The sequence below is a fragment of the Dasypus novemcinctus genome, chromosome 1 (genome assembly GCF_030445035.2).
Source record: "Dasypus novemcinctus isolate mDasNov1 chromosome 1, mDasNov1.1.hap2, whole genome shotgun sequence".
NCBI lineage: Eukaryota > Metazoa > Chordata > Mammalia > Cingulata > Dasypodidae > Dasypus > Dasypus novemcinctus.
Window position 1 is genome coordinate 189,453,520 of NC_080673.1, and position 72,089 is coordinate 189,525,608.

Consider the following 72,089-nt stretch of genomic DNA (forward strand, 5'->3'; position numbering starts at 1 on the left):
GGGGCATGGGGGAATCCCTTATTTTTTTCATTTTTTTTTCATTTTTTCATTTATTGAAGTGTATTACTTATACATAAACATACATAACAATAAGCATATAGTAATAGTTTGTGAACTTACAAAACAAACATACATAACATCATATAGGGCTCTCATACCTCACCCTACCAATACCTTGCATTGTTGTGAAATATTTTAAACTAATGATTAAAGATCATCCTCAAAATTTTACTACTAACCAAAGTATTGTACATTTGGTGTATTTTTCCCCCAATTCACCCTATTATACTATTATTATTTTTATATTATTTATACATAAACATACATAAACAATAAGTGTATAGTTAAAGTTGTGAACTTACAAAGAAATCATGCATAACATAATACAGGGGTCCCATACATTAATCCCCCACCAAAACCTTGCATTGTTGTGAGACATTTGTTACAAATTATGAATGAATATCATCAAACTCTTACCACTGTCTATATCCCTTATCTTAATTTGGTGTATTTTTCCCCCATTCTTTTCTTCATCTGTTCTTTTGTATATTCACTTTAAGAGGCCATTTCTTCAAACACACCAATTATTTCTTCTGCCACCTCAAATTTGCTATTTTATGATTCCATTGTATTTTGAATTTCATTTATTGAACCTTTCTTTCCCCTAAGATCTGCTATCTTTCTATGTATGCTTTCAAATTCTTCTTTGTGCTTATCCAATGTCTTAATATCCTTAATCTCTTCAGCCATCTCATTGAATTTATTAAGGAGAGTTGTTTGAATTTCTATGATTAGTTGTCTCAACTCCTTTGTGTCATTTGGAGGCTTAACTTATTCCTTTAACTGGGCCATATCTTCCTGTATATTTGGGGTGGATTGTAATTTTTTGTTGGTATCTTAGCATTTGGCTTACTAGATGTATTTATTCTGGGTGAAGTTTCTCTCTTTAGTTTAGGACTTTCTTGTCCTTTCTCCCTTGCTGGTTGTATAATAGGAGCCAAAGATGTAGTTGGTTCTGTAAGCTGTGTAGGTTCAAGCTTCCTTCATTTCCCCATGGACCAATGAAACGTCTTTCTACTTTCTCCTTTGCCAAGGGTAGGGACAGAGCCATAACCATGTATAATAATCCAGGTCATGCAGGCCTAGACTATAGTTGCCCAGACAGACTGATGAAGCTTCAAAGTCCCTTTCTCCCCTGCCTTGGGCAGGGATAGAGCTGCAGGTACCAGTCTATGCTGTGTGGGTCCAAAATGACTGCAGTTGTCTCAGTAGACTTCTGACTATTCAGTCTGTTCCTGCCCAATGTACCTGCAGTTAACTGGATAGGCTTGTGCCCAGCCCACCAGCTTTCTTCCTGCTAGAGATGGGGTTGAAGTCTAGGCTAGGGCTGCAGGCTAATCTGGGGTGAAAGAAGCTGCTCCCTACAATCATTGTGATTTTCAGTCAGTCCAGCTTCTCCTCATGCTGGTGGCTATCAGACTCTTTCTGACTTGGACAGGTTCAAACTTTAGCTGTTCTTGGGGTTATACTAATGATCACAGGTCTCTGTGGCATGGCCTCTATTTTACCTGAGAGGGTGGTGCAGGTCCTTCAGCGTCTCCCTGTCAGAGGTGGGGCTGGGGTTTCCACTAGAGCTGCAATCTGATCTGAATAGAAAGAAGCTGGTCCCTACCAGCACTGTGATTTTCAGTTCCATCTGCTAACCCTCATGCCCCAGGTGGAGTTAAGATGGTGACTGCTGGCCTCTTTCTAACTTGGACAAGTTCAAACTTTAACTGTTCTTAGGATTATATTTTAGCCTGCTGAATTTACTAATCAGGAGCTGAAGTTGGTTCTCAAGTGTCTCGTCCTCCCCTGTTTTGGGGAAATGGAGCTTCCAATTCCATCTGCGGTAAAGCTCCCAAGGCAGCTTGTGCCACCAGTGGAGGATGGCCACTTGGCCTCCGAGGTGTGGCGTGTCTACTTAGAAATTGTCTCTGCAGATAGGCAATCCCTCCTTCCTTTCTTCCATGGATGTTGCTGGATGCTCTTCTGGTCCCCTGGAATCCCCAAACAAGTGCTTTAGATAGCTCTGGGTGATGAGGGACTGCCCTGTAACATGAGCTGACTCTAGGAGCTCCTTACTCTGCCTCCACATTGCTGTTTTTTTAGGAATCCCCATATATTTTAGGTAACATTTACATGATCTAAGTATCTTTAAAAAAATAAAAGTGAAAAAAATTCTCTTTATTATATTTCAAGGATTCTGCAATATAGTCAGAAAAAAGTTTTGTCATAGAAGAAACAAATATTTCCGGCCTAGTAGAAACAGCTTTTTAAATCATGGGTTTGTTTGTTACTTCCATTCTTACAGTCTCTGATGGTGTGCTATAGCTTACAAAGCATAGTATGAAGTTTTGCTAAGGGCAAGGGTAGGAACACTGCCTGTAAAGCTAAGGGGAAGTGATGTAAACAACAGCTTTTCACCCTATAAACCTACATATTCAGTGGGCAAAGGGTGGGGAACGCAGATAAAGCACAGAGGTGCTCACCATCAGGTTAGCACAGCAATGTGAGAAGTCTTAGTTTCTTTGTGCTCATTAAATTGAATTCTTAATCTATAAGGGAAATTACAAGTTTTGGTTCCTGATGTATATAGTCCAAAAGACTGGATCCCAGAGAGGGAAGGAGAGGTGCAGTGTCGCACAGCTAGTTAGTGGCATGATTAAGACTGAATTCTTATTCCACGGCTCTTTTCACTGATGCAATACCTCATCAAGTTATGTGAGTAGTCAGGGATTTCAGAAAGCATTTCCTACAACCACCTCATTTTACAGAGGTATAATTGAGGACTAGGGCAATCCAGTATTTTCCCGTGGAGCATATAACTTGCTAGAATTTAGCAAGAATGAGAAGCCAGGACTCCTATATCCCAGTCATTAATTTTCTTTTTCTGCAAGCATGAAAAATCAGTTTAGCTCTCACACACACTACAATTATTTCTAGCAATATGAAAAGATTTACCCAATACTCCTTACATATTATTCAAATATAATTGAAATCTATGTTTTCGTCCTGAGCATGAAGGACAACTCTATATCAAGTGTAATAGCACATTGCTTCTTAATTTGGGTAAACATTTTTTTCAGAATTTCTCTGTGATTCATATCCATTTTATTAATCTTTCCAGGAAACAATGATCAATGAAAAGTCCAATAGAAGCTTTAAAAATTTCTATTACAAAAATCTAAGAATATATATAAATATATGTACATAGCTACATCTACCTCTGTATCTTAATATCTATCTAATCTATATATCTATATCTATCTCCATATCTAATCTTCCTATTTATCTATCCAGTCATCTATCTATACATATACACAAAATATTTTCCTGAGATTTTTAAAGCTACCAAAGATAAAGGCTTTTTGCCTGTTTTAAAGCTTGATCAATGATGTAGTCTAAAGTGGCTGTTTGTCTTATCGATTCCTTGCATTAATAAGGAAGGACAAAATGCTGGGAAGAAGCACTGACAGGTAGATGACCTTGGGTTTCAATAAAAGTAAAATGAAGTAAGCCCTGGGTTGTAATGGAATGTTCTTTATATTAAAAATAGAGATCCTGCACTGAGTGTACAGTATGAATAGATTTTACAAGGCATGGGTCTGCATAACACAGTGAATCCTCTGGTGGAAGATAGAATGTGTTTAACAGAACAAAGAATGTTTTCTCATGAACTGTCACACATATATAATACTATTACAGGGTGTTAATAATAGAGTGGTGTATTAGTCAGCCAAAGGGGTGTTGATGTAAAATACCAGAAATCTGTTGACTTTTATAAGGGCATTTATTTGAAGCAGAAGGTTACACTTATCAGGATATAAAGCATATGTTACTTCCTTCACCAAAGTCTATTGCCACATGTTGGGGCAAGATGTTTGCCAACATTTGCCAGGGTTCAGGCTTCCTAGGTTCCTTTCTTCCTGGGGCTCATTTCTCTCTGGGCTCAGCTTCTGTTTTTTCCACAAGGTTATTAGCTGTGAACTATGAGGTTCTCTAGGCTTTGCCCCTCTCCACAAGGCCAGCTGTAGACTATCATCTTACTGTCTCTGTTGCTCTCTCCCGGAATTCATTCTCTCCAGACTCAGCTGCTCTGTTCCTCTGTGTGTTTATTTCCTGGGCTCCAGCTCAAAACTCCAACCTTCCTTCTCTGTGGTGCAGTTTTTCTGTGAGTCCCCATCCACCAAGCAGTTGGGATTTCAATGTCTTACTGACATGGTCCAATCAAAGTCTTAATCATTATTTAATCAAGTAAAAGTAAAACCTTTGAATCCAATACACTCTAATATGCCCAGAGGAAAAGACCAGTTTACAAACATAATCCAACATTTCTTTTTGGAATTTCATCAATAATATCAAATTGCTAAAGGTGGGTTGGGGAAAAATAGAGCAAAGGTAAGATATGGACTGGAGTTAGTAGCAATATTTTGATGATGATCTTAATTTGTTAACAAATGTTTCACAATAATGCAAGATGGTGGTGGTGGGGTGATGTATGGGAGCACTGTATGATGTTAAGCATATTTGTTTAGTAAGTTCACAACTTTTACTGTACATATTATTTATGTATGTTCTTGAATGAATTAAATACTTCAGTGAAATTATTTATTCTAATTATTTACCTGCCTGAAATTAGTTCTATTATATTGAGCTAATCATTCTAGAATATCAGACACCAATTTCTTCATGCTTTCAATAAAGGAGTTCATAATTCGTCTTTTTTCTAATCTCTGGTTATATCCACCCAAACTTCCCACTGAGACTTTTCCTAACAGTTGCTTATCCTGAGACTTTGAATCTTAAGCAAGTGGCTCAGAGACAGAGTGAGTTTCAAAACAAGACTCATAAAGGATGCATGGTAGATGGAGAGGCATTCTGTGTGAGACTTCAGGAGGAGAACACTTGCCTATTTTCTGTAGGCTCCTGGTCTTCGCCATGATCTAACACCCTGTCTGTGCTGAGAGCCCCGAATGTTCTCCCAGAAAACTTCCTTTTATTTCAGAGACAAGTTTGTTAGGATAGATGATTATTACAATACAAGATGGGAAGTGATATTTGGAAATAACCAATCAGTTTCACAGAGAAAAGAGTTAGATTTTCAACCAAAGCTATATTCCTTATTAAATATTAAATGCATTTTGTTGAAAAAAGAAGATGTGGAAAATATATGATTTGGTTTCCAACCTTGCCCCTGTGTTTATGCCACCAATTAGTTCTATCATTATCCATTTTTGGTACCTCTGTCATGGGAAGGTGTTTCTTTCAGACCATGTCACTGACCTGCATAACACACTTCCAATTGCTTTCTAGTGCAATCTGAATAAACATCTTCCCACGGTTTACAAAGCCCTTTGAGATATGGCCCCAGCTACTCTATGCCTCCAACCTCATATTCACTCTGCTCCAAACCCTTAGCTCTCTTTCATTCCCTCAAACACAAATAGCCCTTTTCCACATTGGAGGCTTTGAGTCAGCACCCTCTGCCAAGTACATCCTTTTTCCAGATCTTTGCCTACCAAATTCCTCCTGGTCATTCAGGTTTATGTTCAAATGTTACATCCTCAAGAAATCTCTTACTCAACCCATCACAATTAACACTCCCCCTCAACCCATGTGTTCCTATCCTTCTTACTTTGTTTACAAGTCCTTCACCAAATTAGAAAGATCTGAATTTTGTATTCATTCACTTATTTGTGTGTTTGCTGCTTTCCTCTCTATACAACATGAGTTCCTTGAGGGCAAGGCCTTATCTTTCTTCTACATCTTGTGGATCTTCAAAAAACTTTCACAAAATAGGAGATCAATAATTAGCTTTGGATGAGTGAATGAATGAATTAATTAATTTGATAAAGAATGCTAATTGGAAATGCAAAATGAGATGTGTTCATATTCTTTCACTAGAGCACCTTCCAAAGCTATCGAAATATTTATCTTCATTAAAGGAGGTGACTCTAGGACATGGGACATTTTCAATGATATCAGTGGATTGAGTGTCATTTGGCCTTTGAGCCACCTCCAAAAAGCAAATTCTAGAGATAGTAAATGGTAAAGAGTGAAGGAGAGGAATTGTGGGAACATGGCCGATGGGTTAGTCAGGTAAGGCTCAGCTCTCACTTAAACAACAGAAGGTGAGCCAGAGGCTGCCTTGGGGATCTGCTTTGGGGTACAGCAAACCAGCGCACTGCTTCACAACTCCCAGAAGAGTGAGGGTCAGAGAGATGATGGAGCCAAAACACGTAATAATGATTTATTAAACCTCCTGGGTGCAGGAAAGGATTCCCTTTCCTCATGCCCGAGACAGTAAGAAAGCAAGGGTAAAACTCCTGAGGAGTTGTATCTAACTGAAAGGAGAGCAGACGTCTTTGTCCTTTGGATATATATAGAATGGGAAGGTGCCCTGAGTCATCTAGGAAGGTACTGGACAGATAAGGGAAGCCAGGGGAAAATTGTGGGTTGCTTGCCCCTATGGCTCGGTGGCTCAGTGGTGGCACACATACCCAGCCCTCAGGGTGGACAGCCTAGGTGGAGCCCCTGGCCCCCTGCTCCAAATGGGAGTGTGATGGCAGATTCCATGTGAGGAAGAGGGGTCTGAGAGGGTTTTCTTTGTGTTTAGTTTAGCCAAATGGGCTCCACTTGAATATCGGAAGTCACCCTGGTTTGACAGGGAGATGGGAGGGGGATTTCCTCAGGCAGGCTGTCCTGTTCCAGTGACCCAGGTAAAGAGAGGAATTCCATCAGAGAGGAGGCAGTGACAGGAGGCTGAGCAGCAGGACTCCTGCAGACTAAAGGGAATCTAATCTGCCTGAGGGAAAACGGGCAAATAACCTTCTGAAAGGCTAATTATCCTAAGGAGGCAGAATAGTTCAGCAGGGAGAATTCCTGCCAGCATACTCAAGGTCCCTGGTTTGATTCCCAGCTCTTCTTTGAGAAGTGATTCACCAGGTCATCAGGCATCCAGCTGAAACTTAATGACAAGGAACATTATAGACATTCTCCTTGTCTTAGCTTTTCTTGGATCTCTTATTTTATAGAAAAAAAAAAAGTTCCCTTTTTAAAAATTTCCCTTATTTTACTCACTAAAACCCAGTTCAAAACCTGCAGAGGGCAGGCTGCAGGTTGTGATTGATGAACACAAGCAGCCTGAGAAGATCCTAAGAGGTATGAAAGAGAAGGCTGTTTTTCCTTGTTTATTTTTTTTTCTTCTGTCTCCCTTTTTAGATGAGTCCCTGCTTTCTTGATTTTCACTTGTTGTATTGCTTTCCTTTGTTTCCCTGCTTGTTTGGTTTTCTTTTTTTCTTTTGTTTACTCATCTACTCTACCTACACTAATTCTTTTTTTTCCCTTCCTCTTTATATCTTTTGTTTTATGTTGTTCTTTCATTCCACCTCTTTTAATTGGTCTCCAATTTTTCTTGTTCTTATTACTCTCTCCTTTTTTCTCTGTGTGCTTGCTTCTTCTTTTTTTTTTTTTTACTTTTTCCTTGCTCTCATTTTTTTTCCCCCCTTGTCTCACCATTCCAGGCTTTTAAGTAATTCAACATATTTTTCTCTATTCTGTTTCTTCTTTCATTGTTTCTATTCCACTTTTCTAAACTTATTCCTTTGTACTTCCTACTCATGATAATTTTTCAGTTTCCTAGATTTTGTACAGTTCTTTCCTACCTTTCACTATTATTACTACTATTATTCTTTTTCTCTTCCTATCTCTTTCTTTTTTTCTGGTCCTAATTTTTTTTTTTTCTTTCAAAGGAACATAGACAAAACAAGAAAATAGAACAAGAGGAATGAAGTGTCAAAGTGAAACCTTGCTATACACACAACAACAAAAACAAAATAAAACCATAGAATAGAGAGCAAAGCTAATCAACTGAATAAACCCATCAGGGTAAACAGATGACTAGACACCAACAAAAAGTTACAAGCTATACTAAGAAATGGAAGACATGGCTCAGTCCAATGAATGGACTGAAAATGGAGGAAATGCAGAACATGGAAAAAATAATCAGAGATACCCAAACAAATGTTATCAATTAACTTAGTGAAGTGAAGGAGATTAAGGCTAATGAAAAGACACTGGGAAAATATACTGAAGAAATTGTTAATATACATTAAAAGATAAAAGATATGATGGTGATGAATGGCACAAACCAAGAAATCAAAAATACCCTGGAAACACACAACAGCAGATTTAAAACAGGCAGAAGAAAGAGTCAGTGATGTGGAAGATAAACCATCTGAAATCAAACAGATAGTAAAACAGATAAAAAGATAGAAAAATTCAGCAGGGGTCTTAGGGATTTGAATGACAACACAAAATGCACAAACATACACATTATAGGTACTCAAGAGGGAGAAGAGAAGGGAACAGGGGCAGAAGAAGTGTTAGAGGAAATAAGGGCTACAAAATTCCCCGCCCTATTGAGGGAGATGAACAAACATGTTCAGGTAGTGCAGCACATCCCAAAGAGTATAAATTCTAATAGGCCTACTCCAAGACATATACTTGTCAAATTGTCCAATGCTCAAGAAAAAGAGAGAATACTGAGAGCAGCAAGAAAAAAGAGAACCACCATTTATAAGGGAAGTTTGATAAGATTAAGTACTGATTTCTCATCTGAAACCATGGAGGCAAAAAGGCAGTGATATGATATAGTTAAGGTGCTAAAAGAAAAAAAAAAAAAGAAAGAAACACTTTCAGCCAAGAATTCTCTATCCATCAAAGAAGGTATTCAAAAATGAGGGTGAACTCAAAATATTCACAGATAAACAGAAATTAAGAGAGTTTGTCAATATGAAACCTGCACTTCAAGAAATACTAAAGGGAGTTTTGCTTGTCAAAAGGAAAGACCAGGAGAGAGAGAGTTGGAAGAGAATTGCTAGTATAAGTCTCATTTATACTAGCAACTAAAAGAACCAAATACCTAGGAATAAATTTAACTAAGGATGTAACTGACTTATATGCAGAAAACTACACAACACTGTTAAAGGAAAAGAAGACTTAAATAATTGGAAGAATCTTTGCTGTTCATGGATAGGAAGACTAAACATCATTAAGCTGTCTATCCTACTCAAATTTATCTACAGATTTAATGCAACCCCAATAAAAATCACCAAGGCATGTTTTACTCAATTGGACAAACTAACTATGAAATTTGTTTGGAAGGGTAGGAGGCCCTGAATAGCCAAAGACATAATGAAAAATAAAAATGAAATCAGAAGAATCACACTACCTGACTTTGAAACATACTACAAAGCTACAGTAGTCAAAACTGCATGGTATTTGCAAAAGGATAGACATATTGACCAATGGAACAAAATTGAGAGCTCTGTTATAGATCCTAGAAGATATAGTCAACTGATATTGAACAAGGCTGCCAAGCCCATTCAACTATGAGAGAATGACCTCTTCAACAAATGTTGCTTGGAGAACTGGGTATACATATCCAAAAGAATGGAAGAGGAACACCATCTCACACCTTATTAAAAAATCAACTAAAAATGAATCAAAGATCTGAATATAAGAGACAAAGCCATAAAAATCTTGGAAGATAATGTAGGGAAGCATTGACAGCATCTTTTTAAGGAAAGGGTTTAAAGAAGTTTATTCCCAAAGCATGAGTAATGAAAGAAAAAAATTGATAAATGGGACCTCCTCAAAATTTTTCACTTGAAAGGAGTTTGTCAAGAAAGTGAAAAGGCAGCTTATTCATTGGGAGAAAATATTTGGTAACCATATATCTGATAGTGGCCTAATATCCAGAAAGAAATCCTATACCTCAAAAATAAAAAAGACAAACTATGCATTTAAAAAATGAGCAAGTGATTTGAATACACATTTCTCCCAAGAAGAAATACAGATGGCTAAACAGCACATAAAAATATGGTCAGCATCACTAACTATTAGGGAAATGCAAATCAAAACTGCAATGAGATATTTTCTTAAACCCATTTTACTAGCAGTTATTAAAAAACAGGGGACCGCAAGTGTTGGTGAGGGTGTGGATGAATGGGAACACTCATCAACTGCTGATAAGAATGTAGAAGTTGCCACTGTGCCACTGTGGAAGACAGTTTGGAATTTCCTCAGGAAACTAATGTAGAACTGCCATATGATCCAGCAATTACACTGCTGGGTATATATCCAGAAGACATGAAGGCAAGGACATGAACAGATATATGCACACCAATGTTCATAGTGGCATTATTCACTATTGCCAAAAGTTGAAACAACCCAAATGCCCTTCAGCAGATTAATGAATAAACAAATTGTGGTATGTACATACAATAGAATATTACTCAGCTGTAAGAAGGAACACAATATTTACTCATGGGATAACATGGATGAACCTTGAGGACCTTATGTTGAGTGTAGAAAGCCAGGCACTGAAGGACAAATATTATATGATCTCACTGATAAGAAATAAGCAAATTGAGCAAACTCACAGAGCAAGAGTCTGGAAGATAAGTTTATTGGAGATAGAAAGGGAGAAGAACATTTTGAGCCAAGGCCCATATGGACAAAATCTATGATAAGGGGGGAGTGTTTAGTTTTACAGTGGAGGGGCATGACCGTGGTGTAATGATAATTTCAGATTAGACAGTGCTGGATTGTCAGGGGACTGGGGGGGGGGGGTGGGTTGGACTGTCCATGGAATTCATGGAACTTGGGGGAGGGTTTGGGGAGGGAGAGGTGAACACTGGAGATGGCTGAAACTATAATGTTGTGAGTGTTCTCTTGGCAATATAGTAAGTTAGGGTTACTGGTTTGGGTGTTGGATGTGGGGGTCATTCAGGACAGAGAAAAACTGGGGCAGGCTTCTAGGGAGTGTGTGAGTGTTCATCTTGACAGGGTGTGTTATATCATTGGGTGAAGACCTACATAATGAGTGGCAAGGGTCCTGGACTCCCATCATGGAGAGGCCCACTATGTTCTAAAATAGAGGGGCAGGAGTCTGTCAAGAACATGGACAGTGCCATAGGGGAGGGCAGACCAGCGTGTCAAGCCCTCAATGTTGTTGCAAATAACTATGAATTCTTTCCTTTAAGAGTGAAGCCTGGTGGTTTCCATGGGTCTGGAGGAAAGGGGGAGGGAGGAATAGAATATATGGAACAGGGGGCATTTTGGGGGGAGATGGACGTGTTCTACATGATCTTACTACAATAGATACAGGCCATGTTGAATTGCATCAAAGTTTATAAAAATGTATGGTCTAAAATGTAAACCATAATGTAAATCCCTGATGATAGTTAATAGCTATGTTTTAATATTTGTACATCAGGAAGCAGGGTAAGATGGTGTCTGAGTGAGTGCACCTCATAATATCTCCTGCAAAGAAGTGGCTGAATAACGTCAGAGTCCTATTGGAGTGGGCTGTTTTGGGGGCTTACAGGGCAGTAGGTGTTTGGATGTCGATTTGGTGAGACAGTGACAGAAGAGGTTCTTGCAAGAGGTAGAATTTTGGGTTTCTGACATGGAGGTCAGAAGTTGTGGGTGGGACCCTTCCCCCTAGGGCTGGTAGCTGTGGCGATTCCTGAAAACTGTCTGTTGTGCTGCGGTGTTCCCAAACCCTATGTTTACTGGATGCGTGGTTCCCAGGTCCATACCCCCTAAACCCCCATAGCCCATGCTCCACAGACTCACATACCTTGAGTCCCCAATATTCCAGACTTCCCATTCCCGAATTCAGTGTGCCCTAATGTCTGTCTGAGGTCCGTGGTTACCCTAGCCCTCCGCCTTTTTTTTTCTTTTCTCTCTTTGAGCTTGGAGGCGTGTACCAGCTAGCTTGGGGAGAGCCTGGGAAGAAAGGAGAGGCAAATCTGCTGAGAAAGCCCAATTTGCTTAAATATCCTGGGATAGGAAATTTGGCCTGGGAGAAGGTGGAGTCAGAAAATCAATTAGACATCCCCTAGCACATCTAAGGGGGAGGGACTGTAGGACGTGCTATATAAGCTTCCAATAGCATATTTGGGGTTTCTGGTGAGGTGTAGGTGCTCTTTCATGCTAGAAATAAAGAGTCATTGCCTTCTGTGTTGAGTTGGTTCACCAGGGACACACTTGAATCTCTTACTGTACACTTCATGCAGCTTTCCTGCTGCCCTGAGGGAGAGGGAAGTGAGGAAGGGAGAAAGGGGGAACGTCAGATCACTAAGTGTTTTGTTTAACTGCAAAAAAGATTCCTAGCTTGAAATTTTGGTTTTGTGTTTTGTTTTTGTTTTTTGTTTTTTGTTGTGGTTGCTATTGCTGCATTGTCTCCTGTTTTTTTCTTCCATTTTATCCCTGAAGGCCCTTTTTAGTTTCTTTAGTTTTTTTTTCTTTTTTTTTTACCTGCTTGCTTCCCTCCCCTGTTTTAGTCCCCCTACTCTTTTCTCTTTTTTCTCTTTTTTCTCTTTTTCTTTCTTTCTCTTTTATGTTATTTTATTTTATATAATAGGGGCTGCAGGGAGCGTTTCATATTTGCTGTGTTTCCTCATCATCCATTTCCTCTTTTCTGTGTGTATTGATTTTGGCCACCTACACTATTCCCTTTCCTCTACATCTTTCTATCCTCCATCATCTATTGTTTCTCCTCCATTCCACCTCCCTTTGTCTGGCCCCCAAATTGACTGACTTTTTATTTCTAATACCTTTGTTCTGTTTCCTGTCTTTTATTCACTCTTTATATTATTGTCTTCCTTTTCTCTTTCCCTCTCTCACAAAAACACTGGCCTTTTAATTCACACTATATTCCTCCCCATATTCAGTTGACTGTCTCATTATAGGTACTCTACTTACTGCTATAACTCTACACAGCTTACATGAGTCTAATATCCATTCTCCTAGATCTCACATTGATTCTCTGTTAACATTTATTATCAATAATACTTTATACATTTTCTTTTCTTACTCATTTTGATTTCTCTGGCCCTAATATTTTCCTTCAAAGTAAACTAAGCCAGCAACAAGAGAAGAGAATAAGAAGAACAAAGTGACAAAGAGAAGAAATAACACTTATGCAAAAACAACAACTAATTAAACCCCAAAACTACATAAAGAAGCTAAGGAACTGATTAAACCCATCAAGATAAAATGATGACCAGACAGCAACAAAAAACTACAAACCAAACCAATAATCAGGAAAACATGGCTGAATCCAATGAACAAACTAAAAACCAGGAAGAGGAGCAGAACATTGGACAAGTGATTAAAGCTCTCAAAACATATATTGGTGACCAATTTAATGAAGTAAAGGAGGAGATTAAGAATATGAAGAAAACACTTGTAGAGAATACAGAAGAAATTGCAATCATATACAAAAAGATAATGGGTATGATGGTGATGAACAGCACAATGTAAGAAATCAAAAATACACTCTCAGCAAATAACAGCAGATTAGAAGAGGCAGAAGAGAGAATTAGTGATGTGGAAGACACTACATCTGAAATCAAACAGATAGTAGAGCTGATTGATAAAAAGATAGAAAAAAATCCTGCTGGGACTTAGGGACCTGAATGACAATGCAAAATGCACAAACATATGCATTATAGGCATCCCAGAGGGGAAGAGAAGGGAAAGGGGACAGAAGGGGTGTTGGAGGAAATAATAGCTGAAAACTTCCCAAGTCTATTGAGGGAGATGGATGTACATGTCTAGTAAGCACAATGCACCCTAAACACCATAAATCCCAACAGGCCTACCCCAAGACATATACTTGACAAATTATCCAATGCTCAAGACAAAGAGAAAATTCTAAAAGGAGCAAGAGAAAAGAGAACCATCACATACAAAGGACACTCCATAAGATTAAGTGCTGCTTTCTCATCTGAAACCATGGAAGCAAGAAGGCAGTCATATGATATAGTCAAAGTACTAAAAGAAAAAAAATTCCAACCAAGAACACTCTATCCAGCTAAGCTAGCATTCAAAAATGATGGAGAGTTCAAAATATTCACAGATAAACAGAAACTAAAAGAGTATGCCAACAAGAACCCTGCCCTTCAAGAAGTACTAAAGGGAGTTCTGCAGGAAGAAAGAAAAAATAGGAGAGGCAGAGTGGGAGGAGAATGTAAGAACAACTAAAAAGACAAAAAGAGAAGAAAACAACCAACCAAATATGACATACACAAGTCCAAAGAAAATATGGCTAACATAAGTAATTCCTTGAAAGTAATACCACTGAATGTCAATGGATTAAACTCACCTATCAAAAGATTCAGATTGGAAGATTGGATAAGGAAATATGATCCATCTATAGGCTGTCTACAAGAGACACATCTTAGACCCAGGGATTCAAGGAGGTTGAAAGTGAATGGCTGGAAAATAATCTTACAAGCAAACAATAATCAAAAAAGGGCAGGAGTAGCTATATTAATATCAAACAAAATAGACTTTAAATGCAAAACAATTGTGAGAGACAAAGATGGTCACTACATATTAGTGAAAGGGATAATCTTTCAAGAAGAATGAACAATCATAAACATTTATGCTTCTAACAAGGGCACCTCCAAATATGGGAGGCAAACACTGGAAAAACTAAGTGAAAGAATAGATGTCTCTACAATTATAATGGGGGACTTTAATACACCACTATTGACTTTGGACAAAACATCTCAAATGAGAATCGATAAAGAAACAAAAACTTTGATCAGTATATTGAGGAGCTGGACCTAATAGACATATATAGAACATTACACCTGAATACAACAGGATATATATTTTTCTCAAGTGCACTTGGATCATTCTCCAAGACAGACCATATTCTAGGCCACAAAGAAAGTCTCAATGAATTCAAAAGATTGAAATCATGCAAAATAAATTCTCTGACCACAGTGGAGTGAAGCTGGAAATCTGCAAGGGCCAGAGGCCTGGATTTCACACCAAGATATGGAAATTAAACAGCACAGTCTTAGAAAAACAGTGGGTCAAGGAGGAAATCTCAAAAGAAATTAATACCTACCTTGAAACTAATGAAAATGATAACACAACATACCAAAACTTATGGGATGCAGCAAAAGCAGTACTGAGAGGGAAATTTATAGCCATAAATTCATACATCAATAAAGAAGAAAGTGCTAAAATTGAAGAACTAACTGCACACTTGGAAGAATTAGTAAAAAAAACAACAAAGTAACTCCAAAGGAAGAAGAAAGAAATAACAAAGATCAGAGCAGAACTAAATGAAATAGAAAATAAGAAAGCACTTGAAAAGATAAACAAAACCAAGAGCTGATTCTTTGACAAGATCAAGAAAATTGACAAACCCTTAGCTAGACTAACAAAGAAAAAAAGAGAGAAGATGCAAATACACAAAATAAGAAATGAGAAAGGAGATATCACCACTGACCCCACAGAAATAAAGACAATCATAAAAGGATACTTTGAAAAACTGTATTCCAACAAAATGGACAATTTAGAGGAAATGGACAAATTCCTAGAAACACATAAACAGCCTATATTGATGAAAGAAGAAATTGATTATTTCAACAAACCAATCATAAGTAAAGAGATAGAATTAGTCATTAAAAACCTCCCAACTAAGAAGAGCCCTGGGCCAGATGGCTTCACAGGTGAATTCTACAAAACATTCTGGAAAGAAAGAATGCCAATTTTGTTGAAACTCTTCCAAAAAATCAAAACAGAAGGAACATTGCCTAACTCATTCTATGATGCCAAAATTACCTAGTACCAAAGCCAAACAAAGACACCACAAGAAAGGAAAATTACAGACCAATTTCTCTAATGAACCCAGATGCAAAAATCCTCAACAAAATACTTGCTAATGGTGTTCAACAACATATTAAATGAATTATACACATGACCAAGTGGGATTTATTCCAGTTATGCAAGGATGGATCAACATAAGAAAGTCAATCAATGTAATACACCATATAAACAGATTGAAGGAAAAAAAATCACATGATCATATCTATAGTTGCAGAAAAAGCATTTCACAAAATACAGTGCCCTTTCTTGACAAAATCACTGCAAAAGATTGGAATACAAGGAAAATTTCTGAACATAATAAATGGTATATATGAAAAACCCACAGCCAACATCATTTACAATGGTGAAATCCTAAAATCTTCCCCTCTAGATCAGGAACAAGACAAGGATGCCCACTGTCACCTATTCAATTTAACATTGTCTTAGAAGTACTTGTTCAAGTACTGAGGCAAGAACCAGATATAAAAAGCATTCAAACTGGAAAGGAGGAAGTCAAAATTTCATTATTTGCAGATGGCATGATCCAGTACACAGAAAACGCTGAGACGTCTACAAGAAAGCGTCTAGAACACATGAATAAGTTCAGTAAAGTCACAGGTTATAAGAGCAATGTGCAAAAATCAGTAGCATTTCTTTACACCAATAATGAGCAAGTTCAGGAGGAAAGCAAGAAGGAAATACCATTTACAATACTAAATAAAAAAATCAAATACCTAGGAATAAATTTAACTAAAGATGTAAAAAACTTATACACAGAGAACTACACAATGCTGTTCAAGGAAATCAAAGAAGACTTAAATAAATGGAAGAATATTCCCTGTTCACCAATAGGAAGACTAAATATTATTAAGATGTCTATCCTACCAAAACTGATCTACACATTCAATGCAATCCCAATAAAAATCAACACAGCATTCTTTAATGGACTAGAAAAACTAGCTATGAAATTTATTTGGAAAGGAAAGAGGCTCCGAATAGCCAAAGACATATTGAAAAAGAAAAATGAAATTGGAGGAATCATGCTACCTGACTTAAAATCATACTACAAAGCTACAGTAGTGAAAACAGCATGGTGTTGGCACAAGGATAGACACACAGACCAATGGAACCAAATTGAAAGTTCTGATATTGATCTTCATATATACAGTCATATAATAACAAACCCTCTCAACTGGGAGAGAATGGCCTATTCCACAAATGGTGCCTGGAGAACTGGATATCCACATGTAAAAGAATGAAAGAGGATTACCAACTCACACCTTATACAAAAATCAACTCAAGATGGATCAAATACCTAAATATAAGAGCCAAGACCATAAAGACTTTGGAAAGCAATGTAGGGAACCATCTACAGGACCTTGTAATAGGAAATGGCTTCATGAACTTCATGCCAAAAGTACAAGCAGCAAAAGAACAAATAGATAAATGGGACTTCCTCAAAATTAAAGCCTTCTGCACCTCAAAGGAGTTTGTCAAGAAAGTGAAAAGAGAGCCTACACAATGGGAGAAAATATTTGATAACCATATATCTGAATGGAGACTTATGTCCTGCATATATAAAGAACTCCTGTATCTTGAAAATAAAAAGACAAACAACCCATTTAAAAAATGGGAAAAAGATTTAAACAGACACTTCTCCAAAGAAGAATTACAAATGGCCGAAAAGCACATGAAACAATGCTCCAAATCTCTAGCTATTAGGGAAATGCAAATCAAAACTAAAATGAGATACATCTTACTCCCATAAGATTGGCAGCTATGATAAAAGCAGAAGACTACAAATTCTGGAGAAGCTGTGGAGGAATGGGAACACTCATCCACTGCTGGTGGGAATGCAGAAGGATCCAGTCATTCTGGATACAATTTGGTGGTTTCTCCAAAAACTAGCTATAGATTTGCCATATGACCCAGCAATTCCACTGCTGCGTGTATACCCAGTAGAACTGAAAACAAGAACACAAACCAATATATGCACACCATGTTCATAGAAGCATTGTTCACTATTGCCAAAAGTTGGAATCAACCCAAATGCCCATCAAGAGATGAATGGATAAATAAAATGTGGTATATACATACAATGGAATACTACTCAGCTTTAAGAATGAATACACTACAAACACATGTGATAACATGGATGAATCTTGAGAACCTTATGTCGAGTGAAGCAACCCAGGCATTGAAGAACAAATACTACATGACCTCAATGATATGAAATAAGTAAACCAAGCTGCCTCAGAGAGCTAGAGACCAGATGATAGGCTTAAAGGAATTTGGGGGGTAGAGGAAGGTTGTGAGCTGACACCTACATGGGTGAAAACTATGATAAGCCGGAATTAAGTATTTGTACAGGGAAGGGATAAAATGGGGGCATAGGGATAGCTTTAGGTGGGGCTTTCAGGCTTGAGGGGGGCTAGGGATGGATGATGGGTAATATGGCCCAGGAAATTGGGGGAAGGATGGGGTAACATATGAACATAGGAGATTGTCAGGTACATGGTTGAGACTATAATGTTGAGAAAACTTTTTCAAAAATATAATATGGAAGGCTGCCTGTTTAAGATGCTTAAAGGTGAGAATCTGACACAGGACATCTTCTAGGGAGGTTGTGAGTGCTCATTTTGAAATAGTAGGTTATATCATTGGATGGAGCCCATACAATGAGAGTGAAGGTATACCCACAACCTGGGGAGGACTGATGTTCTCAAATAGAAGGAACTGTATCTCTCGAGAGAAATGGTGGCTCCCAATACATTAGGGCTGTCAACCATTTCAAGCGTTCAACATTGTTCCAAGTATCTCTGAACATGGCACTTCAAGCAATGAAGATTGATTGTCACTGTGGACCCTAAGGGGAGGGAGAAAGAAGTATTGAATAGATGGAATCAAGTAACTCTGGGGTAATGGAAGTGTTAGACAAGATCATGCATGGATGGATATAGGACATGTTAAATTACACCAAAAATGTATAGGGGCCTATAGGCTACACTGTAAATCATAATGTAAAACATAAGATAACTAAAAATTTAGAAAATTGTAGTCTAAAATATAAACTGCAATGTAAACCCAAGTGTAACCTTGTTTGAAAGCTATTGTCTCAATATCTGTACATCAGTGCAGTAAATATAGTATGAATATGTAAAAAGATTATTACTGGGAAAGGGATGAAGTGTTTTATGTTGGATATGGGAGTACCATATATTATATGTATGAATTACTGTGATCTAAAACTTTTGTGAAGATAAGCTTAATAATTAGGAAAAAAAAAGAAAAAGAAAGGATGTAGACACTGAGGAAGAGATGGAAGAAGTTGCCTTGCCAATGTGCATACAGGGCAACACTTATTGCAGTGATGGAAGGCAAAACATTAAAAACAAAGCTTTTGCATTTTTAAATGTTTTGATACTCCAATTTATTTTTACCATAAGTTTTCTCAATTAGTATATATTCTATATCTAGCCTTTAAACTCATCACTATATTTCATTTTACTATTAATGGAACCTGGCAATATATTAGGCTTCATTTTTGCAGAAGTTTTGGATCACAGGGAGGTTCAACAATGGTAGGGGAGGAATACTGGTGTGGGATGTTATTAATAGGGGACACATGGTTGGCAGGGAGTTCTCCAGGGCATATATCCAGGGTACATAAAAATGTTTGGATATTTTCATAGTGGTTAAAGTTAAAAATGACAACTGAGGGAGTGCTGAGTTCCTAGCCAGGGGAGCTCTATCACATTCCCTAATGGAACAGCAACAATCCCCCTAGTGCAATGACAAAGACCAAAAAAGAAGGATGGTCCAACAATGGACCCTTGATACTAATGACTATGCTTGTGAGCCTGTGCACCTGAAATAAGAACTAGGTGTAGAGCAGCAGGGTGCCTAAGAGTTACCTCCTGGGAGCCTCCATGTTGCCAAATGTGGCCAGTCTTGAAGCCAAACTCATAATATAAATGCATTGCTTTCCCCCCAGTGTGGGACATGACTCCTGGGGATGAGCCTCCCTGGTGCCAAGGGATTACTACCAAGTACCAGCTGATGATGTAACTAGAAAATGACCTTGAATAAGAGGGTTAACTGGGACCAGGAGAATATCTCAGCCTACATGTAATATCAGGAGTTCAAAATACTTTTTGACCTTGAATAAAAGTGGGAAATGGAAAGGACAAATGAGTTTATACAGCTATGAGTCTCCAAAAAAGAGCCAGGAGGTTATCAGAGGGGTCACTCTTATGCACACCTCAGCTGAGTCCCAGAGAGAGCTAAAGTAGATACAACCCCAGGTATTGGTTCTTCTGAGGGCTACAGAGACCCACAGATTCAATGGTCATGGCAAATGGAGTTCAGTGCCATGTCAGTTGGCCCTACTTTGGAGTTTCTGTCCCTGAGTGTGATGAAGTTGGACTCAGATGTGATCTTTGTTCAAAACCTCTCCTGTTACTCTTACTGGACCTGTGGTTGGCACTGGGATATAGTGCATACTCAGGGGACCTGAATCTCTGGACTGTCCATGTGATAGCCAGGCCCTCAGCCTCAACAGACTTGCAGATCCTGTGCTCTGGTTTATTGGACTTACCCCACTCAGCTAACATGGAGGTGAAGAAGGTCAACCACCACACCAGGGAGCCAAGAGTGCCTACAACTGAAAGCAGGAGAATTGCATCCATCATCCATGTGGAATCTAAACCCCCTCTTAACATAGATGGACATAACCATTCCAGGGTCCACAGGATGGAGGAATAGAATATGCCTTAGAGTGGACTTACTGATATTCTATTCACGAACTATTGTGATTAGTAATAGAAGAAAATGTAGCATTGATGTGGAGAAAGTGGCCATGGTGGCTTCTGAAGGTAGGGATTGAGAAGAAGAGATGTGATGTGGGGACATTTTCAGAACTTGGAGTTGTCATGCGTGGTACTGCTGAGACAGTTACTGGGCATTGTATGTCCTCCCATGGCCCACTGGGTGGACTGGGGGGGAGTGTAAACTATAATGTGGACCATTGACAATGTGGTACAGCAGTGTTCAGAGATGTATTCACCAACTTCAATGAATGTCCCATGGTGAATGGAGGAGGTTGTTGTGGGAGGAGTGGGGCGAGGATTGTGGTGGTTATATGTGGACCTCATATTTTTTAAATGTAACATTAAAAAAATAAATAAAGAAAAAATATATGTACATCAGTTGTATCAAAGATACCATCCACATATAAAATGTTATTAATAGAGGAAGGGGGAAAATGTGGAAAATGTTGGGTATATGGGAGTCTCCTGTATTCAGTACATGACTTTTCTGTAACCTAAAACTTCTTTCAAACAAAGTGAAAAAAAATTAAAGACACTGGAGGAATAAACACAAGGCAATGTTATTATACTCTTAGAAAAATGGAGATTACAGTGATAAAAGGGAAAATGTAAAACATTTTTAAAAGTATTTTTTCATTATTTTTATTGTCCCAAATTTTTATTTTTTAATGTTTTGTATTTTGTTTCTTATTTTTAAAGCTAACATTATTATTTCATTTTCTTATTAATATTATTTGACAATTTTATTGGCTTCATTTCTGAAGAAGTTTTGCATCATAGAAAGGTCAAAACTGTGGCAGGGGAGGATCGTTGGTGTGAGTTGTTACAGATGGGGGATATATGGGGGGAAGCTCACTTGGGCATACATATAAGGCATATAAATGTTTTCAAATGCTCATGGGGCATTTTCACGATGGGTGGAGATTCACACAATAACCAAAGGAATATCAAATTCCCACCCTGGGAAGCTCTGCCACATTCTCCAATAGATCAGCAAGAAATTCCAAGTACAGGGCAATGACTAGTGAAGAAGGATGTTCTCTGATGGTCCCTTGATATTGATGACTGTGCATATGAACCTTTACTTTTGAAATTGAAAATTAGCCTAGTATTCTAGAGTGCCTAATATTTGCCTCCTGGGAGCCTCCTTGTTGCTCACATGTGGCCTCTTTTTAAGCCAAACTCAGCATATAAATACATTACCTTCCCCCTAGCATAGAACATGACTCCCGAGGGTGAATCTCCCTGGCACCAAGGGATTACTACTAAGCACCAACTAGCAATGCAGCTGGAAAAAGACCTTGACCAAAAGGGGGAAAAGATAAAGACGAATGAGTTTATGTGGCTAAAAATCTTCAAAATGAGTTGGGAGGTCATTCCAGAAGTAAAGCTTATGCACATATTAGGAAGATCTCTTTGAATGCCAAAGTAGATGCTACCCTAAATAGTGGGGCTCCTGAGGGCCCTGGAGACATTCAGACACTATAGTCAGCACAAATAGCACAGGAGTTTGGTGCTTTGCCGGTGGGCCCTACTTTGGAATTTATGCTCCCCAGAGTGATAGAGTTGGACTCAGTTGTGGTTTCCCTACATATGGCTCATCTGTCTTTCTATTTAACCTATAATTAGTACTAGAGTTGGTAGAGGTATGTACCAAGTTACTTAAATCTTTGGGTTCTCCATGTGTCAGCTGGGTCCTGAAACTCAATGGATTTGCAACACCTACTCTCCAATTCATTGGTCTAACCCAGGACAACTAACATGGAGGTGATGATGGACAACTACCGTACCAAGGAACCGAGAGTGTCTACAACTGCAAGCAAGATAGTCCCATCCATTGGCCCCATGGGATAGCAACCCTCTCTCAATTTGAGGTGGAGTGAACATCACCATTTCAGAATCCTCAGGACTAGGGAATGAATTATGGACTAAAATAGACTTAACTGGTATTCTATCATAGGCTGATTATGGTTGTAGGAATGGAAGAAATTATATCATTGATGTGGAGGTAGTGGCCACTGGAGATTCTGAGGATAGGGAGAGGGAAAAACAAGTGTAATACAGGGGCATTTTTGGGAATTGTCCGGAATGGCTTTGCAACAACAGATACAGGCTATTATAATTCTTACTATAACATACAGAATTTGGTGGGAGAGCATGTAAACATCAATGTAAACTTTAATCCATGCTTAGTAGCCAATGCTCCAAAAGTGTTCAATTGCAATGAATGTACCTTGCTAAAAAATAAAAATAAAATAAAATATAATTAAATTAAATTAAATTAAAATAAATGAGGGGTTAGTTGGGTTGAGCTTTACAGGCTTGAGGGGGGCTAGGGTTGGGAGGATGGGTCAGATGGTCCATGGAAATGGAGGAAGGTTTCGGGGGAGCAGGTGAACCACAGGTATGTAGTTGAAAGTATAATTTTGAGAAAACACTTTAGAAAATATAATAAAGAAGGGTTACTGGTTTAAAGTGTTTCACGGGGGGCATGTGGCACAAGGTGCACTGGGGCCAGCATCTAGGGAGTGTGTTACATCAGTGGGTAGAGACACATACGATAAGCAGGAAAGTGTTATAGCCCCATCCTAGGGAGGCCTGATATTTACAAACAGAGCGGAGGGTGTCTTCTGAGAGCATGGCCAGCTCCCCATGGGGGAGGACAGACTAGTGTGTCAAGCCCTCAGCATTGTGGAAAGTATCTGTGAACCTTGCTGTTCAAGCAGTGAAGCTGAGTTGTCACTGTGGGCCCCTAGGGGAGAGGGATAGAGGAATAGAATAGATGGAAGAGGTGGTAACTAGGGGGCATTGGGAGTGTTTTGTATGGATACAGGCCCTGTTAAATATCACCAAAAATTTATAAAAGTGTATAGTTTAAAATGTAAACTATGATGTAAACCATAATGAACCCAAAAATTTATAAGTGTACAGTCTAAAATGTAAACTATAATGGAACCATAGTTAGTAGCTATATTGCAATATCTGTACATCATTTGGAGCAAATGTAATATCCACATGTAAAAAGACCACTCCTGGGGAAGGAGGAAAAGGGTTTGATGTTGGGTATATGGGAGTCCCGTATATTTTTTATGTGAATTTACTCTGACCTATAATTTTTGAAGACAATAAAAATAAAAGGATGTAGACACTGAGGAAGAAATAGATTAGAAGAGATTACCTTGCCACTGTACATACAGGGCAATACCTATTACAGTGATGAAAGGCAAAATGTCAAAAAAATTTTATGATATTTTTCATTTTTTAATACCCCAATGTATTTTTTATTTTAGTTTTTCTAAATTATTATGTATTTTATTTCTAATCTTTAAAGCTATTGTTACTATTTCATTTTCCTATTAATTGAATGTGGGAATATATTAGGCTTCATTTTTTAAGAAGTTTTGGATCACAGAGGGGTATAACTATGGTAGGGGAGGAGCAATGATGTGGGCTGTCATTGATGGGAGAAGCATGGGAGGGAGTTTGCCTGGGCATGCAAATAAGGTATATAGATATATTTGGGTGTTCATTGGGTATTGACATAATGGGTAGAGTTTCACAGGACAACTGAGGGAGTGCTGAGTTCCCATCCTGGGGAGCTCTGTTGCATTCCGCAATGAAACAGCAACAATCTCCCAAGTGCAAGGGCAAAGACCAATAAAGAATGATGGTCCAACAATGGATCCTTGATACTGATGACTATGCTTATGATCCTGTGTGCTTGAAATTTCAACTAGGGCTAGACCTGAAGAGTGCCTAAGAATTAACTCCTGAGAGCTTCCATGTTGCTCAAATGTGGCCACTCTCTAAGACAAAATCAGCATGTAAATACATTACTTCCCCCCCAGTATGGGACATGACTCCTGGGGATAAACCTCTCTGGTGCTGAGGGATTACTACCAAGCACCAGCTGGTGATGCAACTAGAAAAAGACCTTGAATAGAAGGGGGAAATGGTAAAGACAAATGAGTTTATATGGGAGGTCATGAGAGGGGTTGCACCTACACACATCTCAGCAGGATCTCAGAGATAGCCAAAATAGATACAACCCCAGACAGTGGTGCTCCTGAAGGTTGTGGAGACTCCCAGGTCCTACAGTCATGGCAGATGGCCCTGGAGTTCAGTGTCTTGCTAGTGGGCTCTACTTTGGAATTTGTGCTCCTGAGTGTGATGGAGTTGGACTCAGATGTGACTTCTCTACACATGCCTTTTCTGTCACTATTTTCTGAATCTGTGGTTAGTGCTGTGGTTGGTGTATGCCCAGGATAGTTGGATCTCTGGACTGTCTGTGTGCAAGTGGGGCTCTGAGCCTCAGAAGAGTTGCATCACTTACTCTCCAGTTCATTGGATTTATCCAGGTTAGCCAGCAAGGAGGTGAGGAAGGTCAACCACCACACCAAGGAACCAAGAGAGTCTACAGCTGCAAGCAGGAGAATCCCATTCATCAGCCATATAGGATCTAAGTCCCCTCTCAATTTAAAAGTGGAGTGGGCATCGCCATCCCAGGGTTTTCAGGATGGAGGAATAAAATACTGATTAGAGTGGACTTACTGGTACTCTAATATAGAATTATTGTGACTCTAGCAATGGAAGAAATTATATCACTGATGTGGAGACAGTGGCCATGGAAGTTGCTGAAGGCAGGGAGAGGGAGAAAGAGGTGTGATATTGGGGCATTTCTGGGACTTGAATTTGCCTTCAATGATATTGCAGGGACAGATCAGAACATTATATAACCTGCCATAACTCACTGAATGGACTGGGAGAGAGTGTAAACTACAACATAAACTATAATCCATGCTGTGTAGCAGTGCTCCAAAATGTACTCATCAAATGCAATGAATGTACCACACTAATGAAAGAAGTTGTTGGTGTGGTAGGAGTCAGGGGTGGGGAGTGGGGTATATGGGAACCTCATATTTTTTAATGTAAAATTTTGTGTGATTTATGCATCTTTAAAAAAAAGATAATAAAATAAAAATAAATAAAAATAAAATAAAGAAGGGAAACATACTAAAACATTGTAAGGGTCAAAAAAGAAAAGAGTTAGGGAAGAAAAATACAAAGTTCTCCTTCATCCTCTTTTCTAAGTCTTTTCTAGCTTCTTTCATATTTATGTGAGCTTTCTCTTGAATGCCTTCCTACGATGTCAGGTTTTATTTGTTTTTATGTTTCTTGCTGAATACAATCTAACATCCTTTTCCTTTTCTGCATTACGCCAACAACTAATTTGTAATTTCTTTTTCCACTCTGTAGCTGGCTGTTTTGCATCATGTATGGAGGCTTAACTGAATATCCCAATTAAAGGAATGCCTTCATAATTATGGGGGGGGAAAAAAAACCCTTTTCCTTCGTAAAAAAATGAGGACAAGTCTCCTATAATTTTACCTTTCATACATATTTTATGCCCCAATGCTCAGTAGAGCTGACTGTTCAAATGTGTAATGTTTCAGGTCTCTAGGTTTGATTCAAAGTAATGGACAGTCCATAAAATCGATTGTTAAGATTCCCAAGGAATTGGTTAACATAATTAACAGCTGGCTTTACTTTCAAGACATTTAATCGAAAGAGCAAGTTGCTGGAAATGACCAGGTTCTCACAAATGCTACTAATTAGTAAAGGCATTGAAGTTGTAGGACAGCAATTTCTGACATTGTCATGTACATGATTGCACCACAACTTTCAATATTCACAGTATGATATGTTTTCTAAAATGTTAATGAACCCAAAGACATTTGAACAACTTTAAAATAAATAAACTCTATATTCTGTTTACTTTCAGACAGAAAGGAGTATAAAAATTTTTTAAAAACAACTACAAGGTGTAATGTTTTCGATTCATAGATGATAAATAATTTGCAGATATGAAAATAATGCCTTTATTGCTCCAAATTAGCTTAATCAGGTCTATCATAAAAAAAGTATTACTATGCGAAGTAGGATAAATTGTAATGTTATCTGTTCATGTAACATCTTATTACGTTTTAAAAATGAGAGCAATACATATTCAATCAAGAAAGTGCAAAAGGAAAACATATAAAGAAGATTTTAAAACAATTATCCTTGCTTCCAACAAGAAAAAAATCTTTCTTGACATTTTAGAGTATTTTCTTCCAGTAACTTTAAGGGTATAAACTACTTTGTTTATTCTGTTGCAATTATACTATATACGTACTTTTATATTTTTGTCTTCTCTTATAACCTTGCATCATAATAATTTTCTAGGTCAAAATGTAAAATAAATGAAAAAAAAAAACATTTTTATTGGCACATAGTCCATCAAATAGATATTTCACATTTTATTTAAAATTTGTATATTTGGAATGATGAATTACCTATTAAAAATAATACTATAATGAGTATGGAAGGCAATGGAATGCCTATTTTTGGTCTTATGGTGACATTGCTTCTTACCTGCATTTCTGCTATGGTTGGCAGATTCAACAAGTAAAAATATGATACCCAGTAAAATTTGAATCTCAGATTGATAATGAATATTTTTCAGTGTAACTATGTTCCATATAATATTTATTATAGGCTTATTTTAATAATGTATAGGGCATAATTATAATAATATTATTCATTGTTTATAGGAAATTAGCATTTTTTGGGCATCCAGTATTTTATTTAGCAACTTAAATTCCTGGGAGCTCTCTACTAAGATGTTTCGTCTGTATTATGGTAGGAAGAATAATGGCCCCAAATATGTTCCTGCCATAAACCCTGGAACCTGTGAACATGTTTGGTTACATGGCAAAGGAGAACTATGCTGTGTTGAAGATGGAATTAAGGTTGCTAATCAGAAGATCTTCAAATGGGGAGACTATCCTGGATATCTGGGTCAGTTCAAAGTAATTACAAGGGTCCTAATAAGTAAAAGAGGGAAGCAGAAGAGAGAGGCAGAGAGTTAGCAATGTGAGGACTTGGCACAACTTCAGTGGCTTTAAAGATGGAGGAAGGACCATGAGCCAAGGAAACTGAACTACCTTTAGCAGCTAGAAAAGGCAAGGAAGCAGACTCTTCCTAATTGCATCCAGAGAGTAATGCAGTCTTGCCAATACCTTGATTTTAGCCCTGTGAAACTCCTGCTGGGTTTCTGACCTCCAGAACTATAAGATAATAAACATGTGTTGTTTTATGCTACTAAATTTGTAATAATATTTTATGGTAGCAATGAAAACTAACACATATATTTTCATGAACATATTGATGGTCATAGTGCTACAGAGTAGGCTCGATCTCATATTTTGAGAGTGTCATTAAAAAGATTAAAAATTATGAATGGAGACTTCGAAAATGTTGTTTTACAAAGGTTCACCGGGGTTGGATATTTTACTCCTGTCACTTAAAAAAATTAATTTATTAAAGTATATCATTCATACATAAACAATAAGTATATAGTAATAGTTGTGAACTTATAAAACAAACACATATAATATCAGACAGGACTCTCATAACTCAACCTACCACCAATATCTTGCATAGTTGTTAAACCTTTTTAACTAATGACTAAAGAGCATTGTTAAAATATTACTACTAATCAGAGTATTTTCCCCAACCCATACTATTATTATTATCTTTATATCATTTATATATGCGCATACATAAACAATTAAGTATATAGTAAAAGTTGTGAGCTTACAAAGCGAACATGCATAACATCATACAAGGGTCCTATACATCAATCCTCCACCAACACCCTGCATTGTCATAAGACATTTATTATAAATTGTGAAAAAATATTGTCAAAATCTTACTACTATTATAGTCCTTATCTTACATTTGGTGTGTTTTTCCCCCAACCCACCTTATTATTTTTTTTTAAATATATATTTTTATGACAGAAGTTGTAAACTTATAAAACAATTATGCACATGTGTGGAATACCCAAACACTTTTCTAACAACACACCACACTGTGGTGGAACATTTGTTACAGATAAGATAATATCGTCTGATTGTTACCATATCCGTAGTGTACATCTGCCTTACATTTTCCATACTGCCTTATTATCAACACAGTACATCTTTGGCATAGATGCAAGATTATTATATTACTACTAACCACAATCCATAGGTCACTCCAGTTGTATTTTTCCCATGCTTCTCCACATTCCCAACACCCTGCAGTAGTGATGTACATTTGCTCTAGCTCACAAAGGACACTCTTGCATCTGTATCATCAACCACAATTGTCATCCACCTCTTGGTTTACTGTGCTATTCAGTTCTTAGATTATTCTCTAGCATTCTGTCAATTGGCACTCACATATCTAAACTACCATTTTCAGCCATATACCCATTTATAAACTAGCTGTTATGCACTATTTGTTACCATCCACTCTATGCATTTCCACACTTTTACAGTAAAGCTAATTAAACTTCTACATACATTAAACATCAATAGTCCATCTTAGTCCTTCTCTTATATCCTTTAGGGATCCACCAGTTCTTGAGGATATTTTCCTACAATTTCTTCTAGAAGTTTTATGTTTCTTGCTTCTATTTTTAGGTTTTTGATCCATTTTGAGTTAGTTTTTGAATAAGGTGTGAGACAGAAGTCCTCTTTCCTTCTTTTGGCTATGGATATGCAGTTCTTTCAGCACCATTTGTTGAATTGATTGTTCTGCCCAAGATGTGTGGGTTTGACAGTCTAGTCAAAAATCACTTGACCAGACATGCGAGGATCTGTTTCTGAACCATCAGTTTGGTTCCATTGGTCTATGTGTCCATCTTTATGCCAGAACCATGCTGTTTTTACTACTATAGCTAGGTGATATGATTTAAAGTCTGGAGATGAGGGTTCACTTTTCCTTTTTATGATGTTCTGGTTATTCAGGATCCCTTACCTTTCCAAATAAATTTGATAATTTTGTTTTCAATTTTTTTTTTTTAAATGTTGGTGGAATTTTTATCAGGTTTGCATTGAATCTGTTTATCAATTTGAGTAGAATTGACATCTTAATGATATTTAGTATTCCAATCCATAAGCATAGAATGTTTTTCTAGTTATTCAGGACTTTTTAACATTTCTTTTAATACTGAGTTGCAGTTTTCTGAATATGAATGCTTTGCATCATTGGTTAAGTTTATGCCTATTTGAGTTTTATCTGTCATATTTTATTTTCACCACTTTTAGTTACTTTTATTGATATAATCTTCATTTTTAGACTCTCTTCCAGGCCTCTTTCTCTTGTCTTTTCTTTTCAGGCTCTAGCACACCTTTTAGTATGTACTGAAAATCTGCTCTCTTGCTTAGAAATTCTCTCAGTTTCTGTTTATCTGTGAATATTCTAATCTCACCCTCATTTTTGAAAGACAGTCTTGCTGGATATAAGATTCTGGACTGGAAGTTTTTCTCTTGTGGTGTCTTAAATATATCAGACCACTGTCTTCTTGCCTGCATGGTTTCTGGTGAGAAATCAGCACTTAATCTTATTGGGTATCCCTTATATGTTATGCATTGCTTTTCTCTTACTGTTCTCAGAATTCTCTCTTTGTCTTTGGCATTTGACATTCTGATGAGTATGTGTCTCAGAGTTGGTCTATTCAGATTTTTTTCTGATGGGAGTATACATTGTGCTTCTTGGACATGGATATCTATGTCTCTCAATAGGGTTGGGAAATTTTCTACCATTATTTCTTCAAATATTCCTTCTGCCCCTTTTCCCTTCTCTTCTTCTGAGACCCTAATGACATGAATGTTTGCATGCCTTTTGCTGTCATTTAATTCCTTGATACCTTGTTCAATTTTTTCCATTCTTTTCTTCATCTGTTCTTTTGTATGTTCACTTTTAGAGGCCATTTCTTCAAGGTCACCATTTCTCTCTTCTCCTTCTTCAAATCTGGTATTGTATGATCCCAATGTATTTTTAAATTTTATTTACTACAACTTTCTTTCCCACAAGATCTGCTATTTTTCTATGTATGCTTTCAAATTCTTCTTTGTGCTCATCCACTGTCTTCTTAATATCTATAATCTCTTTGGTCATCTCATTGAGCCTATTAGAGAGATTTGTTTGAACATCTATGATCAGTTGTTTCAACTCCTTTATGTCATCTGGAGGCTTATCTTGTTGCTTTAACTGGATCACAGTTTCCTTGGTGTGGATTATAATTTTTTGTTTGTGCCTTGGCCTCTGGCTTACTAGAGATTTATTCTGTGTGCAGTTTTTTTCTTCAGTTTAGGGTTTCCTGTCCTTTCTCCCTTTCTGGTTGTGTAGTAGGAGCCAAGGATGTAATTGGTGATATAAGCTGTGGAAGTTCAAGCTGTTCTCATTGTTCCAGGGACCAAAGAAGCTTCTCCCAACTTTCTCATTTGCCAGGAGTCAGGACAGAGTCACAGCTGTATGGAATGATCCCAGTCATGCAGGCCTAGACTGTAGCTGCCCAGAGAGACTGATGAAGCTTCACACCCCTTTCTCCCCTGCTAGTGTGAGGGATGGAGCTGCAGTTGTGAGCAACAATCTATGCAGTGCGAGTCCAAAATGACCACAGTTGCCCTGTTAGACTTCTAATTATTCAGTCTGTGCCAGCCAAATGTACCTACAGTTACATGGATAGGCTGGTGCAGGGCATGCTACTCTCCTCCCTGCCAGAGATGGGGCTGAAGCCTAGTCTAGGGCTGCAGGCCAATCTAAATGAAAGAAACCACTTCCTACCATTGTTGTGATTTTCTGTCCTGACTTCCCCTAAGACTGGGGGCTGAGTCAAAATGGTGGCCACTGGCCTCTTTCCAACTTGGGAAGATTCACACCTCTGTTATTCCTAGGGTTATACCTTAGCCAGCCAAGTCTACTTACTAATCAGTAGCCAAAATTGGCAGCCAATCATATCCTCCCATTTTTGGGAAATGGAGCTTCCAATTCCAGTCACAGAATAGTTTCTGGGTTGTTTTGCATGGCCAGAGTAGGATAAACACTTGTCTCCACTGCTTGGCCAGTAATTTCCTGGGGAGCCTGGCACAAGTCCCCACAGCTATGTCCCTGCTGGAGGTGTGCTGGGACCTAGGCTAGAGCTGCAATCTGCCCTGGATGGAAAGAAGCTGGTCCTCACCAGCACTGGGATTTTCAGTTCATCCCACTTCCCCTTGTGCCAGGCACAGAGTTAAGATGGCAGCCACCAGTCTCTTTCTGACTTGGGAGGCTCAAACTTTAGCTGTTCTCAGGATTACACCTTAATCCACTGAATTTACTAGTCAATAGCTGAAGTTGGTGTCCAACTGTCTTTTCCTCCCCTGTTTTTGGGAAGTGGAGCTTTCAATTCCAGCCATGGGACAGATCCCAAGGTACTCATGCCTCCAGTGGAGAATGGGCACCTGCCTCTGGGGTGTGGAGCACTCTGCTTATGAGTTTTCTCTGCAGGTCAGCAGTCTCCTTCTTCCATTCCTTCAAGGACGGTACAGGACGCTCTTCTGACCTCCTCAAGCCCCCAAACAGGTGCTTCAGCAAGCTCCAGAGAACTCTGGGTGTTTACTAACTGCCCTGTAGCAGAAACTGACTCTAGAAGCTCCTTACTCCACTGCCATCTTGCTGGTTCCCTCCTCTTGTCACTTTTCATCATTTCTTGTTTGGCCTACCCAAGAACACTGCATGGAGTGTTCTAAATCTTGGAAAGCTGTCATTGTTTTATTTCTTTTGTTAGTGATTGCATGTGAATGGCCAGAGGAGCAAAAAGACCTTAATTCAAGCAATCAGCATCTTACAGGATTAGTCTTGAATTCAAATCAGAAGATTCCACTTGGGAGTCAAGCTACAGAGTAAATCAAAGACAGATGAGATAAAACGTTCTTCAGAAATATTTAGAAAGAACACATTTCTAAATATGAGTTGATGGCCAAGGCCAAACCCATGAACAATTTTGCAGCTATTCAAAATGAGGAACCGTCCTTAAAATGATCCATATTTATATGTATTTATTACTATGGGTGATGTAAGCTGCAAAACATTACTTTACTACATGGATGTGAAATACCAGAGACATACTCTAGTCATTTTACCTTTCTAGGAAAAGTCTCACAGCTCAGAAGTTTGTAATTAGGGGAGGGAAGATCTTACAGTTCATTTAAAATTTGATTTGTTTATTTCACAGAGTTCTATAAAATCAAACTCCGAGATGTAATGGTAGTTAAGATAGAGCCCTCCAACTCATGAAATTGAAAGTCTACAGTGGGAGACAGATTTGTAAACAAATAATAGATGTGCGATGTGACAAATACTTGTACAGAGGAATGAGCAAGAAACTGAGGGAGCTCAGAGTAGGGAGTAATCTATTCCAAGTGGCTTCTCTGAGATACTGGTGCTTGGCAAGCAAGCTGAAGGATGAGCAGAGATTTTCAGGCACATGTACAGCCTGAAAAAGCCAGTAGAAAGGGTTTTGGACTGAGAAGAGATGATTCTATTTTAATGAAAGGCTAAATAAGTACATGAATTAACTGTGGCCTTGATCCTATTTACCTGTCTTGCAAGTTGGAATTTAGGTATATACAATTTCTTAAAATGACTTTTTTTCTCTTCATTCATTAAGAAGATACATTTAATGCCTACTCTTTCTTGAACATTTTGGGCCAGGCAGTGTAAAAGTAATTTATGTAAGTTATTTCATTCTCAAATTAGTCCTGCAAGTTTAAGTACCTCCTAGTTGCCAGCATCTGACCTGCAACACAGGGGGATTTGTGGCATTTTTTGCTGAGATGGGGAACAAAGGAGGTAGAGTGCACTCTTCAAAGAAGAATATGATGACCTCGGTTTGACACATATTTAATTTGAGGGTCTGCTGAAGTAAAGGAACTGAGACTATTTTACATATATGTACATATATTTCTGGGCCTTCAAAGTCAGTTTTGGGGTAAGAAATACTTATTTTGGAATTATTAAGTATATGTGGCAATTGAAGCCATGTGAATGTTTGTGATCCTGAAAGAATAACAAGAGAGCTGAAGAGAGAACCATGAAAAGCAATAATGTTTCAGAGAAACACAGGGAATAGAGCTGAAAAATAAACAAGAGAGGGAAAGAAAAAAAGGAGAAGTAGGTGGAAAACCAAGTCAGAGTGATGGCTTGGCAGATAATGGTAGAGAGTATTTTAGATGTTGCTGAGAGGACAGATACATCAAAGCCTCAACAGTGTCCTGTGTGTTTTGCAACAAGGACATCACTAGTGATTTGGTCAAAATTAACTTCAGAGCTGTCTGATGGGAACATAAGCCACACTAAAATATGAACTGTTAATGAGAGGTGCAAAGGTAGAGATATTTAGGGTCCACAACTTTTTTTAAGTAGCTAGGAAAAGAGAAAGTGGTAGAAGGAGAGAACGAGAGTGTGAGTGATGGCAACTGTATGAGGATATGGTATTGGAGAAGGCTATTAGTTTTTTTATTTTTTTTACAGGAGAGGATTAAGTTAACTACAGACAGGAAAGAATTATTAGGATATAAAATCTCAGAAAAGGACTTTGATTGATGAAACCCAGCTCATATATTGATCTCTGGGCCACCAGCCATGACTGGAGGATGGCAAGTTATAATTGACCATGCTTGCACCATGTGCCACCATGGGGTAAGATAGTGGGAGACTATGACTTAGATGGCAATGGGAACAATTCAAGATGGTGGATGAATTATCCTCAGTAAAGTGACAGCTTTTTTCAGAATAAGCTAAGAAGGAAGGTTTAGCAGAAAAAATAAAAGGTTTCCATTACAGAGAAGGAGTCAAGGATATAAGTCAGAGAAATGCTACATTAGTAGAGAAAGATCTCTTAGAAGCTGGACCAGATCCAGACAACAGGAGAAGATATAAGATTTAGGAGACTGTTTAATACTTTCATTGTTACTTTAGAGAGAGGCCCTCCCTGCCTGTCCCACCTCATATTCCTGCACTCCTAAGTAGCTTTCTGTCCCTTTACTCTATTTTGTTTTCTTCCTAATAACTACCACTCTCTGAAATTATTCTACTTATTAACTTGCTTACTTGCTTATAGTCCAGGTAGCCTTTCAAATATGAGTTTCACTATATTAGGGACCTTCTCTGTCTTGTTTACTATTCTAACTCAAACATCTAAAATAGTGCATGCACATACTTTGCATTCGATTACTAGTTTAGTTTCACATTCATGAGGGTGTAAATACATCTGCTAATTTTTCTTTAAGAATCTTTAATTTTATTTGGATTCACTGGTACAAAATACCAGGAATGATAAGCTTACATGTAAAATATTTACACTGGGTAGGATTTAATGGATTTTTAGGTAGTATATTGACTTAGTTTTGTTGCTTATAACTACACTGAAAGATACAGAAGTCTGTGCCTTTAACTATAGAATGAAGAGAGGGAATATGTTCTAAGAAGACTTTACAGGCACATACATGATGCTTCTAGATTTTATTAGTGGAAAGATTCTCTAAAGTTAAACTACAGTTCTTATGAAGTAACAATGTTAAAATTTCTTGAATAAGAATATTTCCCAAATGTCTTCACAATGAAACTGAATAAAACTGTCTTTCCCTGAAACCTTTATCAACTGGATACCCTCTTGTCTCTTTGTGAGCAGTGAGCCATAAATCTAACACATGTGGAGACAGTACATTAAGTGACCTTGCAAAAGAAACTTTGACAAATACTCTGAATATTCAACATTAGGAAAACTTTCCTAAAAGGTAGAAAAAACGTTGTCTGGTGTCATTTAATTCTTCTGGGAAGCTCTGTTGATAATACAGGTAATGCACAAGCATAGACACAAAGGCTTTTCATGGTGAGCATTGCTGATGCCTCTTCATCCTAAGGCACTAGATTGGTGTGTTGGTCTGTGTGTGTCTCTGTGTGTTTCAAACATATATGCACAGAAAATCACTGATCCTTTAGAAAAATATAAAGATATGGTTTTGACTATGCTGCAGTAAACTCAGCCTTCATTTTAAAATAGGCTAAAATTTCAAGCCATCCAGTAATCTTGTCACTTTGTAGTTTATATTTTTGAAGCAAAAATATATCCTCTATAAAACAAAAAAATTAAAAAAAAATACAGATATTGGGGGGTCCAGCAGGTTGCCATCAGTTTAAGTGAGCACTCGCCAACTCTTTCAAAAAACAAAGCTGAGAAGGGGCAGGTTCCTGCTTGAATGAGCTGTTTTGGGAACCCATAGAAAAGGAGGCTTCAGGGCATCAATCCAGAGAGAATAGGACAAAGAGATTAAAAAGCCAAAGGGAAAACCATGAGTTGCTTGCTCCAGTGGCTGGGAAATGGTGGGTAGCTAAACCCCACCCTCAAAGCAAAAAGCCTCTGCACCACCAGCCACTGAACAGGAAGGAGCGTTCTCCTGGACTAAGAGGGTTATGGAGAAGGGTGGAGAGGGGTTTCCTTTCTGTGTGTTTGGTTACCTGGACCCCCTTTGAATTTTAAGGAGCATACCAGCTGGCAAGAAGTGGCCCTGGGAAGAGGGGAGAGGCGAATCTGCTTAGGCAGCCTGATTTAACTCGCCAGCCTGGGTGAGGGCAGAGACAGGCAATTGACTATGCTGAAAACTACCAAAATTCCAACTCCCCTAAGAGAGGAGAGCAGTAGGAAGCACTTAATAACCTTCCAAGGGCCTATTTAGGGTCCCCTGGAAGGAAAGGGAGGTCTGAAAGAGGGTTGAGAGTCATTTCTCTGCAGTGAGTTCAGATACCAGTGTCCTACGTGAATTTCAGGAAGGGAACTCAACCTGACCAGGAGAGGTGAGGGGGGGATCTGATCACACAGACTATCATGTCCTGCTTCCCTGGGAGAGAAAGCAGTAAGAATAGAAGGGGGCAGGGACAGACAGGCTCCTAATCAGCAGGAATCTACCCAACTACAGAGTTAAACCTGCCCTAGGGAAAGTGACTTGGATAGCTCTCTAGCTAAAATACCCAGGAGAAAGTTTAGCTCAGTGAAGGAGTCTCTGCTTTGAATGCACCACGTCCCTGGTTTGATTTTTGGCTCTCCTTAGAGTAGTGATCCGCCAGGTTATTAAACACCCAGCTGATACTTCAGGACAGGGAACACATAGACATTATTTTTCCATTAGCGTTTCTTGAATCTCTTATTTTTCTTTAAAAAAAAAGTTCCTTTTTTAAAATTTCACTTAGTTTACTTGTGAAAACCTGATTCAAAATCTGCAGAGAGCAAGGTGCAGGGTAATTGATTTTGATGAACATCGGCAGCCTGAGAAGCTCCTCAGAGGCCTAAGAGGGAAGGCTGTTTTTCCTAAGTTTCTGTTTGATTGCTTGCTTTAGTGTTTGTTTTTTGTTCTTTTGTTTCCCTTTTTCTCCCTGTTTTTTTTTTCTTTTAAAGTAGGTGTTGCTGTGTTTCTTGTTCGATGAGTTTTCCCTTCCTTTGTTTCCCCTTTTTTTGTATACCAGTTTTGTCTACCTATACTATTTCTTTTCCTTCCTTCATCTTCCTATCCTCTGCTTTCTATTTTTGTTCTTATATTCCACCTTTCTTTGTTTTGTCTTAAATTTTTCTTGTTTTTATTTCTATCTCCTGTATTTTCTGTTTTCTGTTTTTAACTTTTTTTCTTATTGTCTCTTCTTTTCTCTTTCCCTCTCTTTTTATAATGCTGGCCTTTAATTCATCCTAGATAGGTTTTTCATCTCATTGTTTATACCCCACCTTTTTATTCTTATTCCTCTGCACTTCTTACATGAGTTAATTATTCATTTTCCTAGGTCTATGCAGTTCTTCTTCTACCTTTTACTATTATTATCACTCTTATCCTTTTTCTCTTTTTAACTTGCTCCCTTTCTCTGGCCCTAATCTTTTTGTTTTCCAAGGGAACATAGTCAACAGAAAAGATACAGAATAAGTGGAACAAAGTGTTGAAGAGAAAACCCACCACACAAACACAAAAAGCACTAAATTAAATCCAAGAGAGAAAGTAATCAACTGAACAAACCCATAAAGATAAAGAGATGCCTAAACACCAACAAAAAATTATAAACCATACTAAGAAACAGGAAGACATGGCCCAGTCCAATAAACAAACTAAAAACCAGGAGAAGATGAAGAATATGGAAAACTAATAAGAGCTGTCCAAACAAATATCATGAACCAATTTAATGAAGTGAAGGAAGAGATTAAAGATATTAAAAAGACACTGAGGAAAAATAAGGAAGAAATTATAAATGTACATAAAAAGATAATGGATATCGTGATGATGAAAGTTACAATCCAAGAAATGAAAAATACACTGGGAGCACTTAAGAGCAGATTAGAATAGGCAGAGGAAAGAATTAGTGATGTGGATGACAGTACATCTGAAATTAAATGGATAGTAGAACAGATAGATAAAAAGACAGAAAAAATCCAACAGGGACTTATGGATATTTACAACAATACAAAATGCACAAATATATGTATTATAGGCATCCCAGAGGGAGAAGAGAAGGGAAAGGAGACAGAAGGAATTTTGGAGGAAATAATAGCTGAAAATTTCCCAACCCTATTGAGGGAGATGGATGTACATGTCCAGGAAGCACAGCACATGCCAAACAGTATAAATTCCAACAGACCTATTCCAAGACTTATACTTGTCAAATTGTCCAATGCTAAAGACAAACAGAGAATGCTGAAAGCAGCAAGAGAAAAGAGAATCATCACATACAAGGGAAGCTCAATAAGATTAAATATTTATCTCTCATCTGAAATCATGGAGGCAAGAAAGCAATAATATGACATAGTTAAGGTGCTAAAAAAACCTTCCAGCCAAGAATTCTCTATCCACTAAAGGTGGCATTAAGAAATGATGAAGAATTCAAAATATTCACAGATAAACAAAAATTAAGAGAGCATGCCAATAAGAAACCTGCCCTTCAAGAAATACTAAAGGGAGTGCTGTAAGTTGAAAGGAAAACCAATACAGAGACAGTTGGCAGAGAGTGTAAGAAAAAAATGGAAAAATAAAAGAGCAAAAAGAGAAATAGAACAACATATGATTCGTAAAACCTAAGAAAATGTGGCTAATGTAAGTAATTTCTTGACAGTCATAACACTGAATTTTAATGGATTAAACTCACCAGTTAAGAGACGCAGATTGGCAGAATGGATAAGGAAATATAACCCATCTATGTGCTGTCTACAAGAAACCCACCTCAGGCCCAGGCATTCAAGGAGACTGAAAGTGAATGACTGGAAAACAAATTTGCAAGCAAACAACAGCCAAAAAAGATGGGAGTAGCTGTAATAATATCAGACAAAATAGATTTCAAATGTAAAACTATTTTAAGAGACAAAGACAGATACAACCTAGTCAACTAGACACTTAAAATTAACAATCACAGTCCACTACTTGTCAACCCTGAATTTCTTAAAACATGTTTAACTTCCAAATAAAATCAGTAAGGAAGCCCCCCAAAATTACAGATTTTCATGCAATATGATGGCATATAGATCAAGGCAAGTATTTTCATTTTTATTGGATGAATATAGAATGTGAATGATGTGCTTCCACAAACCAGGAAAATTTTCTTTTCTTATGTATAATGAGTTAACATGACAGAAAAATCAAATTTTTGCCCTTGTAGGTTAATAAAGTCAATGAAAAATTGTGGTGGAAAATAAAAATGGGAAGAGGAAGGATACACTGGAGTTTAAAAGTCCAAATAGAAAGCAAGCACTTTTTTTTTTTTTAAAGCTTCCATAGAAGTTAGAAGGAGCATACTACAATGGCATTGACCTACCCATTCCAACGTTTCATTTATTTGAAAGTATGCATTAAGTGAGTTCTTTTATTAGGAACTGCTCTTTGAGAAAAACAATGAAAGATATCAGTCTCCACTGTTAAGTGACTAACATTTTGTTAGACATAAGAATAGTTCCTGAATACTTGCATAATATGCAAGAGGAAAAAGACTCAGATCTAGGCAAAAGAGGCCTTTACCCTGAGTTTCTTGATCTGGAGGCCTAACATATTGCAAAGAAAAAAAAAGTAAATTAATTTATTAAAGAAACTTGGATGCATCTGTCACTTGGTATCTAATGACCAGCAGTATTCTAGAACAATCTGGAAATCCTAAACACCTGCTTTCAACCCCCCCTCCCCCAAATGGACACTCTTCAGGCCCAGGAAAAATACTTCTCTAGTCTGCGGACCCCATAGCCTGAAACAAAAAGCAAATGCACCTGAATTCTGCAAAGTTTAGCGATTTGTGCTGAATTTGATGTCAGAGATGGAGGCTGCTTTGGAGTTCAGGGATGATTTGGCTGTGGAAGCACAAAAGAGTAAAGACATCAAATTCTTTCTCAGGTTGCATGAATATGACATATTCTTGCATAACATAAGGCATCCATTTTCTTGTTTCTCCTAGTGTTCCAGTATGTGGTTTGTGAATCATATGTATGTATATACGTATATAGGTACATCTATGCATCATATATTAATGTGATATAATATCATATTACATGCATTTTAATATATATTATGTAACATTAATTATATATATGATTTATACTTCAGAAAAGTCTAATCTAATGTTTACTTTGAAACAGTATATAGAATACTAAAATTATGCATGCACTGTTTTGTATTCATACATATGTAATGTATTTTATTTAAAATTTTTAAAAATAAAACTCTAAGATTTAAAAATGTTTAATTTAAAAACATTTAATTTAAAATATGCTCTTAATTTATTATAATTTTTACTTAGCCTTTTAATTGTACAGATTTCCCTAGTTCAGTTTAGTGGAAAAAGATGAAAAATTCAAATAAGAATTTTCTGCAATATAATAAGCAATAACAACCATATAAAAAATAACAGTTGCTAACTCTTACCTAGTATTTACTTTGTGCCTGGCACTTTACAGATGAGCATTTTTCATACCCTAACTTATTAGTCCTCACAAAAAACCATAAGTGTGTGTAATAATATTACTATTCCTATTCTGCCGACGAAGTAACCAAGTCATAAAGAGTCCACATCTAGTAAGTTGCAGAGTCAGGATTTACAACCAGACAGTTTGTTTACAAATTATAATAATAATACTATTTGACATGTCAGGCACTGTTCTAAGTGCTTTAGATTCCTTACCATGTTTAATCTTTATAATAATCATCATCACCATTCTATAGGTGACAAAATTGAGACTTAAAAAGATTAAGTAGTTTACCAGTTAGGAGGTGGTAGAGCTAAGATCATATCATGGCATCAGACAGGGAATCAATCATAGTGTTTAGCATCTCAGAAGGCTAAACTGTGGAACAAGTGAGTAGAGGTTGTAAGTATTCTTCCAAGTACTACTACCAGAATTACAGAATTTTCTCAGAAAATTTTCAGAGTTTCTAGGTTGGTAATTAGGAAGAATGTGGCTATTAACTTTTTTCCCTAAAAAAGAAGATATTTGCAAAAGAAATTAAACCTAATTATTGTTTCTTTCATGGGTTTTCTTTCCCATTACATAATCCAGATTGAGAAGTAAAATTAAGCCTGATGACACAATTTTTCAAAGAGTAAGAAAACTAGTATTTCTCATTTTTAATATGGCTGCCATATGTTTTGTATTTAATGACAATGTTTCTTCCAGCTACTGCCATGAAACCCAGATATTCAAGAAAATCTCATTGATTTGAACATTTATTATAAAATGCAGATTAATGACAAGTGGTTTGAGCCCCCCACTTCTTATATTTAACCACATTTTTTCTCATTTTAACTTTGGGCTCTTTTTCATTTCCCACAAGCATGGTTACAGAATTTTCTGCAGTTCTTTGGAAAAGAAGGAACAAAAAACATATTTTAACAAGTTTTTGATGGGGGGATTGAATTAATGAAGCTTCATGCCCTTGGGGCCAAGTCTTAGCATATATACCATTTTTCCTTCAGAATTAGTTTTGTTTGGTTGAAAGAAATCTTACTCCCAAACAGGTCTCCTACTGTTATGAAATGTATAAGGCCACACCTAACCTAATTTTTCTCTGCCTTCTGTCAAACCTGGATTGAATTAGTCTGGGTGATTTCCAAATAGTTTAAGGAGGATACACAGATATTCACACAGAAAAATAGACATTATGATTTTTCTTTCTACCCTAGCTCATATATAATTAACAAATGAATTGCTCAAATGCAAATTAATAAGAAGTTGAAATTGTACTCATTTATCATGAAAGTTATTATGAAGAGGAAACATTTACTGAGATATTTCTATGTCAAGCATGATGAAAGGTGCTTTACATCTACCATCTTACTTCAATGATCCAAAAAGTGTATTAGATACAGTATCATTATCCCATTAATACAAGTGGGTGAAAATCCCAGCAAATTTAAGGAATGTTCCAAGGTTTATACATCGAGTAAGTGCCAATAATAAGGTTGAAACTAAAGTCAAAATTTGAAGACTGAGCTACCAGAATCGATCAAGAAAAGGTTCTGATTTGCAATCACCTTACTTTTCCAAAAGCATTTCACAGATAAATTACCATTTCCTTTTTTGAAAAAAAGCCAGTCTCCCATCAATTTACAATCTTGCTAATATAATAATAATTTCTTAAAAGCATGTTTTAGTCACACAAAGTAAATTAAAAATGAAAATAAAATTGTACATTCTAACAGATACTGCACTAAGTAGACGTCCCAAAATTTGTTGAACACATAAATGCAGTTACTCTATGTAAAATCTACTAGATCATGACTAGTTTTTTAATACTTTGACAAAATCAGCATCTAGTCCAAATATATTTAATTATAAAATAGGTCATCTTTTAAATATGAAGGGTACTGTAATTCATCAAGCAGGATAAAAAATGGTTAGAATTGTTAAAGGCTAATGTTAGGCAAATGTTTTCTCAAATTTCAGAAAGAAAGAAAGTATACATTTCAGAAACTCTAAACCAATAGAAAAAATTAACAATTTCTACATATTTCTAGAAAATATGCTAACTGGATGGTTTGTGAGCACTCAGAAATAAAGGAGGGATTGCAGAAAGCCAGAATATCTGTTTAAAACTAAGCTATATCAAATGATTCTTATTTTCAATTTGGTAATATTAATCAGTGATATTTTTAATTATACTTTATTTCAAATTAAAAAATAAAATAACAGGCAAAAGTCAGTTTAACGAGTTATAGAAGCATTACTCCAAAAGTTTCCATCCAAGCACTTTTATCTCATCTAATCCTAGAAACAAACTCAACTGCTATTCCATTGTTCAGAAAGACACACAGATGAGCACAGATTGTTTAAATGATGTAATCAACACCTCCTTGTTAATGAAGAAAATAATGCCAATATTTGCATCTCATAAAACTAAACTCATATTTTTTAACGTTAGCATTGATATAGTACTTCTTTGCTTTGCTACAAAAATATTACAGTATTATCGTTAACTATAGTTTATAAGTTACATGAGTTATATTTTTCCCAAGAATGTTCCTATATTTATATTATTAACCACAATTCTCATATACTGCCAAAATCACTGTTATACAGTCCCTAGATTATCCTCCAGCTCTCTTCCAATTAACAATGTCCCTAGACTACCTGTTTCAGCCACAATCACATCTATAAATCAGCAGCATTTGTTATACTCATTATAATATGCTCCCATCAACTCCATCCATTACCACATGTTTACAACGGACCTTATTAAACATTCTACACACACCCAGAATCAGCTCCCCCTTCTCAATCCACATTCTACACTCCATAGTCTAACTCAATAAGTTTACTCATTGTATTTAGTTCCTATCACTGAGACCACACAATATTTGCCCTTTTACATCTGGCTTATTTCACTCAACAAATGTTCTCTGGATTCCTCCATGTTGTCGTGTGCTTCCCCATTTGATTTCTTCTTACAGATGAATTGTATTCCATCTTGTGTATACACCACATTTTGTTTATCCATTCATCTGTTGACGGGTACTTAGTTTGTTTCCATCTTTTAACACTCGTAAATAATGCCACTATGGGTATTGGTGTGCAAATATTTGTTTGTGTCCTTGCTTTCAGTTCTTCTGAATATATCCCAATTGTGGGATTGCCAGAGCATATGGTAGTATTATATTTAGCTTCCGGAGGAACTGCCAAACTGCCTTCCACAGAGGCTGCACCATTTTACATCCCATAAACAGTAAGAGTGGTCCTATTTCTCCACATCCTCTCCAGAAGTTTTAGTTTCCTTCCTTCCTTCCAATGGCCATTCTATAAGGCCTGAAATGGTATCTCATTGTAGTTTTGATTTGCATTTCCCTAATAGCTAGTGATGTCGAGCATCTCTTCATGTGTCTTTTAGCCATTTGTATTTCCTCTTTGGAAAATGTCTATTTCAGTTTTGGCCATTTTTAAATTTGGATTTCTTGTCTTTTTTTCATTAAGTTGTGTGATCTCTTTATATAACATGGAAATCAAATCCTTGCTTGATATGTGATTTCAGAAGATTTTTCCTGACTGAGTTAACTGCCTTTTCACCTTAAAATCATTTGAAACGCAGAAGTGTCTAATTTTGAGGAAGTCTTTTTTTTTTTGTATTTCAGTGTTTGTGCTTTAGGTGTAATATCCAAGAAACCATGACTTAACCACAAGTTCTTGAAGATGTTTCCTGACATTTTCTTCTGGGAGTTTTATGGTTATAGTCTTTATATTTATGTCCTTGATCCATTTTGAGCTAAATTTCATATAAGGGGTCCTCTTTCTTTCTTTTAGCTATGGATATCCAATTTTCCCAGCATCATTTGTTGAACAGGTTGTTCTGATCCCACTGGGTGGGTCTGACAATCTTGTCAAAAATCACTTAACCATAAAACTTATTAAAAACTCCACTTACATCAAAGGGCTGAAAGGGGTAGTCTGTAGAAATATTTCAATGGAAAGGAACCTAGAGAGTAATGTAGGGACTGTGTAGCATAGTGATTTAATCAGTGGATGAAGATTGTGGTTAATAGTATAAGAATGTTCTTCCTTAACAAAGCATTAAGTATATGGTGGTACATGGCAAAATTATGCCTAATGTAATTTACAGATTATAGTTAACAGTAATATTGTAATAATTTTGCAGTAGTGAAAAGAAGATACATCAAATCTAAGGGACAATAATAAGGGGTATAAGGAGGTATACCCTTATATCCCCTTATACTCCTTTTGGAATAATGAAAATATTTAAAATTGACTGAGGTGATGACAGCACAACTGTGTGATGAATATAAGAACCACTGAGTGTATACTTGGAATGGATTGTACAAAGGATGGGAATGTAAAACACAATAAATCCTGTGGTGGAAGATGGACTGTGGTTAACAGAACAAATGTGAGAATATTCTCTCATGAACTATATTAAATATATAATACTAATACAGGGTGTCTTTAACCAGGTGGGTTGGGGGGGAAATATACCAAATATTGGATATTGGCTATATTAAGGTTGGTGCAAAAGGAATTGCAGTTTTGGACTGTGAATTTTAAATCATTATAAGTAGGCTCAAAAACATCTTTCCTAACCAAAATAGGAACCATTACAGTCTACATATTTTTGCCAACGAGAAATAAGTTTGTGTATTCCTGCAGTTTAAAAATCCATGCTTCAGGATTTGATGAACTCATAGAAAGCATTTTCTGCATCCTGCTGGTTGTGGAAGTGTTCTCCCTGCAAAAAAGTTGTTGAGATGCTCGAAGAAGTGGTAGAGGGTTGATGAGAGGTCAGGTGAATATCGTGGATGAGGCAAAATTTTGTAACCCAGTTCGTTCAACTTTTGTAGCAATAGTTATGTGACACTCAGTCCAGTGTTGTCGTGGAGAAGAATTGGACCCTTTTGGTTGACCAATGCTGGCTTCAAGTGCTGCAGTTTTTTTTTTTTAATTGACTTTGTAATAATATTACATTAAAAATATATATGTGAGATCCCATTCAACCCCACCCCCCCACCCCACCTCTCCCCCCCCCAACAGCACTCGTTCCCATCATCATGACACATCCATTGGATTTGGTAAGTACATCTTTGGGCACCTCTGCACCTCATAGACAATGGTCCACATCATGGCCCATACTCTCCTCCATTCCATCCAGTGGGCCCTGTGAGGATTTACAATATCCGGTGATTACCTCTGAAGCACCATCCAGGGCAGCTCCATGTCTCAAAGACGCCTCCACCTCTCATCTCTTCCTGCCTTTCCCCATACCCATGGTCCACCATGTCCACTTTTCCCAATCCAATGCCACCTCTTCTATGTGGACATTGGATTGGTTGTGTCCATTGCCCCTCTATGTCAAGAGGAGGCTCAGATTCCACCTGGATGCTGGATGCAATCCTCCCACTTTCAGTTGTAATCACTCTAGGCTCCATGGTGTGGTGGTTGTCCTTCTTCAACTCCATCTTAGCTGAGTGTGGTAAGTCCAATAGATCAGATTGTAGGTGCTGGAGTCTGTTGAGGCTCAGGACCTGGCTATCACATTGTCAGTCCAGAGATTCAAATCCCCTAAATATATCTTAAACCCCAACATTAACTGCACCTCCAGCACATTAGCATGAAAGTCTTATGAAGGGAGATCCCATCTGAGTCCAGATTCATCACACATAAACACCATTTCCAAAGAGGGGCCATCTGCCCTGGTAGTTAACCCCATCGGCCATGACCATAACTCCCATGGGTCTCTTTAGCCCTCAAAGAAACCAATATCTGGGGGTTGTATATGCTTTATCTGTCTCTCTGACTCTGCTCAGTTGTGCATGAGGGCAATCCTTCTGCCAGCCTCCAGACTCTTTTTTAGAAACTCGTAGCCATATAAACTCATTTCTCCTTTCCATTTCCCCCTTACTTTAGGTCAAACAGCATTTTAAAGTCATGTTATTTTATGTAGACATGGATATTCTGCTGATCCGCATTGAACCTTCCGTATAAGGTCATTTTCCAGTTGTATCATCAGTTGGTAGTTGATAGTGGTCCCTCGTTGCCAGGGAGGCTCATCCCCGGGTGTCATGTCCCACGCTGGGGGAAAGGCATTGCATTTACATGCTGAGTTTGGCTTCGAGACTGGCCACATTTGAGTAACATGAAGGCTGACAGGAGGAAATTCCCATGCACAATGTTGCTCTAGGCCTTGTTCTTATTATAGGTTTATCAGCTCACAAGCATAGTCATTAGCATCAGGGGCTCACTGTTGAACCCTCACTCCCTCCCGGTCCCCGCCGCTGTACCTGGTAGACTGTCGCTGCTCCCCTAGGGACCACAACAGAAGTGCTGCAGTTTTTGGTGCATCTTACTGATTTGCTGAGCATACTTCTCAGATTTAATGGTTTCGCCAGGATTCAGAAAGCTTTAGCGGATCAAACCAGCAGCCTACCACGTAACAGTGGCCATGACCTTTTGGTCAAGCAAGTTTGGCTTTCAGAGGTGCTTTGGAGCTTTGTCTTGGTCCAACCACTGAGCTGGTCATCACTGGTTGTTGCATAAAATCCACTTTTCATCACATGCCACAATTTGATTGAGAAATAGCTCATTGTTGTTGCATAGAATAAGAGAAGATAACATTTCATAATGACGACTTTTTTGATTTTCAGTCAGCTCATGAGGCCACTCACTTATTGAGCTTTACCACCTTTCCAATTTGCTTCAAATGCCTAACAACTGTAGAATGGTTGCCACTGAATTCTTCCTCAACTTCTCGTGTAGTTTAAGAGGATCAACCTCGATGATTGCTCTCAATTGGTCGTTGTCAGCTTCCCATCACCAACTACTATGCTCCTCATCTTCAAGGCTCTCATCTCCTTTGCAAAACTTCTTGAACAACCACTGCATTGTACGTTCATTAGCAGTTCCTGGGCCAAATGCATTGTTCATGTTGCAAGTTGTCTCCACTGCTTTACGACCCATTTTGAACTCAAATAAGAAAATCGCTCAAATTTGCTTTTTGTCTAACATCATTTTTATTGTCTAAAATAAATATAAAATAAATAGCTAGTAATGTCATTAGCAATAAAACATAAAGCAAGAAATGCACATTAAAATGATGTATAACATAACCACATTTATTTAAGAATGTATGCCAATATCAAATGGCAAATTTCAACAATGCAAAACCTCAATTACTTTTGCACCAATCTAATAGTAGTAATGTCTTGATTATGCTCTTTGTAACAATTGTTTCACAACAATGCAAATTGCTGGTGGTGTGGTAATGTATGGGAGCCCTGTATGATGATATATGTGTTTTGTTTTGTAAGTTCACAACATACACTTTACACTTGCAGTTTATAGTGTTCATGTATGAATGATAGACTTCAATTTTAACATGTTAAAAAAATCACTCTATCATAGATGTGAGGATCTATTTCTGAACTCTTGATTGGATTCCATTGCTAAATCATTCTTTCTTTATGCCAGTGCAATGGTGCTTTTACCTCGGTGGCTAGATAATATGCTTTAAAATTGGGAAGTGAGAGCCCTGCAAATCTGTTACTTTTTAATGATATTTTTGGCTATTCTGGGGCCCTGACCTTTCCAGATAAATTTTATAGCTGATTTTTACAATCCTATACGAAGGATGTTGGAAGTTTAATCAGGATTATGTTACATCTGTAGATCAGTTTGGGTAGAATTGACATCTTAATGATATTTAATTGTCCAACCCTTGAACACAGAATATCCTTACATTTAGTTAGATAAACTCTGGTTTCTTTTAGCAATGTTTTATAGTTTTCTTAATATAGGCCCTTTGTATCCTTGGTTAAGTTTATTCCTAAATATTTGATTCTTCTAGTTGCTATTGTAAATGGAATTTTTTTTTCTGACTTCATCCTCAGATTGCTCATTAGCAGTGTATAGAAACACAATTGATTTTTGCATATTAATCAATGTTTCTCTCTCTCATTCTTTCATTCCCCATCATTCTCTTTTTCTGTCATTTCCCAAGTTTTTCTCTCTTTCAATGTGGCTCTGTCTTCAGCCCATTATTTGATCAAGGTTCTCAAGTTGCACTTAAAAATAGGAAGACTAATACTGTATTAGATTAGCATTTGAAGAATACCAGTTTGGATAACATGATATGCAGATGTAGTTGATTTTTAGATCCATAGCTACCTGGGGAAAGGACTTTTGAACCTTAAGAGTTCTGAAGTGGGCTTCATCCTGCAGCATCTTCATTCTATTCCTTGTATAAAGACAGATTTCCTTCTGATATAAATCTGGGAAAGTTAGCTCATGTTTTGGAAGATTTAAAAAGATTTCAACATTCTGGATTCCTGGACTAATAAACATAAGAAGAAATTAAACAGGGATAAATGATAATTAAATTGTGCTATAGTTTTTAAAAAAGTTATTAAATTAATAGTTGGTTAGGAGGAGAATTGCATCCATCATCCATGTGGAATCTAAACCCCCTCTCAATATAGAGGAGGAGTGGACATAACCATCCCAGGGTCCACAGGATGGAGGAATAGAGTATGGATTAGAGTGGACTTACTGATATTCTACTATGGAACTGTTGTGATTAGTAATGGAAGAAATTGTAGCACTGATGTGGAGAAAGTGGTCACGATAGCTGCTGAGGGTAGGGAGAGGGAAGAAGAGATATGATGTGGGGGCATTTCAGGACTTGGAGCTGTCCTGGGTGGTACTGCAGGGACAGATGCTGGACAGTGTATGTTCTGCCATGGCCCACAGGGTGGACTGGGGGAGAGTGTAGGCTACAGTGTAGACCACTGTCCAGGTGGTGTAGCAGTGCTCCAAAATGTATTCACCAAATGCAATGAATGTGCCATGATGATGAAAGAGGTTGTTGATGTGGGAGGGGGATGGGGGGTATATGGGGATCTCTTATATTTTTTGAATGTAACATTTTAAAAAAATAGAGAGAAAAAAAGTTGGTTAAGAGAAATAGATGAGTAAAAGCTTTGTGAAATTGTGAAATTTTATTGATTGAGCCAAACTTGTGCCAAAATGTTTAGAAAGGAAAAAAAAAAGTTATGTAATTTACAACCTGCATTAATAGCTCTATAATATCCAGATCAAGGGAAACATATAACTTTGTACTAGTTAGGCTATATTCAGTATCATATATTTTGGATGATGCACTTGAAGAGAAATATTAACAATTTATGTTTATTTATTCCCTTGGGTACTTACTTGGCAGATATGGAGACTCTTTTATATACCAGGTATAATGCTGGGTATTAATTTAATAATGAAATACATATCTACATATAGTTACTGCTTTCATGAATTATACCGGGGCATTAAAATTGTAAACAAGCAAATCCATACAAATAATGCAAAGGTTTATGTTCATTTGTTTATTTTTGTATGTATGTTGTCACATAAGGAAAAAACAGCTAAACAAAGTATAAACAAATTGGAGAATATATTTTAGAAGGCATTATTTTAAATATGTTATATAGCATATGTAAATTTAATTTTGAGATTCTGTGTTTGTGTGTTTTTGGGTGGTACACCAATGAAAAGCTACTAAAAATAAGGTTTATTCCTCCATTCTGTGGACCCTGGGATGGTGATGTTCACTCCACGTCTAGATCAAGACAGGGCTTATATTCCATATGGATGATGGATTCAATTCCTCTGCTTGCATTTGTTGGCATTCTTGATTCCCTGGTGTGGTGGTACTGACCATCTTCAACTCCCTATTAGCTGACCTGGGTAAGTCCAATCAACCAGAGAGTAGGAGTCGCAACTTTGCTGAGGCTCAGGGCCCAGCTGACCCATGGACAGTCCAAAGATTCAAGTCCCCTGAGTATGCACCATTCCTAGCACCAACCACAGGTTCAGTAAAAGAGACAAGAGGCTTGTGTAGGAAGGTCACATCTGAGTCCAGCTCCATCACACTCAGGAACAAAAATTCCAAAGTAGGGCCCTCTGACATGGCACAAAACTCCAGAGAAATCTGCCATGACCATATACCCTGCGGATCTCCATAGCCTTCAGGAGAACCAGCACCTAGGGTTGTATCTACTTTGGCTCTCTTTGAGGTCATGCTGAGGTGTGCGTAAGTGTGACCCTTCTGATGACCTCCCGACTCCTTTTGGAAGACACTTAGCCATGTAAACTCATTTGTCTTTGTCATTTCCCCCTTTTATTCAAGGTCAAAAAGCAGTTTTTAACATCTGATCCAATATGTAGGCTGAGATATTCTCCTGATCTGAGTTGACCCTTGTATTTAAGGTCTCTTTCTAGTTGCATAAAATATAGATTAGAGTGGACTTATTGATATTCTACTATACAACTATTGTGACTAGTAATAGAAGAAATTGTAGCATTGGGGTTGAGAAAGTGACAACAGTAGTTGCTGAGGGCAGGGAGAGGGAAAGAAGAGATGTGATGTGGGGGCATTTTTGGGACTTTGAGTTGCCCTAAATGATATTGCAGGGTCAGATGCTGGACTTTATATATCCTACCTTAACCTACTGAATGTACTGGGGGAAAGTGTGAGCTACAGGGTAAAGTGGGAGGAATGGGGTGGAAGGGTAGGGAGTATATGGGAACCTCTTATTTTTTTTAATGTAAAATTTTTTGTGTGATGTATATATCTTCAAAAAAATACAATTCATAAAAATGACAGGGTAAGGGGTGGGGAGTGAGGTATATGGGAATCTCTTATGTTTTTTATGTTATATTTTTTTGTTCCTTAATGTAATGTTCTTTGTGATTGATTAATTTTAAAAAGTGTAAAAAATAAAATTAAAATTAAAAAAGTTCACTCTGAAGATTAAAAACAAAATAAAAACATAGGAATGTACAAAACAATGTACCCTCTTATAAATGATGGATTTTGTTAATAGTACAATTATAATATTATTTCAAAACAAAGGTACCAACTAATGCAAAGTGTTGATAATAGGAAGGGGTATATGGAAACGCTGTATTTTCTACATGATTTTTCTGCAAATGTACTACTTCTCTAATTAAATAAAGTTTTAATTAAAAGAAAAGGTTTAATGAGAGGCTTTTCAGAGACATGACATGGTCTGCATATTCACAGAAAGTACAAAGAGATCGGTGGTTTCAAATAAGACTCACTAATTTCTACTGATCAAGTTATAGACACAGATTTTCAGCCAATTCTCATATAGACAACTCTATATAGCATGGTCCATAGAGAACAAAACACAATTTTCTTTTGTTTTCCTCTAAAACGAGTTTATTCAGTTAGTAAATGTTTAAGTGCAAAAGCTTGCTGGGAAAATCATGTCTTGGGAGTTTACATTTTAGGCCCAGATTTGAAGACCGAAAAGTTATTAGGTAGAATTCAAGACAGAGGAAACAGAATATTTGCAAACCAGAAGGTGGAAAAAAGTATTAAATTAAGAACTTGAAGGAAGGATGATGTGTCCTGATCAAGGGGAACAATGGGGATGATGCCATAGGCTAGCCACTGTTGAATCCATTGGCTATTTTAAACAGATAATTGACCATGCATTTTGGATGAATTTTGTGCATAGGGATACCAGTTAGGAGGCCATTTGCCATATGAGCTATTATGGTTTGGATTAGGATGTTCCAAAGAGATGGGAGACATAACCAGGTCTCTTCATGGTAGTAATTCTTTGTAGGCAGAAAGTGAAAGAGAGGGAGGAGTCAAGGGCAATTCCTGAATTGTTGAGAAACTGCATAGGAAGTCCAGAAGTAATGCAATAGAAAGAAAGTTTGAAGAAACTAAGAACATATAGCCTAGAAAAAACAATGCGTATTTGCATCTTTCAAAATATTGTATGGCTATCATTTGGAAGTTGCAGTTTACTTATTTTATATAGTTGACAGTATTTAAGACAAAACAAGATGAGTGGAAGCTATATGGTAGGCAGGAATGTAATTTCACTAAAGGTAAAGAACTCAGCTCTAGGCACAGTTAACCATATAACAAAGTAATGAAGTTACTTTTCAGAGGCATTATGACTGTATCTACTCTATGAATAAAAATATCACTCTTTTGAAAGATTTCCTATTTGAGGAAAGGGTTGAAATAAATACATTTAATGATAAATTTAGCTACTAAGATCCACAAAATTTGTGGTTCCTAACCCATAACATCAAAATACATGAAAAGGTTTTTTTTTCAATAAGATTATCTGGCTCTATTACTTTAATTTTGCAATTAGGTTCTCTAGACATTTACCAAGAGGAGAAGGAAATGAATAGTCTATTTTTTTTTTTACTTCATTTCAACTTATATCTTATATTATGTAAATGGTAATATACAATGTTCACATTTTTAATAAAACTTAAGACTTAAAATATTTCATTCATTGCAAACTACATAAGTATTGCATAATTTTCATACATCAAAAAAAGTGTAATATTTGGGTAATTTCAAATTAATGTATTGAGATTTCATTGCCATTCTTATTAACATTCTTAAATATGTGCCACCTTTGCTCAGTAGTAAGATTTGTTGTTTATATCCAAAAATGCTCTTAAAATAACATGATTTTGATGATTTACTGGTTTAAAAAGTATATATATATATACACACACACACACACACACCTGGCTTACTTTATGTTGGCGAGTAGAGAATGACTCCTAGTATTGGTGATTTTATCAAGTTAAAATCAATACGTAGGCATCATTTCTTAAAAATCTCACTAATATATTTTATTTTTTAAATATATATTTTTAAAAAGATACTTAGATTATATAAAAGTTACATAAAAAATAGAGAGGATTTCCATATACCCTGCCCCTTACACTGCCCACATTTTCCCACATTAACAACATCCTTCATTAGTGTGGTATATTCATTACAATTGATGAACACATTTTGGAGCCTTGCCACTAAGCATGGATTATAGTTACATTGTAGTTTATACTATCTCCCACACAATTTTGTAGGTCATGGCAAGACATATAATGGCCTGTATCTGTTGTTGTAATGTCATTCAAGACAATTCCCAAGCCCTGAAAATGATCCCATATTTCACCTGTTTTTCCCTCTCCCTGCACTCAGAACCTCCAGTGGCCACTGCCTCCACATCAACGATTTAAGTTCTTCCATTGCTAGTATCATGATGAGTCTATAGTAGAATACCAATAAGCCTACTTTAGTCTATAGTTCATTCCCTAATGCTGAGGATTCTGGGATGATGATACCCACTCAACCTCTAATTGAAAGGGGCATCAGTGTCACAGAGAAGATGAATGGGACTTTCTTGCTTGCAGTTTTAAACTCTCTCAGTTCCTTGGGATGGTCATTGTCCATCATCATCTCCTTGTTAGTTGTCCTGGGTGAATCCAATCAACAAGAGAGTAGGTGTTGCAACTCCATTGAGATTCAGGACCCAGCTGGTACAAGGACAGCCCAATGATTTAAGTCTCTTGGATGTACACCTATGAACTCTAGTCGTAACAGGTTCAAATAGAAGGTGTAGAAGAGCCATGTGTAGGGACACCACAATTGAGTCGACCTCTGTAACACTAGGGACCATAAATTCCAAAGTAGGTGCCACTGGCAAGACACCAAACTTCTCAGCTATCTGCCCTGACTCTAGTGTCTGGGTGTCTCCAGAGCTCTCAGGAGCCCTGCTATTTGAGGTAGTATTTACTTTGACAGTCAATGAAATCCTCCTGAGACATGTATAAGTATAACCTCTGGAATGACCTCCTGACTCACTTTAAAGTCTCTTAGCAATATAAACTCACTTGTCTTTACTTTTTCCCCATTTAAGTCTAGGTCTTTCTTCAATTGCATTGCTGTTTGGTGCCTGTAGTAACCTTTGGTGCCAGGGAGCCTCATTCCTGGGAGTCATGTTCTACCCTGGGGGGAAGGTACTGCATTGATATGCCCATTTTGGTTAGGGAGAGGTCACATTTGAGCAACAAGGAGGCTTGCAAGAGATAACTCTGAGGCAACGTATAATAAGTTTCAATTTCAAAAGTAAAGGCTCATAAGTATAGCCAGCAATGTCATGGGCCCATCAATGGACCATCCTCCTTCACTAGTCATTGCCCTTGTACTCAGGGGATTTTTGCTGTTCCATTAGAGAATGTGGCAGAGTTCCCAAGGAAGGGAATTTGATACTCTTTTGTTAATTGTGTGAATCCTCACACACTGTGATGATGCCCATGAATACTTGAACATATTTATATGCCTTATATATATGTCCCAGGTGACCCTCCTCCCAGGTAGGCTACATCACTGATACCACACACCAATGATCCTCCCCTGTCACAACTGTAACCCTTCTGTGATCCAAAATTTCTTCAAAAAAGAAGTCAACAATATAACCAAACACAATTAATAGGAAAATGAAATAATAATGATAATTTTAAAAATAAAAAGTAAAATACAAATTTTTTTAAAAAATTTAAAAAATGGAATAATAAAAAATAATGAAAAAATTTTTTTAAAACTTTGACATTATGGTTTTCATCATTGTACAATCTGTTGTCTTGAATGTACAGTGACATTTTCTTACATTTATTCCCCCAGGGGAATAAATTCATTTTATTTTAAAATAAATTTTAGATTACAGAAAAGTCACATACAGAATATAGGGGATTCCCATAGACCCAACATCCTCCCCCTTTTCCACTTTCCCCTATTAATAATATTTTATATGAGGATGGTACATTTGTTACAAGCAATGTACAAATATTGAAATGTAGCTACTAACCATCAACAATGGTTTACATTATGGTTTACATTTTGGACCATACACTTTTACAAATTTTGATGAAATTTATCATGGCTTGTATCTATTGTAGCAAGATCATGTTGAACACTTCCATTGCCCCCAAATGCCCCATGTTCCATCTATTTTATAACTCTTCCCCCTTCCCTTGGGGTTCATGACAAATGCCAGCCTTCATTCCTTGAAGAACAAGATTCATAGTTACTTGCAACAAAATTGAGCACTTGACATACTGTTCTGTTCTCCTCTATTCAGCCTATGCTCTTGGAGACTCTTGCCCCTCTATTTCAGAACATCACAGGACTCCCCAGGATGGGTGTCCAATACCTTCCTGCTCATTAAGTGGGTCTCCATCCACTGATAAAACACAATATGGCAAAATGAACACTCACACACTCCCTAGAAGGCTGCCCAGGTTTGCCCTATTCCAAATGCCCTTACATCCAACACCCTAAACCAGTAACTCTCCCATCAATATTGCCAAAAGAATATTCCCAATGTTGTAGTTTCAACCACATAGCCATAAACACCCAGTGTTCACCTCTCCTCCCTCAGTCCTCCCTCCATCTCCAGGGACTGTCCAATCCAACCTCCGCACCCTGTCCCCCAGACAAACCAGCCCCACTGAACCCAATAACATCGTACTACTGTCATGCCCCTCCACAGCACAACTACACACTTCCACCTTCTCAAGATTTTGTCCATGTGGTCACTGAATCACAAACTTCTTCCTCCTTTCTATCTCCTGTAATCCTATCTTCCAGAATCTAGCTCTGTGAGTTTGCTCAATTTTCTTAATTCATATCAGTGAGATCATGTAATATTTATCCTTCAGTGCCTGGCTTGCTTCACTCAATATTCATCCATGTTATACCATATGTTAATACTCCATTACTTCTTACGGCTGAATAATATTCTGTTGTAGGTATATATCACTATTTCTTTATCCATTCATCTGTTGATGAGCATTTGGGTTGTTTCCAACTTTTGGCAATAGTGAATAATGCCACTATGAATATTGGTGTGCATGTATCTGTTCATGTTCTTGCTTTTAATTCTTTGGGGTATATACCCAGCAGTGGAATTCCTGGATCATATGGAAGCTCTATAGTTAGCTTCCTGAGGAACTGCCAAACTGTCCTCCATAATGGCTGCACCATTCTTCATTCCCACCAGCAGTGAATGAGGGCTCCCATTCCTCCACATCCTGTCCAACATTTATGGTTCTCTGTTTTTTAAATAGGCAGCAGTATAATGGGTGTAAGATATCTCATTGTAGTTTTTATTTTGATTTCCCTTATCACTAGTGATCTTGAGCATTTTTTTCATGTCCTTTTTAGCCACTAGTATTTCTTTTTGGAGAAGTGTCTATTCAAATCACTTGCCCAGTTTTTAAATGGGTTGTTTGTCTTTTTATTTTGATGGTGTAGGATTTCTTTATACATGGTGGATATTAGGCTCCTTTCAGATATATGCTTACCAACTATTTTCTCCCATTGAGTAGGCTGCGTTTTCACTTTCTTGACAAACTCCTTTGAGGTACAAAAGTTTTTAATTTTGAGAAGGTCCCATTTATCAAATTTTTATTTCATTATGCATGCTTTGGGTATAAAGTTCATGAAAATATTTCTTAATACAAGATCCTGTAGATGCTTCCCTACATTATCTTCCAAGATTGTTATGGTCTTCACTCTTATATTTAGATCTTTGATCCATCTCAAGTTAATTTTTGTGTAGGGTGTGAGATGGTGTCCCTCTCTCATTCTTTTGGATATGGATATCCAGTTCTCCAAGCACTATTTGCTGAAGAGGACATTCTTTCACAGTTGAATGGGCTTGGTAGCCTTATCAAATATCAGTTGACTCTAATGCAAGGATCTATATCAGAACTCTCAATTTGGTCCATTGGTCAGTGTGTCTATCCTTGTGCAAAAACCATACAATTTTGACCACTGTAGCTTTGTAGTATATTTTAAAGTCAGGTAGTGTAATTCCTCCTATTTCATTTTTCTTTTTCAACATGTCTTTGGCTATTTGGGACCTCTTGTTCTTCCAAATAAGTTTCATAGTTAGCTTTTTCAATTCAGTAAAAAATGCTGTGGTAATTTTTATTGGGATGGCATTAAATCTGTAAATCTTTTGGGTGGGATAGACATCTTAATGATGTTTAGTCTTCCAATCCATGAACAGGGAATATTCTTCCATTTATTTAGTTCTCCTTTGTATTCCTTTGACAGTGTGAAATTTTCTATGTACAAGTAATTTACTTCTTTAGATAAATTTATTCCTAGGTGTTTGATTCTTGTAGTTGCTATGTTAAATGGGATTTTTTTTATTGATTTCCACCTCAAGATTGCTCATTATTGGTGTGTGAAAAATGCTTCTGATTTTTGTACATTTATCTTATAACTTGCCAGTTTACTGAACTCGTTTATTCCTCTTGAAGCTTTTATGTAGATTTCTCAGGGCTTTCAAGGTACAGGATAATATCACCTGCAAATAGTGAAATTTTTACCTCTTTCCAATTTGGATGTATTTTTTTTTTAAGATTTATTTATTTTATTTATTTCTCTCCCCCCCCCTCACCCCCACCCTGGTTGTCTGTTCTCTGTGTCTATTTGCTGCGTGTTCTTCTTTGTCTGCTTCTGATGTTGTCAGCAGCACAGGAATCTGTGTTTCTCTTTGTTATGTCATCTTGCTGCATCAGCTTTCCGTGTGTGCAGCATCATTTCTGGGCAGGCTGCACTTTCTTTCACACTGGGCGGTTCTCCTTACCGGGCGCACTCCTTGCACATGGGGCTCCCCTACACGGGGGACACCCTGAGTGGCACAGCACTCCTTGCACGCATTAGCACTGTGCGTGGGCCTGTTCCACACGGGTCAAGGAGGCCTGGGGTTTAAACGGTGGACCTCCCATGTGGTAGAAGGATGCCCTAACCACTTGGCCAAGTCCGATTCCTGGATGTCTTTTATATATTTTTCTTGCCTAAGTGCTCAAGCAAGGACTTCTAAAACAATGTTAAATAAGAGTAGTGACAGTGGGCATCCTTGTCTTATTCCCAATCTTAGAGGAAAAACTTTTAGGATTTCACCATTGAATATGATGTTGGCTGTGGGTTTTCCATAAATACCCTTTATCATGTTGAGGAAGTTTCCTTCAATTCCTTTCTTTTGAAATGTTTTTTATCAGGAAAGGGTGCTGCTGTATTTTGTCAAATGCTTTTTCTGCATCCATAGAGATGATTGTGTGATTTTTTTCTTTCAATCTGCTTATATGGTTTATTTCATTGATTGACTTTCTTATGTTGAACCATCCTTGCATACCAGGTATCAACTTACTTGGTCATAGTGTATAATTCATTTGATAAATTGTTAAATACAATTAGCAAGTATTTTGTTGAGGATTTTAGCATTTAGGTTTATTAGAGAGATTTGTCTATAGTTTTTCTTTCTCACGTTGTCTTTGGCTTTAGTATTAGCTTGATGTTGGCATCATAGAATGAGTTAGGCAATATTCCCTCCACTTCTATTTTTTTGGAAAAGTTTAGGCAAGATTGGTGTTAGTTCTTTCCAGAGTGTTTGGTAGAATTCACCTGTGAAGCCATCTGGTCCTGGGATCTCAGTTGGGAGGTTTTTGATGACTACTTCAATCTCATTACTTGTGATTGGTCTGATAAGTTCACCAAATTCTTCTTTCATTAATATAGACGGTTCATGTGTTTCTAGGAATTTATCCATTTCTTCTATATTATCCATTTTTGTAAGCATACAATTTTTCAAAGTATCTTCTTATGATACTCTTTAATTCTGTGAGGTCAGTGGTGATATCCCCTTCCTCATTTCTTATTTTATGTATTTGCATCTTCTTTCTTTTTTTCTTAGTTTGTGTAGCTAAGGATTTGTCAATTTTATTAATCTTCTCAAAGAACCAGCTTTTAGTTTTATTTTTTTCTAGTACTTTCTTATTTCCAAGTTCGTTTAGTTCTGCTCTAATCTTTGGTATTTCCTTCTTTCTACTTCCTTTGTGTTTAGTTTTTTGTTCTTCTAATTTCTCTAAGTGTGCAGTTAGGTCTTTGATTTTAGCTCTTTCTTCTTTTATAAAATAGGCATTTATGGTTATGAATTTCCTTTGCAGTACAACTTTTGCTGCATCCCATAGATTTTGATACATTGTATTGTCATTTTCATTTGTTTCAATGTAGTTACTGATTTGCTTTGCAAATTTCTTCCTTGGCCCACTGATTGTCTAAGAGTAGGTTATTTAACTTCCATATCTTTGTGCCTAATCTAGTTCTCTGTCCCTTACTGGTTTTCAGCTTTATTCCATTGTGGTCAGAGAAATTACTTGGTATAATTTCAATCTTTCTGAACTCACTGAGAGTTGTTCTGAAACTGGTCTATCCTGGAGAATGAGCCATGTGCACTTGAGAAGAATGTATATCTTGCTGTTTTGGGTGCAGTGTTCTGTATATGTCTATTAGGTCCAAATCTTCTAAAGTATTATTCAATGTCTTTATTTCTTTGTTGATTCTCATTTGAGATATTCTGTCTAATGGTGATAACAGTGTATTAAAGCCCCCCACTATAATTGTAGTGGAATCTATTTCTCCACTTAGTTTTTCCAGTGCTTGCCTCATTCATTTTGAGGTACTCTGGTTAGGGGCATAAATGTTTATGATTGTTCATTCTTCCTGATAGATTATCCCTTTTATTAGTTATAGTGGCCTTCTTTGCCTCTTAAAAAGAAGCCTATTTTGCCCAATATTAGTATAGCTACTCCTATACTAGCTACTCCTTTTTTGGTCATTTGCATCAAAAATTGTTTTCCAACCATTCACTTTCAGCATCCATGTGTCCCTGGGTATAATGTGAGTTCCTTATAGACAGATTATAGATGAGTCATATTTCCATATCCATTCTGACAATCGGTGTCTCTTGACTGGAGACTTTAATTCATTAACATTTGGTGTTATTACTATCAAGGAATTACTTACATTAGCTATATCTTCTTTGGATTTATGCATGCCATATATTGTTTTTATTTCTCCATTTATCTTATTTGTTGTTCTTACACTCTACTTCAAATCTCTCTGTCCTGTGTTTTCCTTTTGACATGCACAATTCCCATATTTTATCTTGAATGGCAGGGTTCTTTACTGAAAAACTTTTAATTTCTGTTTATCTGTGAATACTTTGAACTCTCCCTCATTTTTAAATGCCAGCTTAGTTGGATAGAGAATTCTTGGCTTGAATCTTTTCTTTTCATACCTTACCTGTGTCATACCACTGCCTTCTTGCCTCCAAGGCTTCAGATGGGAAATCAGCACTTAATCTTATTGAGCTTCCCTTTGTATGTGATGGGTCTCTTTTCCCTTGATGCTTTCAGTATTCGTTCTTTGTCTTGAGCATTAGACAAATTGTCATGTATATGCATTGGATTAGACCTGTTAGGATTTATACTGTTTGAGGTGCACTGCATTTTCTAGATATGTACATCCATGTCCTTCAATAGGGTTGGTAAGTTTTCAGCCATTATTTCCTCCAACACACTTATTGTCCTCTTTCTCTTCTCCCTCTGGGATGCCTTTGATGCATATGTTTGTGTGTTTCATGTTGTCATTCAAATTCCTAAGACCCTGCTGGATTTTTTCTATATTTTTATCTATCTGTTCCACTATTTGTGTGATTTCAGCTATACTGTCTTCCACATTCTGATTCTTTCCTCCACCTGTTCAGATCTGCTATTGTGTGCTTCCAGTGTATTTTTTATTTCTTGCATTGTGCCATTCATCACCATCATATCTGTAATCTTTTTATGTATATTTACAATATTTCAGTGTGTTCTCCCAGTTTCTTCTTAATACCCTTAAGTCTCTTCCTTCACTTCATTAAGTTGATTTATGATATTTGTTTGCACATCTCTGATTAGTTGTTCCATGTTCTGCACCTCCTTCTATTTTTTAATTTTTTTGTTGGCCTGAGCTATATCTTCCTGTTTCTTAGTATGGGTTGTAATTTTTATTGGTTTCTAGGCATCAGTTTATCTTGATACATTTATTCAGTTGATTAGCTTCTCTTTCTATTTTAGGGTTTAATTTGTTGTTGATTTTTTTTGTGTGGTAAATTATCACTTTGATACTTATTCCTCTTACTCTATTTCCTCTCTGTTGTCTACGTTCCTTTGAGAAAACAGAATTAAGACCATAGAAAAGTAAAGAGGTAAGAAGAGAAAAAGGATAATAATAATAATAGTAAAAGGTAGAAGAATAATCATATAAGACCTAGGAAAATGAATATTAACTCGAGTATGAATTGCAGGGGAATAAGAATAAAAAAGTGGAATAGTAACAATGAACTGAGAAACAGAATACAGACAAATATATAGAATGAATTAAAAGTCCAGAATCATGAGAAGAGAGGGAAAGAGAAAAGAAAAAGGGAATAAAAAAGTAAAATAAGAAAGAAAACAGAGAAAAAATGAGAGAGAAGTGAAAACAAGAAAAATTTTGGACCAAGCAAAATGAGGTGGAATGAAAGAACAACAGAAAACAGAAGATAGAAATGTGAAGGAAAGAAAAGAAAGAGCAAAAGTAGACAAAATCAGTAAACAAATAAAAGAAGGGGGGGAAATAAAGAAAGGGGGCATACAATAAACAAGAAATAAGATAGCAGCACCAAATTTTTTTAAAAAGAAGAAAGAAATAGAAGAAAAAATATAAAAGAACAAAAAAAAACAAAGGAAAAAAAAAAACAAATAAAAACAAAACAAGGAAAAACAATCTTTCCTGTTAGGCCCCTAAGGAACTTTTCAGATTGCTGGTGTTCATCAGTCAATCACCCTGCAGCCTGTCCTCTGCAGGTTTTATTTTTTTAAAGATTTATTTTTTATTTCTTTCTTTCCCCTTCCCCTCCCACCCCAGTTGTCTGCTCTCTGTGTCCATTTGCTGTGTGTTCTTCCGTGACTGCTTCTATCCTTATCAGTGGCACTGGGAATCTGTGTCTCTTCTTGTAGCGTCATCTTGTGGTGTCAGCTCTCTGCGTGTGCGGCGCCATCCCTGGGCAGGCTGCACTTTCTCTTTCATGCGGGGAAGCTCTCCTTACGGGGTGCATTTTTTGCACGTGGGGCTTCCCTATGAGGGGTACACTCCTGCGTGCCATGGCACTCCTTGCGCTCATCAGCACTATGCATGAGTCAGCTCCACTCTGGTCAAGGAGGCCCGGGGTTTGAACCACGGACCTCCCATGTGGTAGGCGGATGCCCTATCCATTGGGCCAAGTCTGCTTCCCCTCTGCAGGTTTTGGACCATGTTTTAGCACATAAACTATGTTCAATTTTAAAAAGGAACCTTTTTTAAAGAAAAAAAAGAGGTCCAAGAAAAGTTACTATGAAAAAAATATCTATATGTTCCCTGTCATAAAGTATCAGCTGGGTGTCTGATAAGCCAGTGGATCACTTCTCTAAGATGAGCCAGGAGTTCAACGAGGGACCTTATATATTCAAGATGGGAATTCCTCCACTGAACTGAACTTTCTCCTTAGGTCAGTAAGTCTTTCAGAAAGCTACCCGCCCACTTTCCCTTTGTCAGATTAGCATTTTAGCAGTATGCTAGAGTCCTGCTGATTTGGTGCCTGTCTGTCCCTGCCTGTTCTCTCTTTTTTTTACTATAGTAAAGATCGTGAACTTACAAAATAAACATGTGTAACATCGCACAGGGGTCTCACACATCACCCCTCCAACAACTCTTTGCATTGGTATGAAACATTTGTTACAAACTATGCAAGAGTATCAAAATATTACTATCAACTATATTCCTTATCTTACATTTGGTGTATTTTTATCCCAACCCATACTATTTTTTAAAAATATATTTTTGTTACAGATATTGTTAATTTGCAAAACAATCATACAGATACGTAGATTTCCCATATAACCCCACATCCTGGTGGAACATTTGTTACAGATTATGAGATATTATCATCAGACTATTACCACCAATCACGGTCCATAGCATACATTTGGCACACTTTTTTCATACACCTCCATTATCAACACAATACAGCTTGGTATTGATGCAAGAATATTATAGTATTGCTGTTAACCACACTCTATAGTATTTTTTCCGTATTTCTCCATATTCCCATCACCCTGCAATAGTGATGTGCATCTACTCTACCTCACAGATGGACTCTCTTGCATTTGTACCCTTAACCAAAATTCTCAACCACCCCCAGATTCGCGGTGTAATTCAGTCTCTAGATTATTCTTTAGCTTTCTTTCTATTGACATTTACTTCCTCAGATGACATTTTTCAGTCACAATCCCATTTATAAACCAGTTGCTACTCACTATAATGTGTTACTATCAACTCTATCTATCTGCACACTTTTAGAGTCAAGTTAATTAAAACTTCTACATACATTAAGCATCCATAGTTCTTCTCAACCCTCCTCTTATCTCCTTATAACCTATACTCCAGGTTTTAATTCCATGTGTTTATTATTTGTATTTAGTTCATATTAATGAGACCATGCAATATATGTCCTTTTGTGTCTGGCTTACTTCACTTAGTATAATGTCTTCAGGACTCATCCATGTTATTACATATGTCCCAATTTCATTTCTTCTTATTGCAGCATAGTATTCCATCATATGTATATACCACATTTTGTTTATCCATTCATTGGAGGATGGACACTTGGGTTGTTTCCATCTTTTGGCAATTGTGAACAACACCTCTGTGAACATTGGTGAGCAGATGTCTGCTCGTGTCATAGTTTTTAGATCTTCTGGATATCTTCCTAGTAGAGGAATTGCTGGATCATATGGAAGTTCTATATGTAGCTTCCTGAGGAACCACCAAATTGTTTTCCATAGATGCTGCACCATTTTACACTCCCACCAACAGTGAAGGAGTGTTCCTATTTCTCCACATCCTCTCCAGCACTTATCGTTGTCTGTTTTTTAAATAATGGCCTTTCTATGTGGTGTTAGATGATGTCTTATTGTTGTTTGAATTTGCATTTCCCTAATAGCTAGTGATATGGAACATTTTTTCATATGGTTTTTGGCCATTTGTATTTCCTCTTTGGAGAAATGTCTGTTTAAATCTTTGGCCTATTTTTTAACTGGATTGTTTGCTCTTTTATTGTTGAGCTGTATGACCTATTTATATAGAATGAAAATCAAACTCTTATTGGATAAGTGGTTTCCAAATATTTTCTCCTATTGACTGGGTTACCTTTCTACCTTCTTAGTGAAGTCCTTTGAATCACAGAAATGTTTAAGTTTGAGGAGGTCCCATTTACCCACCGTTTCTTTTGTTGCTCATGATTTTGGTGTAAGGTTTAAGAATCCACCACCTACCGCCAGGTCTTGAAGATGTTTCCCTACATTTTCTTCTAGGAACTTTATTGTGCATCCTTTTATATTTAGGTCTTTGATCCATTTTGAGTTAATGTTTGTATAAGGCAAGAGCTAGGGGTCTTTCTTTTTTCTTTTGGTTATGGATATCCAGTTCTCCCAACACCGTTTGTTGAATAAACTGTTCTGCCCCAACTGGGCGGGCTTGACAGACTTGTCAAAAAATCATTTGGTTGTAGATGTGAGGTTCTGTTCCTGAACCATCAATTCAGTTCCATTGGTCTGTGTGTCTTTCTTTATGTCAATACCATGCTGTTTTTCACCACTGTAGCTAGGTAATATGATTTAAAGTCTGAAACTGGGAGTCCTCCACTTTCACTTTTCCTTTTTAAGATGTTTCTGCCTATTTGGGGGCTCTTACCCTTCCAGATAAATTTGATAATTGCTCTTTTGCATTTGCTTTTAAAATGCTGGTGGAATTTTTATTGGGATTGCATTGAATCTGTATATCAGTTTGGGTAGAATTGCTATCTTAATGATATTTAATCTTCCAATCCATGAGCATGGAAAGTTCTTCCAATTATTTAGGTCTTTTTCAATTTCTTTTAGCAATGCATTTTAGTTTTCTGAATACAAGTGTTTTGCATCCTTGGTTAAGTTTATTCCTAAATATTTGATTCTTTTAGTTGCTATTATAAATGGAATTTTTTTTCCTGACTTTGTCCTCAGATTGCACATTATTAGTGTATAAAAACACCACTGATTTTTGCATATTGATCTTGTATCCTGACACTCTACTGAAATCATTTATTAGCTCTAGCAGGTTTGTTGTAGATTTTTTTGGGGATTTTCTAGATATACAATCATATCATCTGCAAATAGTGAAAGTTTTAATTCTTCCTTTTCAATCTGGATGCTTTTTATTTCTTTTTCTTGCCTGATTGCTCTAGCTAGAACCTCTAGCTCTATATTGAACCAACATTGGTGACAGTGGGCATCTTATCTTGTCCCTGAAATCAATGGGAAAGCTTTCAGTTTTTCACCATTGAGTACAATGTTAGCTGTGGGCTTTTCACAAATGGCCTTTATCATTTGAGAAAATACCTTTCAATTTCTATTTTTTGTAGTTTTTTTTATCAAGAAAAGATGCTGTATTTTGTCAAATGCCTTTTCTGTGTTGATTGATAAGATCATGTGATTTTTCTTCTTTGATTTATTAATGTGATGTATTATGCTGATTGATTTTCTTGTGTTAAACCAGCCTTGCATGCCTAAAACCCACTTGATTATGATGGATAATTCCTTTAATGTGTTGTTGGATTCAATTAGCAAGTATTTTATTGAGGATTTTTGCATCTGTATTCATTAGAGAAATGGGTCTGTGATCTTCTTTTTTTGTAATATCTTTATCTGGCTTTCATATTAGGGTGATATTGATTTCATAGAATGTGTTTGGTAGTGTTTCTTCTTATTGAAATTTTTGGAAGAGCTTGAGTAAGATTGGTATTAAAATTTCTTTGAATGCTTGGTAGAACTCACCTGTGAAACCATCTGGTCCTGGGCTTTTCATTTTGGGGAGCTGTTTGATGACTGTTTCAATCTCTTTACTTGTGATTGGCTTGTTGAGGTCTTCTATTTCTTCTAGTATCAGTGTAGGTTGATTATACATTTGTAGGAATTTTTCCATTTCATCTACACTGTCTAGTTTTTTAGCATAAAGTAGTTCATATTATCCTCTTATGATCTCCCTTATTTCTGTGGGGCCAGTAGTAATGTTCCCCTTTTCATTTTTAAATTTCATTTATTTGCATGTTCTCTCTTATTTTCTTAGTCAGTCTACCTACAGGTTTGTTGATTTTGTTAATCTTCTCAAAGAACCAACTTTGGTTTTGTTAATTTTCTCTATTGCTTTCTTTTTCATTTATTTCTACTCTGATCTTTGTTATTTCACTCCTTTTACTTGCTTTAGGACTAGCTTGCTGTTCTTTTTCTAGTTCCCTCAGCTGTGTAGTTAGGTCATTGATTTTAGCTCTTCCTACTTTTTAAATGTAAGCATTGAGGACTATAAATTTTCCTCTCAGCACTGCCTTCACAGCATCCCATAGGTTCTGAAATGTTGTATTCTCATAGTCATAGGTCTTGAGATATGTACTGATTTGTATATATTTATACATGATCAATATATCCCTTGCTAAGTAACTTAATAAACCAATGCCTTAAAAGAATAGAATATTAAATGCAGGAAATTTTATTTGATAAGTTGTAGGCTTACATAAATATCATGTACAAAATGCAGAGTTCCCATATAATTCCTATTATTAACGCCTTGCATTAATATAGTACATTTGTCATAACTGATGAAATAATACTATTATAATTGTACTCCTAACTATAGTCCATAGTTTATAATAGGGTTTTCCCTGTTTGTGTAGCACAGTGCCATGTTGTTTTTTTAAAATTTTTATTCTTGTAGCATATATACAACCTAGAATTTCCCTTTTTAACCACACACAAATATATATATTTAAGTGACCTTAATTATATTCACAATGTTGAGCTACCATTACCACCATTTATTATCAAGAATTTTCCATTACCCCAAATAGGAACTTTGTATAATTTAAGCACTAACTCCCTAATCCTTACCCCTACCTTGGCCCTTGGTAACCTATTTTCTATTTTCTGAATATGCCTTTGCTTATTCTAATTATTTCATATCAGTGAGATCACACAATATTTGTCTTTTTGTGTTTGGCATATTTCATTCAACCTGATGTCTTCAAGGTTCATCAATCTTGTTGCATCTATCAGAATTTCATTCCTTTTTATGGATGAATAATATTCCCCTGTGTGAAGACACCAAATTTTGTTTCTCCATTCATTGGTTGATAGGCACATGGGTTGCTTCCATATTTGGAAATTTTAAATAATGTTTCTAAGAATATCAGTGTGCAGTTAACTGTTTGAGTCCCTGCTTTATTTTTTAGGTATAAACCTAGAAGTGAGATAGCTGGGTTATACAGTAATTCTATACTTAACTTTCTAAGGAACTGCCAAACTGTCTTCCAGTTTCTTCTTTCTCTTCAAGGTTCCATTGATGCTCAGCTTCTGGCTGCTCCCTATGGCTTTCTTTCCCTCTATCTGAATTCTATTCTGCTTACAATGGACTCCAGGAATGTATTAAAATCCATGATTATTAAGGAGGGGTGTGTTAGTCAGCCAATAGAGTGCTGATGCAAAATACCAGAAATTTGTTGGTTTTTATAAAGGGTATTTATTTGGGGTAGAAGCATATAGTCACAAGGCCATAAAGTGTAAGTTACTTCCCTTATCAAAGTCTGTTGCCGTGTGTTGGAACAAGATGTCTGCTGATGTCTGCAGGAGTTCAGGCTTCCTCTTCCTCTTGAAGTTCCGTGGTCCCAGCTTCTGCCAGTATCAGGGGTTGGCTGAGATAAGCCTTGTCTCTCTCCCAGGGTTCAATTTTCTCTAGGCTCAGCTGCTCTCCTCTCTCCATAAGGTCAACTGTAAACTCTCAGGCAAAGTGCTCATCTCTCTTTCCTGGGCCTCTGTGGTGTCTAATGAAGCCTTCTCTCTTTCCTCATGTATCTGTTTCTCTGTGCATTTACTTCGCCAGGATCCAGCATTAAAACTCCCACCTCCCTTCTCTGTGGTGAGGTTTCTCTGTGAGTCTTTACCCACCAAGGGGGTGGGAACTCAATGTCCTACTGACGTTGCCCAATCAAAGTCTTAATCATAGTTTAATCAAGTAAGAGTGAAACCTCTGAATCCAATACAATCTAATGTAGCCAGTGGAACAGACCAATTTACAAACATAATCCAATATCTATTTTTGTAATTCATAAATAATACCAAACTGCTATAGTGGACAAAACCTTAACTGCAGTAAACTCATCAAAAAGTTTTTCTTACACCAAAAGCATGACTAACAATAGAAAAAACAGACAAAAGGGAATGCATCAAAATGAAAAACTTTTATGCATTGTAGGACATCGTCATGAAAGTAAAAAGACAATCTACAAATGGGTACATTTCCCACAGGGATGGATTAATTTTAAGAACCTGTTTTTCTGAGGTACATAAAGTTTCAAACCACCACAGATGTTGAGCATCTTTTCAAGTGCTTTCTGGATATTATCTTTTTTAGAGAAATGTCTATTCAAATCTTTTGCCCATATTTAATTTTTTTTTGCCTTTTTGCTAAGTTGTAGAATTTATTTATATATTTGAGATATTAAAAACATATCAGATATGTGGTTTCCAAATATTTTCTCTCATTCTATAGCTTGTTTTTTTTAAACTTTATTTTAGCATAGTTTTATATTTACATTTACAGAATAATTACATTGAACATATAGGAAATTCCCATGTAATAGTCCTGGCACCAACCCACATAGTTACTCCCTGTATATTGACATCTTAGATTAGTGTGGTATATTAGAATCCATGAACCAAATTGAAGGTTTGTTACTAACCAACAGCTATAGCTTACATTATGGTCTACACCTTGTGCTATGTAGTTCCATAGGCCTTGAAAAATGTATAATGTAATGTGTTCGTTATTGCAGTATGATACAGAAGAATCTCACTGCCCCAGATATAACCTGTTTCAATGATTCATTCCCAGCCTCCCTTCTGAAACCCTGGCAACTCTTATCTTGATATCAATGCTACAAGTTGTTCCATCAATACAAAATGACATCCACAATAACAAATAACCTACTTTGGTCCACAAATTGCCCACAACTGTTCATTCCCCAGAACATCTCGTCAGACAGCCCCAGGCTGTGAGGGGATCCAGATACCGCGTGAGCAGTTGGAGGGATTATCCTGTCTGCTAACGCTCTCTGTTTTTTGGAATGGGATTGTCCATCATCATCGTTTTGTTGGTTGTCTTGGGCAAGTCCGAAGAACTGGGATTCAGAGCTCAACCAGCATTTGAAAATGTCTGAAGATTTAAGTCTCTCAGAAATAAACTTAACTACTGCATGGAAAATTGCAGGTTTAAATAAAAGGAGTAGAAGAATTCTGATCAGGGGAATTGTGAGTATAACTATGTTATCCTTGGAAAATAGGTTATCATATATTCCCAGATTGGGTCTGCCAATAGGTGTTGTTTCTATGATGTTGTGTACCTTGCCACAGTTGTCCAGATGTCCCGAGAGCCCTTTGGAGCACTCTTATTTGAGGCTTTGTTTACTGTGGTAGTTAGTGAAATCTGCCTGAGACTAAGTGTAACCTCTGGAATGACCCCTGACTCACTTTCAAATCTCTTAGCCACTAAACCTCTTTTATATTTTATGTTTCCCCTTTTGGTCAAGGTCATTTTCCAAATGCATTGCTGATTAATGCATGGTTAATAACCCCTCAGTGTCAGGGAGGCTTATGTCCCATGTCGGGGGGAAGGTAGAGTTGCAGAGTTGGCTTAGAGCAAGATCACATCATTTGTAGATTGTCTTTTTACTTTCATGATGATGTCCTACAATGCATACAAGTATTTCATTTTGATGCATTCCCATTTATCTGTTTTTTCTATTGTTACTCATGCTTTTGGTGTAAAGTCTAAAACACCACTGCCAAACACAAATTCCTGAAGAAGTTTCCCTATATTTTCTTCTAGGGGTTTTATAGATTTGGCTCTTATATTTAGGTCTTTGATTCATTTTGAGTCAAATTTTGTATGTGGCCTGAGGTAATGGCCCATCTTCATTCTTTTGCATATGAACATTCAGTTTTCCCAACCCATTTTGTGGAAGAGTATTCTTTCTCAGTTGAGTGAACTTATCAAAACTCAGTTGACCATAGATGTGAAAGTTTATTTCTGAACTCTCAGTTCAATTTCTTTGGTCTGAATTTCTGTCCTTTTGCCAGTACTGTGTTGTTCTGATTACATTGGCTTTCTGATCAGTTTTAAGATCTGGAAGTGTGAGACCTCCAACACTGTTCTTTATTTTTCAGGATGATTCTGGCTGTTTGGGGCCCCTTATCCTTCCATATAAAGTTGATAATGGGCTTTTCCATATCTTCAAAGAGGCTGTTGAAATTTTGATTGGGCTTGTACTATACCTATAAATTATTTTGGGTAGATTTGCTACTGGATTTTAGTAATATTTTTTGAGCCAGTACCTAGTGTATGTGTTCTCTTTCTTTTTTTAAATTAAAGGCAAATATTTTGAATTGTATCTTTTAGTATTTCTCATCTTTCCTTGCTTTGTTTTTATTCTTCAGGGGTATATAAAAGTAAATTTATTATCTTTGTATATATTTATATATGATCAATATATCCCTTGCTTTTGAATTTTTTTAGTTTCTTTATTTTTTTTCACAATTTGAAAAATTTCCTGCATTTAATATTCTATTCTTTTAAGGCATTGGTTTATTAAGTTAATTAGCTCTTAATTTCCTTCTAGTTTTGCATTATTTTCTGAAATATGTTTTAAATTTTCATTCCTTTTATGTTTAACTACATTTATGATTTTGTATTTTAATTCTGCTTTATATTGTTCTTTCCTGTCATGCCATTTTTCTATATCCTTCTATATTTGAGATGTAAAGTTAGCAACTCAATGGCTCACAAAGGCAAACTGTGCAGGGAACATAAATGAATAAAGTGAGCCAGGGTAAGAAAAATTTCTATTTTCAACACATGTGCATTTTACACATTAAAGAAATGAAAATATTCCTCTCTTCCATAAACAAGTATTCACTCAAAGCCTTCTTGGTTTTATAACAGATTTTTTTCACTTTTAGTAGAGATGGGGTAAAAGAAATACATTTCTTTATTCTTCCCTTTGCCATACTGAAAACAGCAGAGGTAGAACAACAACAACAAAAATGGTGCTAGATACTTGCCTTAATTATAATATAGATGAGAGGAAGTTGTATGGATCTTTTAAAACTAGAAACCAAGCACAGTTCCCTTCCAAAGGGAATATTTCCACTCAGCTCCAGCTGATTATTGTCATGCATTAATATTGGCCCAAGATTGCTAAATCTTCTATTTTTTTTTTTCTGAGAAGCAGGAAATCCAGAGGATTCTGTGAAATGTCACATGATTTAAATGTTGGGAACTAATTCAATTAGTTTTTAAACATTGTGTAGGCAAACATTGTGAGGGCCAAACAAAGCATATCTGCAGGCAAGGGGATACAGTGCATTACTTATTACTTCTGCTTAGAAAGTGTGTGTGTAGTTTTCATTCTTCATCTCTCTCAAGACCAAGCTCAAGAATCATCTATTCTGTGAAGCCTTTCTTGAATTTCCTCCAGATGGTATGTGGGTTAGTCCTTTGTGAAACCACTATAACCTGAGCAGACTTTTCTCATAGCATCTGTAAAATTTTATTACTTACTTGTTTGCCTATCAATTCTCCACAGTAAACTGTAAGTTATTATATAACTTTGTATCCCAAACAACTAGCACAAAGTCTGGCATATAGGAAGCAGGCAGGCAATAGATGTTAACCCTATAGAATTAAAAATATAAATTTCCATTCTCTGTGAGCTTATTTGCCTCCTTGCATACTTCATGCACAATAGTGGAATGGTATTATTGCATTACTCATAAATATGTTTCTT